The 72,089-nt window shown below is 41.5% G+C and overlaps 2 protein-coding genes across 2 annotated transcripts; one reads left to right on the plus strand and one right to left on the minus strand.

Annotated features, from left to right (window-relative positions):
• Positions 1 to 11,756: 11,756 nt before the first annotated feature.
• On the plus strand, positions 11,757 to 31,658 carry LOC141648568 (putative sesquiterpene synthase). The gene is made up of 7 exons (XM_074457296.1): positions 11,757 to 11,882; positions 12,049 to 12,322; positions 12,671 to 13,034; positions 13,577 to 13,795; positions 14,845 to 14,983; positions 31,028 to 31,276; positions 31,368 to 31,658. Exons 1-7 carry the CDS (start codon positions 11,757 to 11,759, stop codon positions 31,656 to 31,658), a joined length of 1,662 nt encoding a protein of 553 aa, XP_074313397.1.
• A 36,928-nt stretch (positions 31,659 to 68,586) lies between these two features.
• LOC141645853 (cytochrome P450 736A117-like) lies at positions 68,587 to 70,826 on the minus strand. Its single transcript, XM_074454036.1, has 2 exons — positions 69,900 to 70,826; positions 68,587 to 69,334 (listed from the first exon to the last, which is right to left on the minus strand). Exons 1-2 carry the CDS (start codon positions 70,818 to 70,820, stop codon positions 68,735 to 68,737), a joined length of 1,521 nt encoding a protein of 506 aa, XP_074310137.1. The 5' UTR covers positions 70,821 to 70,826; the 3' UTR covers positions 68,587 to 68,734.
• Between the last annotated feature and the right edge of the window lie 1,263 nt (positions 70,827 to 72,089).

Consider the following 72,089-nt stretch of genomic DNA (forward strand, 5'->3'; position numbering starts at 1 on the left):
CGCGGTCACTCTATAAACAAGAAATTGGCTCATGTCAATCAACTCAAACAAAACTGAAAATCAAAAATCAAAAGAAAGCAAACGAGGTTCGTACCTGACGACCCCGACCACCGACGAGTGCCTCGATGGCGGTAGTTCGTAGCCGGTTGGCCACCCTCCAAAGTGCCACGAACCGAGATGGCGCGACCTGCATTTCAAAAGAAAATCTCAGTAAGGTGAACAAGTTTAATCGAATGTGTTCTTACACGAAAGGTATATAAGCTGGAGGCTCACCCTCCGAATCAGATGCTGCCAGTCGTCTAGGCCAGCATCCGTCACGGCCAAGTCAAAGTCACGCAACTCGGAGAGCGTCGTCCTCCCAGTCGCGTCAGTGTACTCAAGGGTCTCGGGGTACACTGGGGGCTCGATGCCCGCCGCCTCAACCTCCTGCAAAGACAAATAGCTCTCATTAATCGATGATCTTTCATCGTAATTCCCGAAATCAAAATCAAGAAAATAAAGGATCCTCACCACTACTGGCCAGTACGCCAACCTCCCGTAAAGGAACGCCGAGTAGTCCTCGCCAGGCAGAAGAAGGTCGTCGCCACTGGCACCAGCCAAGTCCGCCTCCCTCTCAGCCTCGGAAGGCTCCCTGAACATCGTCCTCGGAGGGTCAATAGGAACCGTCAACGCGCCCCGAGAGCACTGACGAGCCAAACGCTCGCCCAGATACCACACAGGACCCATCGACGTCCACAACAGTAGCCGACTCGAGCTCCTAGGTCGAAGGACCTCAGCAACAAAAGGAGGCGCTCCAGCGTACTCCGCCCAAGGTCTGGGCACCTACTGCAATAAGTTAAGGCAAAAATCATTCCTATGATCAAGTGGAAGCAAAGGACAAGAAATATAAATACGAGTGGGATACTCACGCTGCTCAGCTGAAGGGCGTTCACATCCCGCCGGTACACATTGTGAGAAGAGCGCTTGCTCTTCGTCCGACACATCACCCAATCCCTCACCACGGGATAGGCCTTCTCCAGCGGCTCTGTCCTCTTGGGCGCGAGACTCGGGAAGTAAGAGTACACCCATGCCTATAAAACAAAATAATCAATGACAATCTTTCGTGATTTAACACAGAAAAGAATTTACTTTGGGCTAAAGGAAGGTTCGTACCTCCAACAGTAGTCCAGGTCCGACAGCGCCAGGAGAAGTCCCCTTCTCCATCAACTCCGGACGAACCATGGCCCTCATGAAGCGGATGAGGACCGCAAAACCAGCGATAACCCGGTCCCAACGCCCTAGGGAACTCGGGTCGAAAGAAAGGGAAGAAGCTTCGTCGATAGCCTCTCGCCCTTGTCTCCGAGGTAAATCGAAGACAAGAACCACCAAAGCCACGACGAGCTCTCTGCTCGTTTCACTGCATACAAGGAGGAGGAGAGTCTCCCTCCCATCGATCGTCACCGGCCGCCGGGTCTTCCCGCAAAGTAGTCTCGGACGTAGGTGCGGGTACCAAGCCAAGATCGCAACAGACCTTCGGCGGCAAGCTCGCCCGATCAACCTCCTCGCCTCGGCCGAATCCGCTCTCATAGCAGTCTCCGGCCACATCATCTCCTCGGTCCCACACGGCAGACCAGAAATCATGCCGTAATCCTCCAGAGTGACTCCCACCTCACCGAAAGGCAGGTGAAACGTGGAAGTCGTATCCCAGAATCGATCCAAGAAAGCACGGACCAGGCTAAGGTTGGCCCGCAACTTCCTCTTCACGATATCCCTCCAGACCTGAACCAGAGGACCAAACGCTCCACGCTCGATCATGGCCCTCTCCTCCGCCGACAGCCGCTCGTAGTGCTCCATCGCTGTCGTGTAACCCGAGAACGACCTGATGTTCCCGGCCTCCTATTTTGATTTGAAACAAAGCTATCTTTAGTTTTGAATGGAAAGTTGCAAGAAGTTTGGACAAAAAGAACGAAAGAGAATAGGTAATGAGTAGTGAATTCTTATTTACCAAGCTCTTCACCGTCCTGTAGGACAGGTGACCCTCTGCAGCCCACACAAGGTGCCTACTCTCCCAGGTCTCAGCTCACGTGGGAGCTCCCCTCAGCTGACGACCTCCTCGCCTGACGTTGGCCCGTCTCGGGGCCTCCTCCTCCTCCTCGGCGGCCTCCTCCTCGTGAGCCTCGTCTCCAGTAGCCATCACCGCAGCGGTGAGGGCCTGCTCTAAAGCCTCCTCAACCGTAACAACGTCTATCTCCATGGGAGTCCTCCCAGAAGTAGAAGCCTCATCACCTGCACACTAAAGTAAATTTAGTCCGCGTCACATGACGACAAGCCTTTGTTAAGGAGTTTTCGAGCCTCCAGAGCCCTGAAAACTGCCCTTTCTGGCCATCTTTGGCCATATTCCCGCCAATCCAATCACTCATGTGATAAATTGGGTCAAAGTCAAGTCCAAGTCAAAGCCTAGTTCCGGGTTCAAGTCGAAAATTCGGCAGCATTTCGTTATAACGGCAATTATGCCCTAGAAAGGTGTCCTGAAAAGCTGTCACAAACTAAAATTTCGAGATGGCAGAAAGTTTACCCATCATCCAAGGGTCCCAAATATCAAATTTCGTCGCCAATGGGCAATCCTAAGGCTATTTTCGAAGCAATTTACGGTTCAGCTGTAAAACCGTCTCAAAATTCGCTCAAGGGCTCAAAACTCGATGAAAATTCAAAGCAAATACATGGTTATGTTCCTAAAATTGCCTACTATCCATTTCTAGCATCAATTTGGCAAAGCAAATCCATTTGGGGGAAAAGCCCCAAATTTTCGATCAAAAGGGTCGAAAACCCTAAATCTCGCGGCTCAAAATTCGACAAATGTAGATGATTAATGCAAGATTAAGACACATACCTCGATTAGTCATCTTTAAAGCAAGCTTTTGAATCAAACCTCGACGGAAATGGTGAAGATTTGAGAGAGAAATTGAAGGAAATGTGTTTCGAAATAATGAATAAAACCCTTCTGATTTCGCGTTTTTACGCGGAAATAGCCAAATTGGGGAAAGGACGCAGCAGGCGCTGCGCCTCTTGCAAGAGACGCAGCTCTTGCTGCGCCTCTTCTTCGCGTTCCCTCCATACGAATTTTCAAAAATTCGTTATGAGTTCGTTATTTGTGGGCCCATCTTTGGTGCGCCTCTTCTTCAACGCTATTATATTCTTTTGGCCCGTTTCGAGGACTTTCTTTCGTTCCGGTCCGCATTTTATCCGCGCAGCAGTATTTTGCAGTATTGCTCAAATCATTTTATCCGCGCAGCAGTATTTTGCAGTATTGCTCAAATTATTTTATCCGGCGCAGTAGTATTTTGCAGTACTGCTCACTCAGGATTTCTGTCACGACGATCAAGATGTTCCTAGTCGTCAATATATTCCCCAACAAGAGTTCGCTTGAGACCGACGCAAGCAGATTCAACCTCAAGTTTTGCCAGAGTTCGCTTGAGACCGACGCAAGCGGATTCCCCCAGATTTCTACCGACGTCCTGCTGCTTTCACTATATTTTGTGTTTCTCCGCGGAGTTCGACAGGGTGTCGTTCTCCAGAAGTTTCTATACCCAAACCTTAGCCACCTTTAAGTTGATCTTATTGTTAGGCCTCCTTCCCGTCAATGCTTTCCTTTAGGGCCCCATACCCTAGCATAATCCTTATATACCCTTTAGGTCTTACCCTTAGCTCCCACGCTCAACCTTAGCTCCTACGCATTTCCGAAAGCATCTCGAGAAGAAGTCTCAGGTATGATCTCTTCTTATGGCTGGCGAGCTTTCTTACGTAGTCTAATGGACTTTAAACGACCCTCCCCGATAGTCGACAGACTCTAAAATGTTCCCGACGACAGGTCCTTGGCTCAGACCCCTTGAGCCGCCTCGCGTCGCCATAGTCGTCAGGTTGTAATCTTCGATTGACCTGATGGCTATACTTTGACTTTCGCCTTGTCCAAGCCTCAGTCAAAGTGGGGGCTCTGTAGACACCTCGTTTCTGCACCCCTCGCAAACCACTCGGTGATGATTGGGCCGCATGTTTGATTCGCGGAACGATTTGTGACAGTTCGTAAGATTATCGTCAAGTGTTTGCTCAAATATTAATGTCAACCTCTTAGTTGTCATCTACGTCCGGATACGGTCGTTTTGGCAGTAATTAGAGTACATTGAGTCCGGTCAAAAACCGTCTCCATTTTCTCGATAATCGTTAAATCCCGAGTCGAATGTTCGGAATGTTAGGATATTTCTATTCCATATTTCACAAATTTTATCTTTTGGCAAATAATATCCCGTAATATTCACAAGATAATCGAATTATTTCCGTCCTACCATAACTCAAACGCGGAAATCTTTCTTGACAGAGGAAACCTCCGGGAATAGACGCAGCAGTCTTTGCGCCTCTTCCAAGGGACGCATGGATCGCTGCGCCTCTTCCCAGTGCCCTTCTTTGCATGATTTACGTATCTTTTTTATATCTTTCCGAGATTCACTTCCAAAGAGTCTCCGAAACCCTATTCCTTCACGTGATTAGTATAAATAGGAGCCTTCGCTCCTCATATTTCTCACGCGAGTGTCCGCCCCTTCTCTTCTCCCTTTGCATTCTAGACTTCGTTCTTACTAATTGGCGCCTACGTGCTTGGACTTCCGACCACGTAAGCTCGGATCTTTCCGGGTACCAGCCTCTCCGTTGCATGACCGACCAATTTGACCAACTACACTCAATCAACTTTAATTAATCAATCGTTTTCCTCTTACGAGGGCACTCTCTTTGCATTCGCGTCGAGCATTCACTAGTCGATACTTAGTTCATCTCGTTCCGTCAACATGTAAGTCTGAGGGTGTATAATTCCTCTTTTATTTATTGTACTTTTATTTATCGTATCACCATTGTAAGGTTTATGTCGAAAACACCATTAAAATCGATTTCTAAAACCCTTCTTTAAAACCTGTTTTTGCGGATTTCCGTGAGATGACGTCGAGAAAAGACGCAAAGAATCGCCGCGCCTCTTCGAAGGAGCGCAGTTCCTGCTGCGCCTCTTCGTGAGGCTGCCGCAGTTCCTGCTTCTTTTCTTCTTCTTCGTCCTCTGTAATTCCGTCTTGCTTTTATCTCGTTTATTTTCTTCAATTCTTCGTTCACAGTAGTTTAATATTCACATGTATATTTTGATCATCATTCATTAATTCACATGTTTTAATTCATCATTGTTCCGACTTAAATCCCTTATAATTCATATTTGCGGGTTTTCGTTATTTAATATTCAATCCGGGTTTTAGAGATTCAATTCATTCATATTGAGTTTCTGGAATTCATCGTTGATATATTTGCATCCGTATTCGTTGTTAATTCGTTGTATATCCGCCATATTTAACCTAGTTAATTGATTTCGATAGAGGACTCATTCATTAACATCGTCCCTTCATGTAATTAATTCATTTACATCCGTCTCATTCGTGTTTTACTGCTTTTATGACCCCTTCATATGTAATCAATCCATTAAATCACTTTCATCCGAGTAATATCATCAATCGATCCATTAAAATTAACAATTAACATTAACGATTTGCAGTTCCGGCTTCACAGCCAGAACTCACCCTTGGAACAGACGCAAAGAATCGCCGCGCTCTTCCAAAGGGCGCGATCTTGCTTCTGTTCCAGGGTGATCTCTGTCCCTGAACTCCGTTTCTGCTTTGACCTAGTTTGATTAGTCCATGTATTAACTGACTAATATTCGTAATATCACGCTAACTTCTGTTCGTTTATTTCATTAATTTTATTCTTTCATTCTTTTATTTCTTTTCTCAAATCATCTGTTTTAAAGGTATTTTCGACATAAATCGCCTATTCCCATGTTAATTAATGTAATTTTCCTTTATTGTATTTATAATTATTGTATTTCTTTTATCATTTGTATGTTTTCACATGTAAATCAACATTAAATTCCAACCTCGACCCAATTGTATGCCTAACTAATTGTCAACCGACTTAGTATTAATTCTCACATGTTAGGGTTAATCTATGGATGTTGCATTGCATGCATATAGCCGACGATATATCAAGTACGAATAAACTCCCTAATCATTAGTAGAGGCCGCTATCGAGGCGGGCGGGATTAGGTGTTCGATCAAAAGAGCTTCCTAATACGTACCCTCACCCCTTACTCCAGATATCTGTGAGCACCCGTGTTCATTGGCATCCACGAGAGTCATTCTAGACATAGAATGCTAAGGGTAACGATTGCTTAGTGTTCATGTCACTACTTTGTGTCTTGACATGACACGAGGTATTCGAACGGTTCCAATTTCCCATAAAAATTGGTGGCGACTCCATACAAAATGCAAACGCTTGTCCCCGTTTCTCACCAAGCGCCCCCGTGGGCGGCCCGCTGTCCACACATAGGCAATCACCTTACCGTTCTGCATCAACACACATCCCAACCCATTCTTTGAGGCATCTGTATAAACCTCAATGTTCTTGATCCCTTCAGGCAATGCCAAGATAGGAGCTGTTGTCAAACGCTCCTTTAATGTTTGGAACGCCGTCTCACAACTCTCATCCCAACGAAACATGTTCTCTTTCCTCATCAAAGCTGTCATAGGTCTAGCTATCTTGGAGAAATCTTTCACGAACCGTCTGTAATATCCAGCTAAACCCAAGAAACTTCTGATCTCAGCAACATTCTTTGGTGCTTCTCACTTTGTCACTACCTCAATCTTTGCCGGATCCACAGCTACCCCATCCTTAGAGATCACATGCCCCAGAAAAGCAACTTTCTCTAACCATAACTCACACTTGGACAGCTTAGCATATAACTCATGCTCCCTCAAAGTCTGCAACACAATCCTCAGATGCTCCTCCTTAGTCTTGGAGTAGGCTAAGATGTCATCGATAAACACCACCACAAACTTGTCCAAAAACTGTCTGAAGATTCTGTTCATCAAATCCATAAACACAGCCGGTGGATTAGATAACCCAAACGGCATCACCACATACTCATAATGGCCATACCTCGACGTGAAAGCTGTCTTTGGTATGTCCACCTCTCTAATCTTCACCTGATGGTACCCCGACCTCAAATCAATCTTGGAAAAGACTGATGCACCACTCAACTGATCAAACAGGTCATCTATCCTTGGCAAAGAATACTTGTTCTTCACCGTCACTCGGTTAAGCTCTTTGTAGTCTATGCACAACCTCAAACTCCCATCTTTCTTCTTCACAAACAGGACTGGTGCTCCCCACGGTGATACACTAGGTCTAATGTATCCCTTCTCTATCAAATCATCTAACTGTTTCCTGAGCTCCTCCATCTCCTTAGGACCCATCCGGTACGGTGCCTTAGAGATTGGCCCCGTCCCCGGTTTCAACTCAACTGTGAAATCTATCTCCCTCTTCGGTGGCAACCCCGTAATCTCCTCTGGAAAAACATCTGCAAACTCTCTCACCACTGGTATCTGATCAACTGTCAGACTCTCTATCCGGTCATCTCTCACATGGTACAAGATCAAAGAGCATCCCTTCCTTAGATAAGACTTCAAGGTGACCGCTGCAATCAACTTAACTTTGGGTTTGACCACAAACCCACGATAAGACACACTAACACCCTTAGGACCTCTCAAAGACACTTTCTTTTGATGACAGTCTATCTTAGCTTTATACTTTCCCAACCAATCCATCCCGACTATCATCTCGAAACCGTCTAAAGGAAACTCTAGCAAGTTTACAGGTAGATCAACTTGCCCAACTATCATAGACACATCTCTATACAACCTCCCACATGATACAGACTCACCCGAAGGTATAAAAACTTTCTCACTTACAGACTCATATACCCTCAAACCCAACCGTTTAACATGACTCGAAGATACAAACGACTGAGACGCCCCCGAATCAAACAAAACAAAGGTATGAATACCGTTAACAAGAAAAGTACCAGTGATAACATGTGCATCATCCTCAGCTGCTTTCTTGTCCATCATGAACAGACTTTTTCCATGGTCTTTGTCCACCTCCTGGACAAGATTGGTGATGTGGTCGGCTTAGCACCCGACCCCTGATTGTTGTTGTTGTTCGTAGCTGGTTTTTGATAAGAATTACCGCCATTGCGGTTACCTCCACCCTGATAGCTCTGACTTCCCCGGTTAGACCATGACCCAGACGGTTTATTGCTCGCATAACTCTGTGCAGGTCCCTGAGAATAGCTCCCCCGAGCCGATCCCTGAAAAGCTCCAGGCATACTCGTACACTCATGTCTCTTGTGGCCTACACCACCACAGCCATAGCAGGTCATCCCCCAACTACCACTACCACTCACACGGCCACGCCCAAAGGAAGCCCCAGCACTAAACCCTGACCCAGAAGAAAACCCTCTAGCTTGATTGTGGTTGCCTTTCTTATGACTAGATTGGCCACCACCCTCACTCTCAGCCTTTCTTTTCTCAACAACCACTCTCTCCTAAGCCATCTCCACCAACCTCTCAGCTCTCCCAGCCCTCTGATAAGCTTCCTTAACGTCAGTAAGGACTCCCACAGGTAGCTTATCCATGATCTTAGGGGTCAACCCCCTCTCAAACCTCAGCGCCAGGTTCTCCTCACTCAAACCCATATCCTCAAAGATACCTAGACTTCTCATTAAATCGCTTGTAGTACTCAAAGAATCGACATATCGGATGTCATCTTAAACCCATCAAACTCCTTTCTCACCTTACTCCTCACATGTTCCTAAGACAAACTCTTTCCTCATAGCCCTCTCGAAACTCTTCCCAAGGTATAGCAGGTAAGCCCTGGTTTGCATACATCTCCCTAGCACTCACCTTCACCTTATCCCACCACTCGCCTTGTTTGCTTCCCTCAGGTAGAACGCAGCTTGTTCTACTCTCATCTCATCAGGACAGTGAACCAGGTCTAGTATGTTCTCCATCTCACGATGCCAGTTGTCAAGAAGGTTCGGTTCCCCGGTTCCCTTGTACTCTTTTTGGTTAAACCTCGCTATATAAAGGCTGATCTTAGAGTGATCAACCTCCGTGTCCTTTCCCACTTTCTTTAAGGCCTCCGTAAGAGCATCCTGATGCTTCAACATCTTAACGATATCATCTATGTTCATGGTCTCAGCTCTCGCATACAAAGCGTTTCTCTTGGGCGGCATCTTGAAACTATATAAGAAAGGGTAGATATAAACATACGCACTAAAACCTCAAAACACGAAAGCGGACTGCCCAGAACACACTCGATCGAGTGCCTAAACCTACTCGATCGAGTAGAGGCTACTCGATCGAGTGCCCACCATATTCGATCGAGTACCTCGACATCAGACCCCAAACAGACCTTCTGATCTCTAACATACTCGACCGAGTAGCCCAGCTACTCGATCGAGTAACCCCCTACTCGATCGAGTGCCCTATGTACTCGATCGAGTGCCCAAAAACACGATTCTGGTTGTAAAAACGTCAAATACCCACTCGATCGAGTCAGACCCACTCGACCGAGTACCTCATCACCTACTCGATCGAGTCATGCTGACTCGTATATACTACCCGCATGTTATCTCACAGATCCCAACATATTCCATGTAACTTTATAAACTCGACATATAATATAGTTAAGCATGCAATTCTACCAAGCTTTTTATATGATCAACAAAACAACTATATCATATTATCAAACGCCACATAGTAAACATCCAACATGCTTCTTGTTCAAACAACAGTTATATATATTTCACCAACCTTTCATGCGCAAACTCAACCTTCTACTCCAAACATCCAACCATTACAGCATACATCACCACATTCACATACAAACTAACAAACATCACATACGACCTTGACATATACCCCCCATGTGACCGGTTCAAAATTGTAGGGCGAGTTCGCGACTTTAGGACGTCTCCCAAGCCTTTGCATTAGCTCCTACAACCTTTACCCCGAGTTCATTTTAATTGACTCCCTATGTTCATTAAATTCATTGGTTACAGGTTTCAGGATTGTCTCTCTGATACCATTTTGTAACACCCCCATACCCAAGTGCCTTACCAGGACCACTCAGGTATAAGGATGTTACCATCTCGGTTACCCGAGGCAAAGATAATCAAATAGACAATAACGAAACGTACTTTAAAAGTATAACTTTAGTGAAAGGTTACAATCCAAAACCAAATCCAAAATACGAATACAAGTTCTCAAACCAACTGTCTAATCAGCTAAATGAAATGTTTATTAAACTACTAAAGCTACAGCGGAAGACTTTTATCATCAGACGGTGACACATCCCAGCTATCCCAATAACTCGACCCATACCTGCTCAATAACTGCTCACCATCCCCGAATGGATCACCACAATTTTTTTAAAACATTAAACGGGGTCAGTACTAATCACACAATTAATATAAACCAACAACACAGTAAACAAACAGCTCAAACGATCACACACACAATCAACCCACTCCAATCCATCTCCGTCACCGACTGTCCACTGGACCAACCCTGCCAGTGGGGGACCGCAACCGTACCCACCAAATCCCCGCTCATCATACCGAGCGATAACTCTGTCCCATTAATGTGCAAATCCCCTCCCGTGGCGGGTTCCACGGAGGGCGAAACTAGGGCATGAAGCCACTCCCGCAAGTGACTCCACTCAACCGAGAACGCATCTCGAGAACCAGAGACAAACAATCACAACCATCAAACAGCAATCAATCAACAACCGTCACAATACCAATACGATAATAATCAATAATCACGAAACACCAACAATGCATTATGGGACTAATACTGAGTAGGGAAACCCTACCTGGAAAGCACAACAATCAGACGATCTCACAGCTGATATCAAAAAGCTTCCTCTACGAATCCTCCTCCTAACATACAAACATACAATCACTACCAATCACGAAATACAGCAAAACCCCCAAATCCCCAATATTAGGGTTTAACCAACTTTAACGAAATACTATAAAAACGGTACGTAGATCTTACCCTCGACGCAAGGATCACAACGGTATCAAGAAAGGTAAAATACGACCTTCCGAGCTCCGGGATTTGCGAACAATGCGATTGATGCGAAGAACGTAGTTTGATTTCTCTTTTTGAAAGCAATTAGGTTTTAAAAGGGTGTAAAGAAAAGTGACGGAAGTGATTATATACTTAATCGCATTATTAACAAAACCCGACAAATCATCCCCCGTAAACCGGCTACTCGATCGAGTAGCTGAGGTACTCGATCGAGTGCCCCCTTACTCGATCGAGTATCAACGTTACTCGATCGAGTACCCAACAGATCAGAAACTATTTTTAAAACGCAACACACCCTTACTCGACAGAGTAAGGCCTACTCGATAGAGTACCCAGAGACTCATAAAATCGTAGTATTACATATCCGTCTAAAGTAAAAGACGGGTTAAATATGTTTAAAGTGGTGATATTTTTGGATCCCACCATATAACTTGTTGCTTATCTTATACTTAAAGTGGTGAATATTTGACTCGTCTATAACTATAGATGGATATTTCCCCTCTATAATGAGAAGCTTAATTTTTGTCCCTCCTAACAACTTATTTGCGCCGCTTATTAAGCACTTCTTAGTACCCTATACCAACAAGGCATCAACTTATTTGTGCCAATTAAGCAGAGCACTGGCCTGAATTCTATTGCTATAAATTGTTGCCGAACCAAGACGAAATAGCACAAATCTTATACATACTTCCAACATTATCACGTACCAAAACTTTAAGCAACTAATAATAAGCTTTTAAAACTTTAGAAATTATAAAAATGGAAAACCTTTCAGTTATGATGAACCACCACAATGCCGATGAGGGAGAGTGTCCCCGACCTCTAGCCAATTTTCAACCGGATCTATGGGAAGACCGCGTCATGGACTTCACTCCCCTTGACGAGGTTATTATGTCGGCTTTGCATGGCATCTAAAATCACCGTACTTTGATCATAATTTTCTTTATTTATACTACATTACGAAGACTTACCATTCCTCTGTGACTATATATATTGCTACGTAAATTCGCAGACTCACAGTTGTGTAACTTGTGTTCATTTGTATATGTAGGTGGCCGAAAGGCAAACAAAGCAGGAAATCGACGAGTTGAAAGAGCTAGTGCGGAAGAAGCTTATAGCGGAAGACAAGGATCCAAAGGAGAGACTCGTGTATATTGATACTATTGAGCGACTTGGAGTTGCATACCACTTTGAGGATGAAATTGAATCCATCTTGCTTAAATTTCACAACATGCATTTTAATGAAGATTGCTTTAAGAATGACCTTCATTATGTCTCCCTACGATTTCGCATCTTGCGCCAACATGGCTTCTTTGTGTCCTGTGGTACGTTGCAATTGTGATCTGACATTTAGACATGTTTTCAGCGGGAGCGAACAAGTAATGGCAGAACGTAAACTTGAAAAAAAATTCAGAAATTTTAACCAAAACTTTCGAATTTTTCCATCCCCACCGGGGGCGAGCGCCCCTGCTAACCCCCCTAAATCCACCACTGCTCCGTACAGTTTTATAGAATAGTCGATATAATGATATTTATTCAATAATAATATGTTATAATATAAATGTTGTCTCTTGGGTCATACTCACTCATACTTGGGTCCTAATTATTTATTCAAATATCTGCTCTCTACGTCTCAATTATTTATATGCCTTTTATATTAATTGACAAAACAGAAGTGTTTGAAAACTTGAAAAATGATGAAGAAAGCTTCAAGGAGAATGATGTGGAGGCAATGTTGAGCCTCTATGAAGCCTCGCATCTTAGAGTGCACGGAGAGCGCGTGCTGGATGAGGCAGTTGGGTACACTCGTGCGCGACTCGCACTATTTGCTAGTGACCCCAACTGTTCTATGGCACATCAAGTAACCCGTGCGTTGGAATTGCCCTTGTTCAAGCGCACCCCAAGACTTGAATCTAAATACCAAATATCGGTCTATGAATCCAGCTTGTCACCCGATGATAATTTGCTCAAATTAGCCAAATTAGATTTCAACTTTCTTCAGTCGTTGCATAATAAAGAATTGCAGGAGATTCTAAGGTATACCTCGCCTTATGTTCAAATCTGAAATCCATTTCTTTCAAATATTACACTAGAAGAATATCTGTTAAAGGCGTCTAACGCAGGCGACTGTATTCACGGTCGTCAATTTGACGACAGAAAATGTAAATTTGGCGACCGAAAACAGTCGCCAACCTTCTGATATGAAATTGGACATGGTGACTGAAAACGGTCGCCAATTTGTCAGTTAGAAAAGTGATATGGCGACTAACTGGCGACTAAAACCAGTCGCCAATTTGGCGACCATTTTCAGTCGACCGCTTAAAAAAAAACGGTCGCCATTTTTGGCGACTATGACCCGTCGCCAAATGTGACTAGAACTTGCTACCAAGTGCGAGCGACTGTTCTCAATCGCTAAATTTAGAAGGGCGACTGAAATAAGTCGCCTTCTTTAATCGCCCTTGTCGTGTTTTCTTGAGTGTTAGACGATATACAAAATATATTGAAAAGAATATTTACGTATTCTATTCTATTACGAGGTGTAACTTAGCCTGTTTCATTCTAACTTTTACTCGAACCAGGTGGTCGAAAAGCTTGGAGTTCAACCGAAAACTTCCCTATACGAGGGACAGATTAATGGAGTCAAAAGTTTGGATATTAGGTGTATACGCTGAACCAAAGTATTCATATGCTAGAATAATAGCAAACAAGCTAGTCAAGATCATAACCATCGTAGATGATACCTACGATGCATATGGAGTCATTCAGGAGCTACAACTTTTCACCGATGCAATCCAAAGGTTTGTCTAATCCAACTTATTAGTGATTTGTACAAGTTTGCGTGTACAAGACAAACTAATTGCGTAAACAATAGTGTCGCTCATGCGATTCCTAGGATTTCTAGTAGGAATGTTTGGTCAAATGTGTTACCGCCTTCGGCAAACTGAACTGCTTTAATTAACTACAAATTCTCATTGAAAACGGGCATATTCGTCTCATGCTAAAGACGAGTGAAGTAATATCCAAGTGGGTAGATAAGATAAAGGTAAAATGCTACCCACTAGGTTTGTCTCATCCAACTTATTCAGGGGCGAATCCAATGAGTAGCAAAGGGTAGCAACCGCTACCCCAATGAAAAAATAAATATTGTTTGCGTATTTAAGCTGCTACCCCAAATATGAGTGTAATGAATAAATAAAACACGGCGCCTATTGCATGCATGAAAGCTTGTGTGTTCCAGGGAGATGTGTTAAATTATCTAGTAGAGCAGGGTTCGAATCCCGGTATCTACATAATGTACAAATTTTTTTTCCTTTTCATATCATTAAATGAGTTATTTATTTCAAATTTTCAAATTTTTGATGTCCATTATATTTATGCATAGGGACTTTGTGTTTCTATTTTACTTGATAATTTTATCATAATTGTACGGAAAATAAAATGAAAATAATTGGTCAATTCATAACATGAATTTTAAGTAATTACATAGTACACCCTCCGTCTCAGTCAATAGTCAATAGTTTACACTTGCTTTATTTCCCTCTCACAAAATAAAGTAAGTGTAAACTATTCACCGGGATAGAGAGAGTAATGGTTAAGCCTTTTTTTTGTATACTATCATAAGTTGTTAAATTATAAAATGAGAATATTAAGTTAGTCCGGAGCACTCATTCATTAAAGCGTTTGTATTTTGAATTTCTATACAGTATGTAACACATTTTTTTTCACAACTTTCCTTTTTCCATATAATAATCCATTTTATATTTTCGCTACCCCAAACTTGAAATCCTGGCTTCGCCCCTGAACTTATTAGTGACATCTTTTTATCATTTGTTGGCTTTGTATGTAGGTGGGATAAAAGTTGTGCAAGTAAACTTCCAGACTACATGAAATTTATCTACAATGTGATTCTTGACACGTGCGAAGAAATCAGGACAGATTTGGCAAATGAAGGAAGGTCTTATGCCGCCGATTATTTCTGTTTACAAGTAATGCAATCTTCTCGGGAGTCAAACATATTTTGTTATTCATTTCCTTCTTCTTTCACAAGAGAATAATATATACGGAGAAATTATTCAAGTAGTGTTTACAAAATGAACTATACTCCGTAATCCGTATCATATTATTCTCGAGTGACATTATCATTATTGTTAGGCCCAGTTTAGCCTGGTCTGACCATAACCTGGCCTGACTCAACAAGGCTGATTGATTAAGACAAGAACCGGACAAATCTGACTACTATTTAGCTGCTGAAGAATATTATGGCAAGAAGACTACTAAATCCTGGAAAAGAAGCCTGATAGTCAGTATATCATAGCTTGGCGGAGTACTAAAAAAAAAACGACTGGATTAAGCGGATAGACAAGAAATGCGATTGTATAAGCCAGATAACCATGCCCTATTCTCAAGGAAGACCAAGTCCAAACCTAAAACTATTTAATCCATGAATCTGGACGGAAAGAAGAGAAAAAGCTAAGGATTGGTTGAGTTGAGAACGGGTCAAGCGAACTAATAGGAAGCATGCCCTATTATTCCGGCAACAACTCCTACCTTTGGGGAGAACGTTATACATTTATAACGTTATTCATTGTAACGTTGAGGGGACGGTAGAGAACTATAAATAGGAGAATTTAACAATTGTAAAAGATATTGATTATTAGTTAATTTTATCTATACTTTATCTTTTTTCACTCTTGAGCATTCAGATATTCATACAACATTGTGCCCGGTATATCAAAATAATAAAAACGTTATTCTTTATACTTATTTCTTTCTTTGTCATTTATTCATACCATTCTAATCTTATAGAACTAGATACCCTGATCACTATATAACTAAGCTAGGATCCCTCCGGAAAATCGCTAAAACAATTGGCGCCCACCGTGGGGCATCTAGTTCTTCAACCAATAAAATTCTCCTTATTATCTTTCAATTAATATTCACACACAAAAATGGTGGAACTCATTTGAACAACAATTAGCGGCCGCTCTGGCCAAAATCAAGGAATTGGAAACAATCCAAGAGAAAGCGGCTCAGTCAAGGTAAATCAATAGGTCAAGGAATCGAGTCTAGCCTGAAGAAGAAATTGGAAAATCAAAGGCCGGGCTCCAAGACCGATTCGAACCAGGAACCCCATTCTCATCCATCATCAAAAACATAGACTTCTCTAATTTTGGAACCCCGGAGAAGGATACATTATCCAGCACTCCAACCATTCCCAATGATGAGACAAACAAAATCGAAGCCGCAATAATGATGGCTATGCTTCAGAAATCCAAAAACTCCACAACAAAATAGAAAATATACCCGGAGTACGGACCACTCGGGTCAAGTAGAAATTGATGACTTTGCGGATTCACCCTTTGCAGATGAAATTGCAAAGATTGATCTACCCAAGAAATTTATTGTCCCATCCATGAGAACTTATGATGGAACTTCGATTCACAAAATCATGTTGCCATATTTAAACAAAAATGTTGGTCGCCTCAATACCCAGTGAACTCAGGCAAGTCCGCATGTGCAAAGGCTTTGGCACAACCCCCGACCGAGCAAAGATTACGGTGGTTCATCAATCTACCAAATGGAGGTATCAAGAATTTTGCAGAATTGATCAATGCCTTCAACCAACAATTCGCAAGTAGCAGAGATATGGCCAAGAGACCCAGTAACCTGTTCAGGGTAAAACAACTTCCTGAAGAATCTCTCAAAGAATTCCTGGCCAGATTTGTCAAAGAAAAGGTGGCCATTCCCAGATGCGATGAAGAAACAAAGAAGAGAAGCATTCGGACAAGGAGTCCGCTTGACGGTGACATCTATGCAGATCTAACCAAGAAAGCATGTCCAACCTTTGCCCTTTGTCCAATCCATCGCCTTAGAGCATGTCAGATTAAAAGAAGATCTCAACTTCAGGACGAACTCATCCGGAGGAAAGCAAGGCTATGGACACACCAACAGGAAAAGTTCATACCAGAAAGGAGGCAATCCTAGATCAGCACCCTATTCTAGGCCTGAACGATCTGAAGTCAATATGGCACAAGAACATAAAGGTAACCTCTCTAGCCTCCCAACTATTCCTGATTATAACTTCTCTATTAATACTGCAGGATTAATCAAACGCCTAGAAAACTTGGGAGATACAGTCAGATGGCCAAAGAAATCCGACAACCCCAGGAAAGATCCAACAAGATGGTGTGACTTCCATCAGGACATCGGACACACCACGGAAGAATGCATTCACTCAGAAACAAGTGGCATATCTCCTAAAGAAAGGCTACCTGAAAGATATAATCCAGCAGCCAAAGAATAAAGATGAAGGACAAAATAAGAGAGATCCAGGAAGCAGCAGAGATCCTCCTCCTCCTCCTCCCATCTATGAAGTCAAATTCATAAATGGAGGATCAGAAATTTGTGGTCTGACCAGCTCTGCAGCCAAGAGAATATCCAGGGAATCCAGACTTCAACCTCCTTCCAGGCCCGAGTCATTGCCCGCTATTACCTTTGATGACTCGGATCTGCAGGGAATATCAGGTCTACACCATGACAGCCTGGTAATCACAATGCAAATCGGCACAGCCAAAGTATCAAGAATCCTGATAGACGGAGGCAGCTCAATCAACCTGGTGATGCTTGACGCCCTTAAAGCTATGAAGATAGACGAAGGAAAGATCATCAAAAAATCCAGCGTCCTGGTTGGATTCAGTGGAGAAACAAAGAACACCCTGGGAGAAATCAGCTTGCCTACCTATGTGGAAGGCGTGGCTTCATATGAGAGATTTGGAGTAATGGATTGCCTATCCTCGTATAATGTAATCCTGGGCAGACCATGGATCCACAATGTCAAAGCAATCCCATCAACATACCATCAATGCGTGAAAATTCCAACAGAATGGGGGATAACCACCATCAGAGGAGAACAAAGGACGGCTCAGGAATGTTACACTCAGGCTTTGAAACCCTCAAAGTCAGGTAAGTCCCTTGCATAGCAATTAAAGTCACCTGTCAGGGAAGAATACATAGCACAAACACAGATGGAAACAGGAGAAGTCATATTAGACCCAGAATTCCCTGACAGGAAAGTACTTGTAGGGTCAGATGCACCGACTCAATCGGACCAAATCTGGTCGACTTTCTTAAAACTAAAATGTCTTGTTTTGCTTGGTCACATTTTGATATGACTGGTATAGATGCTGATGTTATTACTCATAAGTTGAACATTGACAAATCCTTTAAGCCTGTACAGCAAAAGAGAAGAAAATTTGCTGCAGAAAGGCACGAAATTATCAACCAAGAAGTTGACAAGCTACTGGACATGGGAATGATCAGGGAAGTAATGTACCCGACCGGCTTGCAAACGTGGTAGTCGTCCAAAAGAAAAATGGCAAATGGAGAGTCTCGTAGATTATACCGATTTAAACAAAGCTCGCCCAAAAGATCCATTTCCCCTACCACACATCGATGCAATGGTAGATGCCACTGCGCAGCCACGAAATATTGACATTCATGGATGCCTCTAGCGGATTCAATCAGATAAAAATGCATCCAGCAGACCAGAAAGCATGACCTTCATCACCGAAAGAGGTATATATTGTTATCTTTGCTATGCCCTTTGGATTAAAAATGCGGGTGCAACCTACCAAAGGCTAGTCAACATGATGTTCAAAGATCAGATAGGAGACACCATGGAAGTCTATATAGATGACATGGTAGTCAAATCAAAAAAGGCGTAAGACCATGTCAAAGACCGGAAGTAGCCTTTCAAATATTGGAAAAATTCAATATGAAGCTCAACCCACAAAAATGCCACTTGAGTCTCAAGAGGCAAATTCTTGGGCTACATGGTGACAAAGAGAGGAATAGAAGCCAGCCCTGAGCAGATCAAAGCTATCCTGGAACTAGAACCACCAAAGACAGTCAAAGACATACAAAAGCTGACGGGGAGAATAGCATACTGAATAGATTCATCTCAAGATCATCGAGAAAGATGCAAATCGTTTTATAACTCGCTAAGGAAGAACAAGGACTTTCAATGGACCCCCGATCATCAGTCGCCTTTGAAGACACGAAAATATACCTATCCTCTCCACCCATCAAGCTAAACCGGTCAAAGATGAACCCCCGACAAGTATACATCGATCCACAGAAATCATCGGTGCGTCCTGGTCAAAGAAGCAGACGGACAACAAGACTGTCTATTATGTAAGTAAAAGTCTCATTGGATGCGAGATCGGTATGGCCTACTAGAAAAATATGTTTTAGCTTTAATAATGAGTTGCACAAAATTAAGACCATATTTTGAAAGTCACCCTATAATAGTCAGAACAAATCTTCCTATTAAGTCTGTACTTAGGAGACCGTAATTGTCCGGACGAATGTGCAAATGGTCATCCAGCTAAGCACATACAATATAACGTTTGAACCAAGGAAAGACAATTAAGTCACAAGCACTAGCAGATTTTGTGGCTGATTTTAGTCCGACCCTAGAACCCGACCTAATAAAAGAAGTAAATAAACCGACCAAAGCGACCAAACGGACCTAGAATGGACCCTATTTGTCGATGGAGCAGCCAACACAAGGGGCACAGGCCTAGGTGTAGTACTAAAATCACCACAGGGGGATAAGATAGTACGGGCTATAAGTGTGCGTTTGAGGCCACCAACAATGAGGCGAGAATATGAAGCCCGATAGCCGGATTAAAGGTATGTATTGATCTTGGTGTGCAAAATTTAAAGGTACGCACTGACTCCCTTCTCATCTCCAACCAGGTAAATGGTATATATACTGCAAAAGACCCCAAAATGATGCTTTATCTAGATGTTGTTCAAATGCTAAAATCAAAATTTAAAAACTTTAATATTGACCAAATTTCCAGGGACTTAAATACCCAGGCCGATGCCTTAGCCGGCCTAGGGTCCAACTTTAGTCCCCTTGATTTTGACAAAATACCCATTGTGCATTTATTAGAACCTGCAATAAATAAACAAGATGAAAGTTTCCCAATCTACATTGCTAATTCTTGGACGAAACCTTACTATGACTGGCTACAACAGGGAATCCTTCCCTTAAATAAGCAAGATGCCGAGCACCGAAAATAAAAGTCGCTTCATATACTATTATTGACAACGTGCTTTTTAAGAAATCGCAGTCGGACCCTACCTCGGATGCCTGGAACCACGGGAAGGCGAGCAGATATTATCGTAAATCCATGAAGGATATTGCGGAAATCACAAAGGTGGAAGAAGCCTGGCAAGTAAAATACTCAGAACAGGATATTATTGGCCCACCTTAAGAGCCGATTGCCACGGATTTCAGCTCTAAATGCAAAGCCCGTCGATTCACGGACCATATATCCATCACCATCCGAGGAACTACATTCCATATCCGCACCCTGGCCATTTATGAAGTGGGGCATGGATATAGTAGGAAAACTACCTCAAGCACCCGGACAGAAAGTTTTCATGTTAGCAATGACTGATTACTTTTCCAAGTGGATAGAAGTGAATCATACAGCAAGTCAAGGAGAAGGATGTCATAGCATTCATCAAACATAACATCATATGTAGATATGGCATCCCCTCCGAAATAGTATGCGACAATGGCACACAATTTGTGGGAAAAAACAAGACCTTTCGTGCTCAATGGAACATCAATCGGTAACATCCACACCAGGATATCCAAAAGCCAACGGTCAAAGCGTAAGAATCCGAAGAACAAAGTGGTGATCGTTGCATAAAGAAAAAGCTGGAAAGAAAAAAAGGCAGATGGGTCAAGAACTCCCCCCGGTCCCTGGGCCGTGTAACCACGCCTAAAACATCCACCGGCCAAACCCCTATTCCTTGGTCTATGGATGTGAAGCGAGAATTCTACCGAGGTGGACATTCCATCAGCCCAGATGTAGCCTAAACACAACAACAAACAACATACCTCTAATAGAGGATAGCCTGGACTTAACAGAAGAGCTAAGAGATGCAGCAAGCATCAGGTTAGCAGCATACCAACAAAGAGTTGCGAAAAGCTACAACAAGACTGTCAAAGCCGGGGTATTCGGGGTAGGAGATCTCGTTCTCGAAAAGTATTCCAAAACACAAAAGAAAATAATGCTTTGGCAAATTGGCCCCAACCTGGGAAGGCCCCTATCCGATTGATTCAATAGTCGGCCGGGAGCTTATAGATTACAAACCCTGGACGGCGAAATGATCCCAAGAGCCTGGAATATTACACATTTAAAACTATTTCACATATAGAATATATCGCACAATCCAGGTATAACTTTTTACTTCAAATACTTCTTGCCTGGAACCTACATGTATGATACTTGCAATTACATGAATAAATGCCGTATATGATTTCTTCAATTTATATGTCCAAATACTTATTTATATTCTCATATTCACTTAGCGAAATCTTCAACACTTGTTTTACATATTGCATCTTAGTTAAAACAAATCTTAAAGATTGGGGGCCACCCCCACCAAATATCCAATTGATATCCAAAATTCGGTTGCAAAAAAACAGCCTTTAAATACCGAGCTCAACATACAAACCTGGAAAATCTATTCCTAAATCAGTATGACATAAATGGGTCATAAGCCCTCCAGACAGTGCAAAGGACGTAAGCCCTCCGACATGTGCAACAACTCCACCCATAACACATAAAAGCGCTGATCGGTCAAATAATCGCCTGATCGGTCAAATAATCGCTTTGATCGATCCGAACAACAATCGTCCAACATCAGTACCTTATCAAAACACAAAAAGAAACAAAACAAAGACCAAATATTTATTCACCCAAAATACTGGTCCCACCTAATAACCATCCATTCCGGGGACATTCCCCCTGGATGGGCCAAAAAATTCCTTAAAAATCTAAATATTCATTCCAGGGACATTCCCCCTGGATAGACCAAAACCCAAAAGAAGAAACTAAATTATTTTTGAGCCAGTAACCGACTCACAACCATCCACCATCTCCTGATCACCAGACTTTGCCTTGGAAGGAGGAGAATCCACTTCTTCTTCTTGACCCATGTTGGCCAAGTCGGTACTCGAGCGCCCGTAGCGCCTCATCTCGGTCCGGATTCCAATCAGCCCGGTCAGATTCTGGATCCCTCATAGCATCAACCCGGCCTTTCCCGAAGAAGTACTGAGCAGCATCAGCCAACCGCGCTTCCACCAACTCCTTTTCAGCTGCAAGCTCCTCGTTCTTTCTTAACTGATCTTGCATTGCCTGCCTCTCAGCCTCCAACTCTTGCCTGACAACCTTCTCAGCATTTTTTGCAGCCACCTCACAAACTATAGCAGCCCTGACCGACTCCTTGGCTGTCCCCAACTGAGATTGGAGTACCACTTCATTACCCCTGGATGTGTGCAGGTCACGGTTCAGCCTGTCCAGCTTTTCCTCCAAATTAGCAACCTTGGCCTGTGCATCCCTAAGCTGGCAAGCAGTAGCCAGCCCGGCATCCAACCCCTGCATACATACGAAATCAATCAGCCAAACACAAGATAAAACAAAAAGCACATAAACAATCAAAAATATCCCTTTACAACTTACCTCCCTGGCCCCGGGAAGCAAGAAAAGTCGAATAGAAACCACCCCGGTAGACGACTCAAGGGTACTAGCAGACAATAGCTGGTCGCTCATCTTTGCAGAAAAACTCATCTATCCGAGCCCGGGCATCATCCATGTCATCAACCCTAGCAGGCACCGCCTTATACTCCTGAGAGGCTGAGCTTGAATAGGCTCTTTGTCTCCCTCTTCCTCTTCCAAGATCACATCTTCCCTCTTCCTTTTTGAGCTCGGACGACCTCGGGCGACACTATCTGGGCGGATCTTGAGGAGGTGGACATCGAAATTAGGATATCCAAAGTCTTGTCACTCCCACTAGTTTCGGCTCTTGACCGCTCAAAGCAATCCTAGCCACCCCAGCCTTCAAATCCTTTGCAGAAAAGCTAGCCACCTAGCGAGAAGACCTAAACACTGGATACATAAAAAATATACGTAAATATCAAACCAAAAAGCGACAAGAAGACAACAGCCCACATAAAAGCATGCAGAAGACGTACAGAAAGAGCAAGAGAACTAGGCTTGCCTTTGGGTACTCGACCCCGATCGCCCTGGTCTTCATATACCGGGCAACAACTCCCTACCCAAACCGGCTGGCCGGGTTCTTTCCTCCTCGGGAATAGCAAGGAAAGCATCTATCCCGGAAATAGCCTCCTCATCCGGAGGATCACAACTCCAATCGGAGCTACAAAAACCACCAAAATTACACGGTAGGAATCAAAACCCATTAATTTCTTATGATATATTGCAAAATAAAAAGGTACAAGGAACCTACCACTCTCCAAGGAGGATATCTCGGGTAATCAAAGCCCGATCCCAAAGTCTCGGTCGGACAAACAGGAAAGTCTTTGCCCAATTCTTATCATCTCCGGAATCCAGGTTAGTAATTAATGGAGACATTTTCGATTTTATTCTCAAATTAAAACGACCATCAACAGGATTTTTCATATGATAAACTCCCTTAATATCGTTAATAGTAATTACAAGATTATGTTTAGCACATAAATTTTCAATAGAGTGGATAAGTTTCCAAACCACCGGCATAATCGAAAAGGTGATACCTCCATAGCACGAATGGTATCAATCATCAAAGGAGTAAAAGGCAACTTACACCGCTTTGAATGCCCATTCGAAAATACGTAACCAACCAGGTGAGACCAGTTAGCCCTGACCGGGCAGGATTCAGGGATCCACACTTCGGTAGATTCAGGAATTATTTTCTTCTCCCTTAGAATCTTGTCATAGTTTGTTTTTAGCAAATTCTCCTCAGGGAAAGAAGAATCAAGAGATTGAAGAGCAAAGTGAATACGAGAATCCTCGATACTTGAAAGCCACGGCCGAGCGGGAGGATCAATTTCCCTTACCTCCTCCTCTTGAATATCGTGGGTTCGGGCTCAACAAGATAGCAGCAGCACTCTCGGGAAGCAGGGCGTTTTTTGGCTCCCATATTTTTAGATTGTTTGATTTATTATTGAAATTGTTGAGAAAATACAGAACAGGATTACTGAGAAATATGGAAGAATTCCAGAAGAATTTTAGAAGAATATTTAGCAAAGAAAGTGGAGGAAATTTGGTGAAAGATAATCTTGCCCTAAATACCGTATTTATAGAAAATCTATAACGGTGTGAAAACCCTAGGGATTGCAAAACTCTCAGCATGACATCACCTAGCCGTTATAATGTCCAACGGTAACTAGGAGTCTAAGAGTCATTGATTAAGTGTAAGTCTCTTTATTGGTTAACCCGGTAAATTTGACATCTCACCCCTGGCCGGATCCAGCACGGGTAAAATGTCAAGGGGCAATTGTTAGGCCCAGCTTTAGCCTGGGTCGACCATAACCCGGCCTCGACTCAACAAGGCCGATTGATCAAGACAAGAACCGGACAAATCTGACTACTATTTAGTCAAGAATATTATGGCAAGAAGACTACTAAATCCTGGAAAAGAAGCCGATAGTCAAGTATATCATAGTCATGAGTACTAAAAACGACCTGGATTAAGCAGATAGACAAGAAATGCGATTGTATAAGCCAGATAACCATGCCCTATTCTCAAGGAAGACCAAGTCCAAACCTAAAACTATTTAATCCATGAATCTGGACGGAAAGAAGAGAAAAAGCTAAGGATTGGTTGAGTTGAGAACGGGTCAAGCGAACTAATAGGAAGCATGCCCTATTATTCCGGCAACAACTCCTACCTTTGGGGAGAACGTTATACATTTATAACGTTATTCATTGTAACGTTGAGGGGACGGTAGAGAACTATAAATAGGAGAATTTAACAATTGTAAAAGATATTGATTATTAGTTAATTTTATCTATACTTTATCTTTTTTCACTCTTGAGCATTCAGATATTCATACAACATTGTGCCCGGTATATCAAAATAATAAAAACGTTATTCTTTATACTTATTTCTTTCTTTGTCATTTATTCATACCATTCTAATCTTATAGAACTAGATACCCTGATCACTATATAACTAAGCCGGATCCCTCCAGGAAAATCCTGCTAAAACAATTATCCTTTCTTCATATACTGCATAATTATCATCAAGTGACAGATTTTTCTTTAAATTTTACAGTATTAGATAAAGGATTATCGAAAATGAACATGATCTTAATGTGAGTTCAATGTTAGATGTGAGTACAATGATCGGGTGTTATTGTCTGGACCCGTCTGATCTTTTTCCAAAGCTTAGTAGTTGCATGTGAGAAAACGAGTTTGAAATCATATATTATATTAAAGCTAAAACCGTTTGCCACGTGTCATTCACTGAGAGATTTCGCCACATGTCATAACAACATGAGAAGGACCAAACGTTTAGTTGCTAATGTAATTTAAAGGAATCTATTATCTATAATTTAAATATTTAAAAATTAAAATATAATAACTAAACGCAAGATTTAAGCCTCCATTCATGGAAACTTTAGGATTATCCTACTTAAAATTGAAAGGAGCACCCAATTTACCGAGATTTCAACCAAATATTTAAAATTTTACGTGTAAAAAAATTTTCATACCAAGGTAATTACCATGTTTGGCAATATTTAACATAATTAGCCACCTCAATATCTCAGTATTCTCCGTATATCCACCAGATTTCAAATCGTCACCTTATGATTTCGTTTTGATTTTATCACTCTTTCAAATTTATTTATATAATTTATATTTATAATAATTTATAATGCTGCTAGAATTTGAACTTTTGAAAGTTTCCATTGTGTATTTGGTGTAGATTGAAATATATTTGATCAAATATGATGAAGAATTGAAGATTTGTGTTTCGAGTTTGAAGATCGAGTTAGGACAGTTGATATTGGACAATTACTGACAGCCCCTATCTTCTTCCTTTTGGTAATTTTAAAACATTTCATCTTATTTATGCTTTTATAATTCGATTTTCTAGGCCTTTTACAATTCGATTTAAATTTATCGACTGTTATAATATCGATACTATTAGTAGTTCATCACGTATTATCATTTTAAATTTTTAATACATTCTCGAATCGTTACCGCTAGCGTTTACCTCGAGATGATATGATGAAACCCAATGCGCTCTTATCCAAGATGATACGGAGGTAAGTGGTAACATGATACTCGGGTAAGACAAGACTCTTACTAAATTGTTGAGAGACTATTATTGTTATATATCTTTAATTTTGCATCTCTTATAATTTGCTATTTTATACCATTCGTACCCGTTACATAATATTACTTTGATGAAATGCCATTTTTACTTTAGTTGTAAAATGACAGGCCTGACGGTAAGCTTTCTATCTATGCGACCGAGACTTCCTTGCCCAGTAAGATGAGAAATTGTTGCATATTATTATTATTATTATTATTATTATTATTATTATTATTATTATTTGGAATGTCTTACAAACCTTATAAGTTTCATTTGTTGTACCTATACAATTTTAATGATGAACTTCATTAAGCGTATTGCGTACAAGATATGGTCTCATGCATATATGTGCGATGGAATTGAATAGCCAGTTCGGGAAATGGTGTATTCGTGAATACCTTTGTTTTATAAACGCTGAATTTTTGACGCTACCAATGATCGGGATCTCATAAACACAATCTGATCACTATACATGGGTCATCTTTTTTAACTTGCAGGAACTCTAAAAGAGTTGGTGATGTCCCGAGACTCCCGACTCACTTCCAACTATATACTGAAAACTTTTCAAATTATAGTAGACAGAGCCTCTACATATGACAGTTGTAACAGGTTAGACAAATAATAACATTGATTCATTCTTATCCTCATAAAAAATTGTTTACGAGGATATGTACGTGGGGTGATTTCGCATATTATTTTGCATATTAAACTAGGGTATTAAAAATGAAGTTGTTATCTTCATAATGTGCATCTGTAAATACAATCGCTGGTATGAAACATCATTGCTGCTACAGATGACGGCTTTCAAAATCGAATGATTAAGCGTTAATTTTATATTTTATATTACAAGAATGTATTTTTGATAGAATGCTTAACACCTTTATACGTAGAGTGGTAGCCGTGTATAGCCAATAGTCAATCCTCTCCATAATTGTATAGAACATGGTATGTGCTTCTCAATAAAATGTTGGAATTATCTTTATTGACCATTTAATAATTTTAACTCCAAGTATCAATAATCAACCAAACTTATTTGTCATTTTAAAGATCCCAAAATAACGATATTGAATATGTTTTTCTCTCTTCTCAAGCAGGGTTTGGGTACATTGGTGGAATGTTCTACGAGTGTGCACATTTTAAAGCATAAATGTGGCATGAAAAACGAGCAAGAAATGATCGAAGGTCAACTCAAGGGGAAACAATTCACTCTATTAGAGGATATAGAGAATATCATATTAGAGATATTATTATTAGGAAAATATATTATAGGTAGGATATTATACTGAGGAATATATTCCTCAGTATAATATCCTACCTATAATATATTTTCCTAATTATCCTCTAATACACTCTAACCCTTTATTTTGCAATGCCTATTTCAAAAGTCAGCTCTTTATTTCATGTTGGGTTATAACTTCCTAAACCCATACTTGGCCATGAACAACTATACTTGGCTATGTCAAGGGTAACAAGCAAAAAAAAAAAAAAGGGACCAAAATCCTAATTTGTGACAAAGAAGTGACTTCAATGCTACGACTAATGTAGTTTATTATAACGAATTCTTTAGGAATTTGTAAGTGCAAATAATTTACTTCTTCGTTCTTAAAATTTTTACTAAGTTCATCGTTCTATTTGTAATTCTCTTACTTAATTTCATAAATTAACAATTGGAACACAACAACCCTTCATATGTTTTCATTTTCAGGTACCTGTTGAGGGGTGAATGCATAAAATACATGCTTAAGGAACCCACTTTCAACTATTAATATATACGTAGTATCGCTTACTCATTCGTCTTCTAACTTTAACTTAATGTTTATCGAATAGAAGTATCCAAGACTATAGATAACTTTATCCATTTACTTAGCTAACTAGACAATTTAATCGAACAACCAACATGATCCGCCGAAACAAATCAATCAATCAATCAGAAAATACTAAATATTCAATAGGAAAAAGGAGCTACAAACATCCACGTACACCAATGGGTAAAATTAAATGTATATTGCGTAATGAAAAGGTTATTAAATCTACAATGATTTTATATCCACTTTTTCGAGTTCACCTCTGATATAGTAAAAAATTGAGAGAGAAAAAAGCAAAGTATTTCGAATAAAATTAAGCAACAAAAACTTATCAAAAATGTACGGGTAGACAAAATAAAATTTTCTAAAATAAAAAAAATTATACATTTTTATATTTAATAATACTTTTCATTACCACCCGTGCAGTGCACGGGTTCCAAAACTAGTTTAAAACTAGAGTTGGTCATCAGCACGGGCTGACCCAACCCGTTATTTTATCCAATTTGGCTCGACTTGACCCGGTCTGACCTTGGCCCGCCTTTGGCCGGGCCTGGCCTGGCCTAAGTCCTAAAATTTCAGCCTGACCCGCCATTTTAGCAAAAAAAAAAAAAGATAATAAATCGGTAAGGCCCGCCAGCCTGGCCTGGGTCAAGCATATCCCAGCCTGGCCAGACCCGCCCCTCTCCCTGACCTGGCCCGGGTCTGACCAGTAGAACCCGACCCGAGTACAAGTCTATTTAAAACCAGCTGATTATATATTATATACAGTATATCAATCAATACTATATATTAAATCCAGAAACCAAGGGACTTCAATGTAATTAAAGAAAATTATACAAATTAATTATACTATATAGTTTTAAATCACTAGCACCGTGTGATGGACCCGATTAAGGGATCTCAATGCAAATATTATATAGTTTAGGTTAAAATTAAATTATATAGAAGCTTGGTAATTTTCCTAAATATTTGTAAGAGATTAAAACATGGACAATTTCCTTAAAATAAAATAATTAATTAAGATGATCAATTTTCTTAAAATAAAATAATTAATTAAGATGGTCAATTTCAAGGAGACTAAAAGAAAGAAGATGCTTAATTGGTAATTTTCCTAAATATTTATAGAAGATTAGAAGATTGTCAATTTCCTTAAAATAAAATAATTAATTAGTATAAATATGCACACTTATGGTATTAATTATTAGCATCATAAAATTATATATTAAATTTAAAATTTATGCAATTTTATTAAATTTTATAATTTATTAGATGTATAGAGATGTTAATTATTGAACATACAAAAATATAATATAAGTAGGTTATAAATAATTCAAGTTAGATTCCATAATATATAATATTGCATAATTCTATCGACTTGATTTAATGCATATATGTAATATATTTGTATAAATATATAATCCTCTTAAAATTGCATGCCTAAGTAGTAAAAGTGATTTCGTAAGTAAAGAAAAGAATTGTAGTAACATTGGATATAGTTATATGATAGTAATCACTCAATTGAATAGTAAAAGTAACAATATTATCAGCGAGATAGTGAAAGTGGTAGAAACAACAACGGGAGTAGTGAAATAATCAATATTAATGCGGCAATAGTGAAAGTAACAATAATTACGGCGGGAGTAGTGAAAGTAACAATGATTACGGGCAAGTAGTGAAATGTTATTACTATTGTTTCATTAATAAGAGTAAAATATCCATAGCGGGGGCAGTGAATTTGTCTCAAAATTTATTTTATCGTAATTTTAGGATATGTCATAAAAAATATATTAATGATAAATTTATGGGTTATGCAACTTTAAGTAATTTTATTTAATGAAAAAAAACTTAATGGTAAGTAGAGGTAGCCCGGGCAAAGCCGGGCACCAATACTAGTACTATATATTAAATCCAGAAACCAAGGGACTTCAATGTAATTAAAGAAAGTTATACAAATTAATTATACTATATAGTTTTAAATCAATAGCACCGTGTGATGGACCCGATTAAGGGATCTCAATGCAAATATTATATAGTTTGAGTTAAAATTAAATTATATAGAAGCTTGGTAATTTTCCTAAACATGTCAGTTTCCTTAAAATAAAATAATTAATTAAGATGGTCAATTTCAAGGAGACTAAAAGAAAGAAGATGTTGGTAATTTTCCTAAATATTTATAGAAGACTAGAAGATGGTCAATTTCCTTAAAATAAAATAATTAATTAGTATAAACATGCACACTTATGGTATTAATTATTAACATCATAAAATTATATATTAAATTTAAAATCTATGCAATTTTATTAAAATTTATAGTTTATTAGATGTATAGAAATGTTAATTATTTAACGTACAAAAATATAATAAGTAGGTTATAAATAATTCAAGTTAGATTCCATAATATATAATATTGCATAATTCTTTCGATTTGATTTAATGCATATATGTAATATCTTTATATAAATATATAATTCTCTTAAAATTGCATGCCTAAGTAGTAAAAATAATTTCGTCAGTAAAGGAAAGAATTGTAGTAACATTGGATATAGTTATATGATAGTAATCACTCATTTGAATAGTAAAAGTAACAATATTATCAACGAGATTAGTGAGAATTGTAGAAACAACAACGGGAGTAGTGAAATAATCAATATTAATGCAGCAATAGTGAAAGTAACAATAATTAGGGCGGGAGTAGTGAAATTATCAATACTAATGCGGCAGTAGTGACAGTAACAATAATTACGGGGGGAGTAGTGAAAGTAACAATGATTACGGGCAAGTAGTGAAATGTTATTACTATTTTTCATTAATAAGAGTAAAATATTAATAGTGGGAGTAGTGAATTTGTCTCAAAATTTATTTCTTCGTAATTTTATGATATATCATAGAAAAATATATTAATGATAAATTTATGGGTTATGCAACTTTAAGTAATTTTATTTAATGAAAATAAATAGAGGTAGCCCGGGCGAAGCCGGGCACCAATACTAGTATTATATATTATTGGTGAGAACTTATATTGGGTCAATTGTTCAGATGAAAGCTATGTGTAGGAGTTACATTCAAGAAGCAAAATGGTGTCACGAAAACCATGTACCTACATATGATGAATATATGAGAAATGCGATGATTGGAAGCTGCGGCTACAAATATATGCCTACGATCGCTTCTGTTGGAATGACGGATATAAGTAAGGATGGCTTCGAATGGATTAACCAACCATCCAAGGCAATACTAGCTTCCTGTGTGCTAGCTAGGATCTTGAATGATATTGGTAGCCACAAAGTATGTCGCGATGATTAAAGTTTAAGTTAGTCGCGATTATTATGGTTTATGAGGTTACGAATTAACAATTCTCTTGGGTATAATATTACAGTTTGAACAGGATAGAGGCCATGTCGCATCCGCGGTGGAATGCTACATGAAACAATTTGGTGTCACACAAAAAGAAGCTTATGAAAAACTATTCTTGATTGTTGAAAATGCATGGATGGATTTGAAAGAGGAAATATTTCGACCAACTGCTGTTCCAATGGAATTACTAACTCGAGTACTAAACCTATGTAGGACATTATATGATCTTTATGGGACGGGTGAGGATGGATTCACCATGAACCAAGTAATGCAGGATCAAGTTGAAGCGGTTCTCAAATCTCCGATAACATAGTTTCGGTTTGTTTAAGACCGTTTTAACTTAAATAAACTCATACAATATCTTTTTTATTTTCGTCATTATTTTAAACTAGTGTGAGGATCGTTTTTTTTTTTTTTTTTTTTTTTTTTTCAAAAAAACCGTACTTACTATATTCAAAGTAATTCACTACGTATACTATTCCGTACTTACTATATTCAAAGTAATTCACTACGTATACTCCGTAATAAGTTACAGTACTTTAATATATAGGGTGTACACGTTATATTTACACCAATACACATAACGTTTTACTCGTATCCATTGTGGTTTCTAGAATGTAATTGTAACGAGATATTGTCCTTTAAGCTATAATACATATATTGTCCTTGAGATTTGAGTTATCAGGTTAATTATCCATTCCTATTTATGTTTCTCTTTCTATAGATGTAAACAAAGTGTTTTAAATACTAGTATTAGTGTAAATATGTAATATATTTCACCCTCATATTTGCCTTGTATTCCCTCCACTCCACTCCAAAGGTAAGGTAACAAGGACTCACAAAAAGTGGGTTCATGTTACCTTTGGAGTGGATGAGAGGGAGTATTTATCCTTGTATAGGGAACTTATGTAACCGATATCTTGTAACACAAAATCTCATTATAGACGGCAAGTATTCGTCTATAACTACTAAAGACGGGCAAAGTAACATACCACATTACGCATAAGATAAACAACAACTTGCGTGATGGGTCCCAAAAATGTCACCATTTTAAGGGTATTCGGATATATCCGTCTATAGCAAGACTTGCTGATCTTGTAAACATTATATATAATCCTTTCTTAGTAGGCGGACTGATTTGTTAAATTATTATAAGCACGAAAAAAAGAGCAATAGAGTTATCAATATAATTTTGGAGAACAGGGTAGATGTTCGGTATCGTTTAGGTGTACAATACACGGAATTAGAAACCCGGATGAGGAGCTCATTAATATATATACAACTGTGATTCCAAAGAAAAATAATGTATAAATGAAGTAGTAGCATGGGTTACTATAAGGTGTTAACTTAAACGGCGCCTTTGACAGACCTCCAGAATCCGCAAATAGTAGCATAGGTTACATGATAATGAATTGTTTTTTTTTGCCTTTAGTGTTCATGGAAGCTTTCACAGATGACTGTTGTCCAGTATTTGAGAATTGTTTTTCACTTGGTAGAATTAAGTCGATAAATCTAACTACATTGGTCTGAGTTTAACATTACTATGGTGAATTTTTCTGTATACGTTAGCTGGTTTAGTCTTCGATATTGTGAATGTTGTTGTGCTTGCAGCATTGATACAATGATGAGAAGTACTTCGTACAACATAAGGGTGAAGGAAGGATAAAGATGGCCATCCCAGTTCATGTTGGTTGACTAAGGCACACTACAGGTTGTTAAACATTCTGTTTCTTGTGAGTCGGTGAGTTTTTGCTCTTTTTATTACAGGCTCGAAGGATCTGAGTCAATTAATTTAGAAATGAGAAAAAGAAAGTTGTTGTGTAAGAGAATTTTATTGTTGAATCGACATTCATTGTTATGTTCTATATCTGGTGCATCAATTTATTCAATTGTATGCATATAATGTGTAAAATTGTTCGATTTTATAGTTTAATTTCCTACCGTGCGTGAAACTTATTTACGCTAACCTATCACACATTCAAAGTAAAGGTTGGCCTAGCACGTATGGGTACGTGCGAGAGTTCAAAGGACAAAAGACAATAACAAAAAATAGAGGGATTTGAAGAGACAAAGAAAGCCAATCATGAAAAATAGAAGGTACTACAATACCCTTCCCTTCAGTTCTGCCCAAATTTGTGAACAGTAAATGTATACAATACAGAGCAAACACTCAATCCAATACACATTCTAGGAAGATGCTTTCAACCGCGACACAAAAAAAAGGAAAAAGAAACTGGCAGAAAATTTAGTACTCCGTATATTGTATTCATTAACATGCGATTAAATTATAAGCATTTTTAGTAAGATGTGTTGGAATTTGGAAATGATGCCTTAGAAAAGGCAATATAAAGCAAAGGGATTTTTGTGTTTGTCCCCCATCGGTGGGAAACACATTTAATCACTACTTTATATTAGTCCCTCCACTTGGTTGGTTAACTGAGTGGACCAAAGGGGCTTTTGTTGAGAGACTTGGACTTGTGGGTTTGGGTCCAAACACACGCGCGCGCGTTGGCTCGGCCCGTTTAGGGCTCGGGTTTGGGTAGAGCACTTGCGGTGCGGGCCAAAGGCCCCCTTTTACCTTTTTGCTCTTGTGTGTATAATGGATTGTCCAAGTGCAATGTATGTGTGTGTAACAGTCAGTCAATGACTGTAAGTGGGAGAGAGTCTTGCTCCCATTTACTCGGGTTAGTGGCTGCGTTTTAGGGCCACGCTTTTTGGCTCCTCTAACAGCTCTTATTTGCTATAAATAGAGCATCAGTTCTACACTCGAAAACACACATTCACACATTCTCTCTATATTTCCTCTACGCTAAAACGTTTCTGGGTACTGCTTTTATATTCGTTCCAAAGCTTCCAGTCTTGAGTGGGCAAATCTGGGTGCTGCAATGTCAACCTTTGGGGAACTACCGGTGCTACCGTAACAGTCAGTCAATGACTGTTAGTGGGAGAGAGTCTTGCTCCCATTTACTCGGGTTAGTGGCTGCGTTTTAGGGCCACGTTTTTTGGTTCCTCTAACAGCTCTTATTTGCTATAAATAGAGCATCAGTTCTGCACTCGAAAACACACATTCACACATTCTCTCTATGTTTCCTCTACACTAAAACGTTTCTGGGTACTGCTCTTATATTCGTTCCAAAGCTTCCAGTCTTGAGTGGGCAAATCTGGGTGCTGCAGTGTCAAACCTTGGGGAACTACCGGTGCTTGCTGATCGCCACCACGGTCGTGCCGAAATAGTTTTCAAGGCAGAGGCCTTCATACCTCGTCACTGCGAATCGGTTCTTTCTTTATCTTTCTTTGTTACTGCAAATTCAGTACAACAATTTGAAAACTATTTTTTGTTGTTGTCTATTGCTGTAACATGTCGTCTGTTTTAGCAAAGACTCTTCCCGATTTGACTGAACTTGAAAAACCAGACGGTCATAACTATAAGCGTTGGTCACAGAAACTGCTGATGTTCATTGAACAACTAGAAATTGACTATGTGTTATTTAGTGATCCTCCTGTTACTGTTAAGGAGGCTTCTGATGCTGTGTCTGTAGAGAACACTCCCCCTGTTAAATATGCTGTTAAGTCAAACGAAGAGGATATTAATAAATTTGATAAGGACAATAAACTTGTTAGCCGCCAGCTTCTAAATAACATGACCGTGACACCCCCATACTCCAAATGTCTTACCAGGACCACTCAGGTATAGGAACGTCACCATCTCGGTTAATCGAGGCAATGATAATCATAAGATAATAAAGAAATGTACTTTAAAAGTAAATATAGTTTAAGTGATTACAAGTCTCAAACCAAAACTGTTAAATGAAATACAACCAAACCAAAACTGTCTGCTAACAAAACTGAATAACTAAAGGACATCGTCTGACACAGCGGAAGAATCTTCTAACTGCAAGTGATGACTCATCCCAACTAGCCCATATGCATCATATCAAACCTGCTCAATAACTGCTCACCATCCCCGAATGGATCACCACAGTTTTTAAAACAATTAAACGGGGTCAGTACTAATTACACAATACAAATCACAGTAAAACAAATGCCAAACAGCTCAATAGACACATCCAACCCCAGTCTCCATAATCAATCTCCACACAACTGACTACACACTAAAGTGTGTAGTCCTGCCAGAGTATCCATCACAACAGATACTCCACACCGTCAGTAGGGGACCGCAGCCGTTCCCACCTAAGCCCCGCTCATCTCCATCGAGCGATAAACCCATGTTCATTAATGTGCACATCCCTTCTGTGGCGGGTTCCACAGAAGGTGAATCAAGGGCGTGAAGCCACTCCCGCAAGTGACTCCACTCACCAGGGACGCACCCGAAGACCAGATGATACAACAACAATCAACAATATTAATCAACAATACAACCAACAATATAACCAACAACCGTCACAACCACCAACAATATACTTTAACAATAATCGCAATGAAACCACCAAACACATCATGTAATTAATACTGAGTAGGGAAACCCTACCTCGAAAGCAATCACAGAATCAGACGATCTAGCAGCTGTCTCAAAACCTCTCTTCTACGAACCCTCCTCTTATACATACATTCATACAATTACTACTACAACAATATAAACCATAAAAACCTCCCAATTAGGATTTAACCAACATTAACCAATTGCTATAAAAATGATACGTAAAACTTACCCTTGCCGCAAGGATCTCAACGGTTTAAAGAACAAAAGAAACCGACACCTCTAGCTCCGGGATTTGCTAATAATGCAGAAGAACAATGCAACGTAACTTGAAATCTCTCTTAACAGTGAATTAGGTTTTGTAAAAGTGTTTAAAGAAGATGACGAAACTTGTTATATATTAATCCGCGTTATTAAAAAAACCCGTCAAATAACACCCGTAACCTGACTTACTCGATCGAGTAAGTTACGTACTCGATCGAGTGACACTTACTCGATCGAGTGCCAAGGCTACTCGATCGAGTACCCTACAGGCAGACTACTGCTTCGTATACCAAACATACTTACTCGACAGAGTAAGCCCACTCGATAGAGTACCCAAAGACTCATGAAACCGTAATATTACAGTCTTCCCTCCTTAAAAAGAACTTCGTCCCCAAAGTTCAAACCACAACAAAACAAAAACACACTAACACTCTCCCGACACAACAACAAAAACAAAACTCAACATAAAACTCCAAAACATACTTACCAACCAAACTCAACCCGACTCAAACAACTACTAACTATAACAAAAGCAACATAAAAACATGTAAAAACTCTTCGCGGCCATCTCCTACCCCCCCCCCCCCCTAAAAGAAACAAGGTTACGTCCCCGTAACCATACATACCTGATAAAAAAGAGACGGGTACCGCTCCCTCATAGTCTCTTCCGCCTCCCATGTAGCCTCCTCAACCTCATGATTAGACCACAGAACCTTAAGCAACACTGTCTCACCATGTCTGGTTTTCCTAACCTTCCGGTCAAGAATCTGTTTAGGCACCTCAAGATAAGACAAGGACTCATCCAGCTATATGTTCTCTACCTCTAACACATGTGACGGATCACTAACATACTTCCGCAGCTGAGACACATGAAACACATTGTGTACCCTATCCAAAGCAGACGGTAAAGCCAACCGATAAGCAACCTCACCCACACGGTCTAAGATATCATACGGTCCTATGAACTTCTGGCTCAACTTCCCTTTCTTACCAAATCTCATGACCCCACGCATAAGAGACACTTTCAAAAGAACCTTGTCCCCAACCTGAAACTCTATATTCCGTCGATGTAGATCAGCATAACTCTTTTGTCGATCCTAGGCCGCTCTCATCCTCTGTCTGATTAGCTTAATCTGCTCTACCATCTCATGTACCATCTCTGGTCCCAAAACCACTGCCTCAGCACTATCGTCCCAACAAATCGGACTCCTACATCTCCTCCCATATAAAGCCTCAAATGGCGCCATGCCAATACTGGTGTGATAGCTGTTGTTGTAAGAAAACTCAATCAGATCTAACCGCTGTTCCCAGCTACCACCAAAATCCATAACACAAGCTCACAACATATCCTCTACAGTCTTGATGGTCCTCTTCGTCTGGCCATCTGTCGCATGATGAAATGTTGTACTCATCTTCAAGGTAGTTCCCAAAGACTCCTGCAACTCTTTTCAAAACCGTGAGACAAACCTCGAATCTCTGTCAGACACTATATCTTTAGGCACCCCATGTAATCTCACCACATTCTTCCGATAAGCCATAGCTAACTGTGCCTTAGTCCATGTATCTTTCATTGGCACAAAGTGAGCTGACTTGGTCAGTCGATCCACTATAACCCATATCATGTTGTTACCCTGTTGACTCTTCGGTAAACCCATGATAAAATCCATAGAAATGTACTCCCCCTTCCACTCAGGTACCTCAAGAGACTGAATCTTACCTTGTGGTTGACGCTGCTCCCCCTTCACTCTCTGACATGTCAAGCAACGAGCCACGAACTCAGCTGTTTCTTTCTCCATCCCAGGCCACCAGAAAGTCTTCTTCAAATCCTTGTATAGCTTGTCACCGCCTGGATGTACCGAGTATGGTGTGCAATGAGCCTATGCCATGACCATCTTTTTCAGCTCCTCATCATTAGGAACACACCACCTCCCATCGAACCTCAGACCACCATCTGTATGAATAGAGAATCTAGACACTGTCCCTTTCTCTACTCCAGCTCTCCACTCCACAATCTTGGGATCTAACTCTTTTTTACTGCGAATATCATCATAAAGATCAGGCTGCACTGTCAAATCTCCCATAGCATCCCCTTTCTGGATAATATGTATCCCGAACTTCCCCACCTCATCTCTCAATCTCATTAAAGATATAGTTGTGCACAAAGAATGCACACTCTTCCTGCTCAAAGCATCTGCAACCACATTGGCTTTCCCTTTATGGTAGATAATGTCCATGTCATAATCGCCAATCAACTCCATCCACCTCCTCTGTCTCATGTTCTACTCCTTTTGAGTGAAGATGTACTTGGGACTCTTGTGATCTGAAAATACCTTAAAGGTCGCCCCATATAGGTAATGCCTCCAAATCTTAAGAGCAAACACAACTGAACCCAACTCTAGATCATGAGTAGGGTAGTTCTCCTCATAAGGATTCAATTGCCTAGAAGCATAGGCAATCACTTTCCCATTTTGCATCAACACACAACCCAACCCATTCTTTGAAGCATCCGTATACACCTCAAAGTTCTAACTCCCTTCAAGCAAAGCTAAGATTGGAGATGTGGTCAAACGCTTCTTTAATGTTTGGAACGCCGTCTCACAACTTTCATCCCAGCGAAACATATTCTCTTTCCTCATCAAATCTGTCATAGGTCTAGCTGATGGGGCATATTCTGCACCGCTGACCAAGTCAACACATTGAGCAAGGTCAAAGATATCCACAGCAAGTCAACGACTTATACAGCCTGGCCGATGCAGCCCATCGGCCTGTTAGCCTGGGTCTCGGCGTGACAACCTGCCAGCCGGGACACATACCCGCGTACTCATATCCAAGGCCCCTCGGCGGTGAGTCAACATGGCCCGTCGGCCTGCCATAGGTCCCTCGGCCGAGGGGTAGATCAGTCTTTCCACCTGCTAGCCACTTGGCCACTACGTGACAAAAGGTGAAAGCCTATAAATACTCCTCAACCTTCATTGAGGAAAGGATCCCACAACTAAAACCTAAATACACTATTCATCTGGTAATATCTCCCTTATCTCTCTACAATACGTATCTAGCCAAGTAATACAGCTTAACCCTTTAAGTTTACTGACTTGAGCGTCGGAGTGAGTACGCTTGGCACACAGCCAAGCCCTCAGTTCGTTCATTGTTGCAGGAGAGGCCGAGAGAGACGATAGAAGCAAGAAGGGTTCAACTCAAGACATTATTCTACAAGCCACGGGTGGTAACTAATAACTGCTCTGGAAATCACACCCGGAACAATTGGCGCCGTCTGTGGGGATAGACACTAGAAGCTAGTCACATTCATTCCCAAACAAAAAAACAACAAGTCAACAAAAACCCACCCAAAAAGCTAAGAAAATGTCGAAACAACAAGAGGTATTCGTGACGGACGAAACCGAATTTTACCACGATGATGTCGTCCACAAATCTGGAGTCGAGCAACCCTCCACCGGCGGAGTAATTCAGCCAGAATTCGGGATGCCAATGATACCCGACATACCGGTACCAGCCAACCAGGTCACCATCATGGGACAGGTGGTTGACGTAGCGAAGCTGAAGATGCTCCTGGACCTAATCAGTAATACGCCCGCTCACACTGTCACGCCGACAAGAGCGGCGGAAATTGTCCAAGAGGCTAGGGCCCAAAATGTGACTCCGAGAAATTTGAACGGGGCACTAGGAGAAGCCGACCCAGCCAAGACGCCGGGGGAGCCCAAAGTGGGCGCGGTAGACCTAAGTCCTTCCCACACTCGTGGGAGGACAGCGTCCCCGCTACACGAACGAGGCTCACCCCGAAGGAGCTGAGGAGTCCGACTCGGCAGAGTTGGAGAAGAAGTCCAAGTCGAAGAAGGAGCCCTCCCGCTACGGGGAGGAGCCGGGTTAGGGATGCGAGGAGCCGGTCGCGCGCACGTTCGACACGTGGTTAGGCAGCCCCTCAACGCCTACGTCCTAGAAGTCCCGGTGCCACCTAAGCTCAAGTTGCCACCGATTTCGTACAAAGGAGATAGTGATCCATCCGACCACGCTGAGGCTTTCGAGTCTTACATGTCGGTATGGGAGCAGCCCGATGAGGTCTGGTGCCGAATCTTCCCAACAACTTTGCACGGGATGGCTCAGAGCTGGTACAAAGGGCTTCCCGACGGCTCGGTGTACTATTTCGCCGACCTAAGGGACGCCTTTCTAGCCCAGTACTCTTGCAATAAGAGAAGGGCCGTGGAGACGTCGAACCTCCTAACTATCAAACAGGAGGGAGACGAGTCTCTGCGGAACTATGTGAAGAGGTTCGACGGAAAGGTCCAGCAGATTCGAGAAATCAATCCCGAACTGGCGGCCTTCGCACTGATGAAGGGCCTCCCAAGGGGAGATTTAAAGAATGAGCTCATCAAGTGCGGAGGCCTAGGTTTGGACGCCGCCAGGAAGTTGGCTGACCAAGCCATCAAGGTAGAAGACTACCACAAGACCTGGGTAGGCCCCAACGAGGCTGAGCAATCAGAAAGGAAGAGCCGCCGGGAGGTTAACCCGAATGAAAAACGCCGTGACAACAACGGGTCACGGTCTGACGAAAGACGCCGTGAGAGTAATAGGCCACGGTCAGAAAAGTCTGCCAGAAAACAAAGTTCGGCGGATGCCGGGAGGAGCTGGGGGACGTACTACAAAAAACGGTACGATGATCACACCCCCCTAGTCGTGTCGGCCGCCGAGGTCTTCGCTTTGAGCAAGGACGAGGGCCAGAAATGGGAAAGACCCCCTAGGCCGAGGAGTGACGGTGACACGAGCCAGTACTGTAAGTACCACGGCCACACCGGACACTTAACCAACGATTGCCGACACCTGAAGGATGCCATTGAAGAGCTAATCCGGATGGGGAGCCTCGGCAAGTATGTTGCCAGAGGCCAAAAATCAGATGCCGGCGGATCGAATAGCAAGTCCGCCTCTGAGCGGGTAGGAGTAGTTAATGTCGTCATCAGGGACAACGAGAGCAGTGGGTCCGCTAATGAGCACAAACGGCCCCAGGATGAACCTTATCCGGCCATCAACTTTGTGCCCAACACAGCAACCCCCGCTCCCAGCATCCCAGACATGACCATCGGACATAGGGACAACGATGGAGTCGCCGCTCTTCATAGCGACCCCCTTACAGTCCGCCTAGACATAGCGAACCACCTGGTGAAGGGGTGCCTGATTGACACAGGCGCCTACACGAATGTTATGAACAGAGAATGCTTTCTCGGCCTCGGCCCGAGGATTGAAAATTTGAGCCCCGCACCAACCCGTTATACTGACTTTTTTCGGGGCCGGCCTGGTACCCCTGGGGTCAATCAGTTTGCCGGTGAGGTTCGGCGAGGGAGGTGCAGCCAAGAACGTTATGTCTAAATTCGTAGTCATCGACGGTACACCTGCCTACGATGTACTCATAGGCCGGATCACTTTGAGCGAGATCGACGCTGTAATATCCATCCGGGCCCTGACATTGATGTATGTCTCGGACCGGGGGGAGGCACATAAGCTCATCTCGAAAAAAGAGGAAGATCCCGGTTCGTGGGAGGTTCACGCTAACGGCCTCTCCGCGACAAATGGCTCGAAGGCCGACATCGTTATCATCAGCCCAAACGGGGACGTATCCGAGCACGCCTTGAAGCTTACCTCAGTGACCCCCAAGGAATCCAAGTACGAGGCGGTGATAACCGGAATCGAGCTAGCTAAAGCCGCCGGGGCGGAACGTATCATGGTAAAGACAGATTCGCTCCTCGTGACCAACCAGGTTAGAGGAGAGTGCGAAGCCCAGGACTACAAGACAATAAGGTATCTAGTAAGGGTGAGAGCTGTCGCTTCAGAACTAGAATCGTTCCGGATACAGTACACCCCCAGATCCGGGAACGACCGGACCATCGGCAGAGACCGAGGAGGTAGAGATCGATCCAGGCCGCACCGTAACCGTCGGTGTCAACCTGGAACCAGAATTCAGAGCCGACCTCCTGGACCTGCTGAGAAAGAACAAAGACGTTTTCGCATACTCAGCGGCCGAGATGCCAGGCGTGAATCGGGAGGTGATTGTTCACAAGCTGAACGTGCTCCCCACCGCTCGCCCAGTCAAGCAGAGAATGAGGAACTCCTCGGTTGAGAAGGAGAGGCCATCAAAGCCGAAGTAGATAAATTACTAGCGGCAGGTTTCATCATGCCTTGTACTTATCCTGAGTGGCTAGCCAATGTTGTGATGGTGAAGAAATCATCGGGGGCATGGAGAATGTGTGTAGACTTTACCAACCTTAATAAAGCATGCCCCAAAGATTGTTATCCCTTGCCTCGAATAGATAGTCTAATTGACGCCACGGCAGGCTACACCATGCTAAGCCTGCTGGACGCCTTCTCGGGGTATCACCAAGTGTTTATGGCCGAGGAAGACATGCCTAAATGCGCATTTATCACCGCCAACGGCACATACATGTACAAAATGATGCCGTTTGGTTTGAAGAACGCCGGAGCAACGTACACGAGGCTGGTAGACAAAGTGTTTCAAAATCAAAAAGGGCGAAACATTGAGGCATACGTCGACGATGCTATTGTAAAAAGCAAGTCCGACAGCGAGCATCTGGCCGATTTACACGAGACATTTTGTTCACTAAGGAAATACAAGATGAAGCTCAACCCAATGAAATGCAACTTCGGTGTCCGGGCAGGAAAATTTCTAGGAGTACTTGTCAGCGCCAGAGGCATAGATGCCAATCCAGACAAAGTCCAAGCAATCCTAGACCTGCCGGAACCAAGGAATCGGAAAGAGGTTATGATCTTGACAGGAAGAATGGCGGCTCTCGCCCGTTTCATCTCTCGGTCGGCCGACAAGAGCACCCATTCTTCAAAGTCTTTGAAAGGAAATAAAGACTTGGGGGGGGAGGAACAGAGCACGGCTTTCAAACAATCGAAAGCTCATGTTCGACTCTCCCAACTCGTCAGGCCGATATTGGGGGAGACGCTATACCTATACATAGCAGTAACCTCGGCCACGGTCAGTGCCGTGATCATCAGGGAAGAAGACAAACAGCAACACCCAATCTACTTTGTCAGCCATACACTGTTGCCCGCCGAAAGAAATTACCCACTAATCGAAAAAGCAGCCTTCGCCGTCGTCGTCGCCACAAGGAAGTTAAAACCCTACTTCGACGCACACCCCGTGACGGTCCTAACCGATCAGCCATTGGAGAAATCCTTGGAAAAATTCGAACAATCCGGCAGGCTCATCAAATGGGCAGTGGAGCTCTCTGGTTTCGGCATCCAGTACAAACCAAGGCCTTCGATAAAGGGGCAAGCGCTTGCAGATTTCCTGGCCGAATGCACATATCAGGAAGAGCCAAACCCGGGCATATGGGAGGTCTACACCGACGGCTCCTCCATGACGAATAGCTCAGGAGCCGGCATCCTTATCATCAGCCCAAACGGGGACGAGTTGGAGTACGCCTTGAAATTCACCTTCTCGGCCTCGAACAATGAGTCCGAATACGAGGCGGTGATAACTGGAGTCGAGCTAGCTAGGGCTGCCGGAGCAGAACACATTGTGTTGAAGACAGACTCACTGTTGGTTACTAACCAAATCAGAGGGGAGTACGAGGCTCGGGACGACGGAATGGTAAGGTACCTAGAGAGGGTGAAAGCCGACGTAGCAAAATTGAAATCCTTCCAAATCCAGTGCGTTCCCAGATCCGAGAACAACCGGGCCGACGCTCTCTCCAAACTGGCCAGCTCAACCATCAAGAATGTCAGCCGAACCGTACTGGTAGACATCAGGAACGCAAAAAGCATCACTGAGACCGTCGGCATGGTGGGTAACATAAAGACCGAGACAACGTGGATGACTCCGATAATGAGATACAAGCTTACAGGTGAGTTGCCGGAGGGCCGCAATCCCTCGGCCAAAATAAAAAGGATCGCCGCCAGGTACCTATTGTTCGAAGGGGAACTGTACAGAAGATCCGTAATAAGACCACTCTTGAAGTGTGTCGGCCCGGCCGACGCAGAATCGAGCATCTTGTAAATCCACGAAGGCATCTGTGGACATCACATGGGGGCAAGAACACTAGCCCACAAAGCTCTCCGAGCTGGCTACTACGGCCCACCATGCTTCAAGATTCCGAACGAAGACCAAGAAGTGCACGAATCGTCGGATGCATGCCCCGGTGATACACGCTCCCTCCGAGAGACCTACAACCGGTGCTTAGTCCCCTTCCCTTCGCGCAATGGGGGATGGACATGCTAGGGCCATTCCCAACGGCCTCCGGGGGAAGGAAGTTCTTAATCGTCGCCGTTGACTACTTCACCAAATGGGTTGAGGCCGTAGCAGTACCAGCAAAGACCACGGTTTGCCCGTCGAAAGGTAACTGGGAAAACGTTATAACCCGCCGGATTACCCCAAGTTATGGTATTCGACCACGGCCGAGAGTTCGGAGCGACGATAATGAATCGGTTAGAAGAGCTCGGCATCAAGTTTGCGTATTCCTCCGTCTCGCCACCCACGAGTAATGGGCGGCGGAGGCGCCAACAAAACCATCCTCAACGGTTTGAAGAAGACGGTTGAAGACCTTAAGGGAAGGTGGGCCGATGAGCTACCGGCGTCTGTGGTCCCTTCGAACCACGGAGAAAGAAGCAACGAGATACACCCCCTTCCATCTAGTCTACGGCTCCGAAGCGGTCTTGCCGATCGAAGCGACAGTGCCGACATTGAACGGCCACCTTTGACCCAGTTGAAAACGAGGAGGGCCTAAGAGCTTCCCTAGACCTTGTCGAAGAGAGCCGAGACACGGCACGCCTTAACTTGGCCGTATATCAGAACCGGATGAAGAGAGCCTACAACCGAAGGGTCCACAAAAGGGACTTGACAATAGGAGACCTAGTCCTAAGGAAGTCGGCTGCCACCAACAAAGGAAATATTCATGGCAAACTGACGGCCAACTGGGAGGGTCCCTACAAAGTGGTAGAAGAGATGAGGCCGGGTACATACCGGCTGACAGACATGGGAGGTGTGCCTCTGATGAGCCATTGGAACACCGATAACTTGAGAAAATACTTTGTATAGCGGCGGAGGTGTCCAAACACATTGTGGACACCCCAACGCACGATCATGACAAGCAAATGAATCCCCCAAGTTCTCCATCAAAGTGTCTGTCCCCTCCACGATTTGCCATTAGACGGAGACTCGAAGGGAAGAATCGCTATCGAAGCCGCAACCCCGATTACCTCGGCCAAAACCGAGAGCGACGGGGAACACGTCGGCCGATACGCTAAAAAGAAACGTATACTCAGTGCAATTGAGACGCCAATCTAGCGGTCAATATGCCTACACGATTCTATTTAACGCTATCGGCCGCAACCCCGATTACCTCGGCCAAAACCGAGAGCGACGGGGGACACGTCGGCCGATACGCTAAAAAGAGACGTATACTCGGGCGCTATTGAGACGCCAATCTAGCGGTCAATATGCCTACACGATTCTTTAACGCTATCGGCCGCAACCCCGATTACCTCGGCCAAAACCGAGAGCGACGGGGAACACGTCGGCCGATACGCTAAAAAGAGACGTATACTCAGCGCAATTGAGACGCCAATCTAGCGGTCAATATGCCTACACAGTTACGAACGCTATCGAAGCCGCAACCCCGATTACCTCGGCTAAAACCGAGAGCGACGGGGAACACGTCGGCCGATACGCTAAAAAGAGACGTATACTCAGCGCAATTGAGACGCCAATCTAGCGGTCAATATGCCTACACAGTTACGAACGCTATCGAAGCCGCAACCCCGATTACCTCGGCCAAAACCGAGAGCGACGGGGAACACGTCGGCCGATACGCTAAAAAGAGACGTATGCTCAGTGCAATTGAGACGCCAATCTAGCGGTCAATATGCCTACACAGTTACGAATGTAAAAACGAAGACACTTAGTTGATGATACAAGAAGACAAGTAAAGGATCGTGATCAGAGTCCCGGCCAAGCCGAGGACCAAATAGATAAAACTTTATTAAAAACGATTGCAAGGAGAGTACAAACGACGGCCGTCCCCATAAGGATTGCCTAAACTCTACCTACCAGAGCTTTACAAAAAGCAAGGAAACAGAATTACAAAAGGGTACAGACTTGGAATTGGAAGCGCCAAAAGGATGGCAGGGAGAGAAGGCTCAATAATTGGCCCCCGAACAGCTAAAGCTATCCGAGACGCCGGGTGAGTCCGGTGACGACCGCCCGTCTCCCTATGCCTGATGCTCCCCTCCTTCTGTAGCGACAGCGTCATCGGTGGCCGGCTTTGTGGAAGGCCGACCATCTTCAAGCAACTTCAGCCTCTCACCCTCCTTCACTTTCGCATCAGCCACCTGAGCCGCCTCCGCTGCCTCAGCTTTCTCAGTAGCCGCTGCCTCCTCAGCATCAGCCATTTCGTCCAAAAGTGTATCAAATTTATCCCACGGGAAAGAGCCCTCGGGGACGAGCCTTCTTATCGCCTCCCTGGTCGCCTTCTCGGCCTGGTCCCGAAACTGGACGCACATTTTAGGGAGGAGATCATCCTGAAGCATCTCAATATCCTTCTCTTTTTGAGCAAGGATAGCCTGCGTGTCCCTGAGCACCTCCGCCTGCTTCTGGAACCGATCCTCCCACTCGTCCCTCTTGGCAACCACGGCGTCGTAGGCACCTTTATACCTATCTCGCTCCTCCATCATCTTGGCCGTGGCGCCATCAGCCTCCTCAACTTTGGCCCTCTCGGCCCTCAGCAGCTTCTCAGCTTCCTCTGCACGCCCCTTGGCAGCAAGAAGATCCAGCTTAGCCTTCCCGGCTTCCCCCCTCGCGGCAGAGAGATCAAGCTTGAGCCTTGCAATCAGCGGCCCAGATTGGGCCGTGGCCTTTTCCTGCTCCATGATGAGGGAGGCGGCTAGACGACTCCATCTCCCCAGCCTCTTATATATTCTCTCGCCCTCCGCCACGAGCTCGGCGGGAGTAACCTTCTGGGGTGAGGAGTCCACGACGACGTCTCGGTCACCCGCCTTCTCAATCGCCTTCAGTCGCTTCCCTACTTGCCGTTCGGTGAGAACGGGCGGCCGGCGATGGGCGCAAAAAAATTACAGAGAGCATCCATGTCACCTTGCATCGACACGTCGAAAGCTGTCATCGGGAATGCCCAACGAGCCGGCTAAATCCGAACCACAAGTTAAATCCGTACCAGTTCGAACCCTCTTAGTTGGAGGGTGGTGGAAGGTGCTCCTCCGCGGCAACGGTGGAAAGCAGACGGTGGGTCTTTCCTCTTCTTCGGAGAAGCGACCTTAGCAACGGTCACCTCCCCTCGAAATGTTGATCACCTCCACACGATCCTTTTCGACCACCGGGTCGGAGAGGAGTTGCCATTGATGCAGCCGCCAACTTGGACGCCGCCTTCTTTGATCTTCTCGGCACGTTGCCGAGAACCCGTGCCTGAGCCGTCTCCTGATCCAGCGCCTTCGTCTGTCTTTCCATGACTTCGTTAGGGGACAGTCGGCGATCACGTGCTTGGCCGTAGGGACGACGGGTGAGAACCTTCCGTCCTTATCAAGCCCCGACCTCTCCAAGTCCTTCTCGACGAGATCCCGACCAAACCGATCTGCAAGAAGCCAAACAAGAGTTACATGAAAGAAGTAAGAAAGCTCCAAACAGGAACATAACAAGTAAAGGTGGGCCTCACACCGACCCTACTCACCACGGCTGAGGGCCGGTATGAGGCCGACGCGGCAGAGCATCTCGTCCTGAAGAATAATCTGAGTCGGGGGCAGCCATCCCTCCTCAAAGCATCAAATAGCTGCACTGCCCGCTTCTCATCCGCCGTAAGGGGGACAAAAGAAGCGTCCATCTTAACCTTGCTACCCCGGGAGACGTATTTCTCATACTCTTCCCGGGTCTCACACCGTAAGTGAACGGGGCTCTGAAAAGACCGAGGCAATGGGTAGTCCTCCGGCACTTGGACGTACACCCACCGCCCCTGCCAGTCTTTGCAGGAGGTAAGCTTGTTTACGGAGACATACCCCGGCTCCGTCTGCACGCTGTACCACCCCACCTTTCGGGCGAATGACGGCCGAAGACTATGGAGTCGGAGGAATAAGTTAACAGTAGGGACCTCCCCTTTAAAGAGACAGAGCCACACAAAGCCGATTATCGTCCTCATGGCCAACGGATGCAGTTGGGCCACGGCAAGATTCATGGCTTTGATGATGGCCACGACGTGCTCGTTCAAAGGAAACCGGAGCCCATACTCCAACTGCCTGAGGTACACGCCGATATGGCCCGGGGGAGGGCAACAGACCACCTGACCCTCCTCGGGGATAACAATTCTATACCCCTCACCGAAGGAGAAATGATCTCCGAAAAGGGTCCCTCCGGAACTGCTTGCGAATTTATTTGTCCAGGCACGGTCGAGGCCAGTCCTGCAGGCCTCACCATGATCCGGGATGGCCGCCCTCTCACCATCAACAGGAGCCCTCTCACCATCGTCATTAGCATCCTCATCCTCCCCTTCCTCCGGGATGGACAGGCCAACTACGGGAGAAGGAGACCTAGGGCCCCCAAACCTTAGCGGGATGGCCTCTAATATCTCCTCCTCGTCAAGACGCGACGGGGAACCCCCCGGCGCAGAAGTGCTAGTCCCAGCATCAGCAGCAGACATGTTCACAGCAAATTACTAGCAAGATAAAAGAAAAATTCGTTTGTTTACCTTAAAGAGAAAAAGTGCTCGCCGGATCAAAGACTCTGAAGATTGGAAGAAAAGGAAGCCCTTGAAAGTTTAAGAAAGATGAAGATTTTAGGAAAATTTGAGAAAATGAAATTAGTGACCAAAATCACGGAAAAACTGCCCTATTTATAGGAAAAAAGCCCATAAAGAAGGACCAATCAGAGCACAGCCCATGGAGCGACAAACCAATCGCGGAGAGACACGTGTCGAGCATGCAACCACGGAATGTCAATCGTCGCAACAGTTAAACGTCAATCAATGCAACAGTGACCAAGCGTCTTCAACACGCCCATTCACATCTCTTCGACTATTCATCTTCCTCAAACAAATTCCTAGGTATCTGGTCACCGCCGGCCACCTGATCAACCAAGCCAGGAAGCACCGGCCGGGGGCAATCAAAATCAACCGGCACTCTCAGCATTGGTCTCGGCCAGCGTCATGTTCTTTTCCACATCGGATGCCCTTTACGCACCCATGTGGAGGGGGGATATGGTATACGGTACGGCCTAACAAGAGCCGCGCCGATGCATAAGAAGAGGCCGATACAGAAAAATTTCTGAAAATACTTATGCAGAATATATGCTCAACGTACATCGGAGCCCATACCACGGCATAGACTACGCTGGGGGCAAATTGATGGGGCATATTCTGCACCGCTGACCAAGTCAACACTTTGAGCAAGGTCAAAGATATCCACAGCAAGTCAACGACTTATACAGCCTGGCCGATGCAGCCCATCGGCCTGTTAGCCTGGGTCTCGGCGTGACAACCTGCCAGCCGGGACACATACCCGCGTACTCATATCCAAGGCCCCTCGGCGGTGAGTCAACATGGCCCGCCGGCCTGCCATAGGTCCCTCGGCCGAGGGGTAGATCAGTCTTTCCACCTGCTAGCCACTTGGCCACTTGGCCACTACGTGACAAAAGGTGAAAGCCTATAAATACTCCTCAACCTTCATTGAGGAAAGGATCCCACAACTAAAACCTAAATACACTATTCATCTGGTAATATCTCCCTTATCTCTCTACAATACGTATCTAGCCAAGTAATACAGCTTAACCCTTTAAGTTTACTGACTTGAGCGTCGGAGTGAGTACGCTTGGCACACAGCCAAGCCCTCAGTTCGTTCATTGTTGCAGGAGAGGCCGAGAGAGACGATAGAAGCAAGAAGGGTTCAACTCAAGACATTATTCTACAAGCCACGGGTGGTAACTAATAACTGCTCTGGAAATCACACCCGGAACACTAGCAATCTTGGATAAATCTTTAACGAACCGTCGATAATATCCTGCTAAACCTAAGAAACTCATGATCTCAGCTACATTCTTTGGTGCTTCACACTTGGTAACTGCTTCAATCTTTGCGGGATTCACAGCTACCCTTTTCTTTGAAATCACATGCCCCAGAAAAGCAACTTCCTCCAACCAGAACTCACACTTAGACAACTTTGCATACAACTCATGCTCCCTCAGGGTCTGTAACACAATCCTCAGATGCTCCTCGTGCTCCTCCTTAGTCTTAGAAAAGACTAAGATGTCATCTATGAAAACCACCACAAACTTGTCCAAGAACTGACTGAAGACTCGGTTCATCACATCCATAAACACAGCTGGTGCATTAGATAACCCAAACGGCATCACCACATACTCATAATGACCATACCTCGACGTGAAAGCTGTCTTTGGTATGTCCTCCTCTCTAATCTTCACCTGATGGTAACCCGACCTCAAATCAATCTTAGAAAAGACTACTGTACCACTCAACTGATCAAACAAATCATCTATCTTTGGCAAAGGATACTTGTTCTTCACTGTCACTCTGTTCAACTCCCTGTAATCTATGCACAACCTCAAGCTCCCATCTTTCTTTTTCACAAACAAAACTGGTGCTCCCCACGATGATACACTAGGTCTAATGTATTCCCTTTCAATCAGATCATCCAACTGCTTCCTTAGCTCCTCCAACTCCTTAGGACCCATCCGGTACGGTGCTTTAGAGATTGGCCCCGTCCTCGGTTTCAGCTCAACACTGAAATCTATCTCCCTCTTTGGTGGCAACTCTGGAATCTCCTCTGGAAAGACATCTGGAAACTCCCCCCACAACTGGTATCTGTTCAACTGTCGGACTCTCCACTCTGTGATCCCTCACATGGCACAAGATCAACGGGCACCCCTTCCTCAGATAAGACTTCAAGGTCACTGCTGCAATCAACTTAACTTTGGGTTTGACAACAAACTCACAATAAGACACACTAATCCCCTTAGGACCTCCAGATAAACTTTCTTTTGATGACAATCTATCTTAGCTTTATACTTTCCCAACCAATCCATCCCGACTATCATCTCAAAACCATCTAAAGGAAACTTTAGCCAGTCTACAGGTAGATTAACTTGCCCAACTATCATGGATACACCTCTATACAACCTCCCACAAGATACTGACTTACTCGAAGGTATAAAAACTTCCTCTCTTATAGACTCATACTCACTCAAACCCAACTGTTTAACATGACTCGAAGATACAAACGACTGTGACGCTCCCGAATCAAACAAAACAAAGGTATAAACACCATTAACAAGAAATGTACCAGTGATAACATGAGCGTCATCCTCAGCTGCTTTCTTTTCTATCATAAACAGCTTGCAACTGTTCTTCTGCCCACCTCCCTGGACAGTACTAGCTGAGGTAGCCAGTTTAGCACCTGACCCCTAGTTGTTGTTGGTGTTCGTAGCTAGTTTCTGATAAGAATTACCGCCATTGCGGTTGCCCCCACCGTTGTTCTGACCTCCCTTGTTGTTCCATAACCCAGCCGGTCTGTTACTCGCATAACTCTATGCAGGACCCTGTGAAAAGCTCCCGTGTGACAGTCTCTGGAAACCCCCACACACCGCACTGGTGCACTCATGTCTCTTGTAGCCTACATCGCCACAGTTAAAACAGGTCATTCCCCAGCTACTGCTACCACTCCCACGGCCACGCCCATATGAAGCCCCAGCACTAAACCTTGAACTAGATGAATATGCTCTCGCCTTAGTGTGGTTACCCTTCTTATAGTTGGATTGACCACCACCCTCGCTCTCAGCCTTCCTCTTCTCAGCACCCCTCTCCCTGGTCATCTCCACCAACCTCTCAGCCCTCACAGCTCTCTCATAGACTTCCTTAACATCTGTAAGGATTCCCACCGGTAGCTTTTCCATAATCTTGGGGGTCAACCCCTTCTCAAACCTCAAAGCTAGATTCTTCTCACTCAGCCCCATATCCTCAACGTATCTGGACTTCTCATTAAACTTACGGTAGTACTCAGCCACCGTCATATCAGATGTCATCTTAAACTCATCAAACTCCTCCCTCAGCTTACTCCTCACATGTTCTAGCACAAACTCACGTCTCATGGCTCTCCTGAACTCATCCCAAGGTATTACATGTAGTCCCTGCTTCATATACATCTCCCTAGCACTCACCTTGACCTTATCCCACCACTCACCCGCCGCTTCCCTCAAGTAGAACGCAGCTTGTTCCACTTTCAACTCATCCGGGCTGTGCACCAACTCCAGGATATTCTCCATCTCTCTGTGCCAATTATCCAGAAGAATTGGCGCCCCGGTTCCCTTATACTCTTTCGGACTGAACCTAGATATGTGGATACTGATCTTGGAGTGATCAACCTCCTTATCATTTCCCACTCTCTTCAAAGCTTCCGTAAGAGCATCTTGGTGCTCCAACATCTTTACTATGTCGTCAACCGTCATACTCTAAGCTCTAGCATACAAGGCGGTTTTCTTTGACGGCATCTTGTAACTATATAGAAAAAAGTAGACATAAACACTCATACTATAACCCAAAACATGCGTACGATCTGTATAAAACCCACTCGATCGAGCCCCTCAACCCACTCGATCGAGTTGAGGCCACTCGATCGAGTCACCCCTCTTACTCGATCGAGTGCCTCGACTCCAGAATCTGACCAGAAACTTTTCTAACACATACTCGATCAAGCCTCTAACCCACTCAATCGAGCTGACCCCACTCGATCAAGTGCCCCTACTTACTCGATCGAGTGCCCAAAATCTCGCTTCTGCCCAAAAAACGTAAACTACCCACTCGATCGAGTCAGACCCACTCGATCGAGCCATGCTGATTCGTAAACACTACCCGCATGTTCATCTTACTTTCCCAACATTAAATATAACTTCTATACTTTCAACATAACAGCAACAACTATACATGCATATATACTCAACAAAACAACTTCACCTCCGTATTTCTAACATGCCACATTGTAAGACAATCAACATGCTTCATTCATCCAACATACAAATTACATATCTATCAACTTTCATTCCATACCTCTTATTCTACCCATTCACACATCCACCGATTCACATCACATGTTACTATATAGACACTCAAGCAAGGAGACAACACATACGATCCCGACACGTACCCCATGTGGCCGGTTCAAAATTGAAGGGCGAGTTTGCGACTTTAGGACGTCTCCCAAGGCTTTGCATTAGCTCCTACAACTTTTACCCCGGGTTCATTTTAATCGACTCCCTATGTTCATTAGATTCATTGGTTACAGGTTTCAGAATCGTCGCTCTGATACCACTTTGTGACACCCCCATACTCTAAGTGCCTTACCAGGACCACTCAGGTATAGGAACGTCACCATATCGGTTACCCGAGGCAATGATAATCATAAGATAATAAAGAAACGTACTTTAAAAGTAAATATAGTTTAAGTGATTACATGTCTCAAACCAAAACTGTTAAATGAAATACAACCAAACCAAAACTGTCTGCTAACAAAACTGAAAAACTAAAGGACATCGTCTGACACAGCGGAAGACTCTTCTAACTGCAAGTGATGACTCATCCATACTAGCCCATATGCATCATTTCAAACCTACTCAATAACTGCTCACCATCCCCGAATGGATCACCACAGTTTTTAAAACAATTAAACGGGGTCAGTACTAATTACACAATACAAATCACAGTAAAACAAATGCCAAACAGCTCAATCGACACATCCAACCCCAGTCTCTATAATCAATCTCCACACAACTGACTACACACTAAAATGTGTAGTCCTGCCAGAGTATCCATCGCAACAGATACTCCACACCGCCAGTGGGGGACCGCAGCCGTTCCCACCTAAGCCTCGCTCATCTCCATCGAGCGATAAACCCATGTTCATTAATGTGCACATCCCTTCTGTGGCGGGTTCCACAGAAGGCAAATCAAGGGCGTGAAGCCACTCCCGCAAGTGACTCCACTCAACCAGGGACGCACCCCAAAGACCATAGACAGATACAACAACAATCAACGATATTAATCAATAATACAACCAAGAATATAACCAACAACCGTCACAACCACCAACAATATACTTTAACAATAATCGCAATGAAACCACCAAACACATCATGTAATTAATACTGAGTAGGGAACCCTACCTGGAAAGCAATCACAGAATCAGACGATCTAGCAGCTGTCTCAAAACCTCTCTTCTACGAACCCTCCTCATATACATAGATTCATACAATTACTACTACAACAATACAACCCATAAAACCCCCAATTCCCCAAATTAGAGTTTAACCAACATTAACCAATTGCTATAAAAATGATACGTAGAACTTACCCTTGACGCAAGGATCTCAACGGTATAAAGAACAAAGGAAACCGACACCTCTAGCTCCGGGATTTGCTAATAATGCGGAAGAACAATGCAACGTAACTTGAAATCTCTCTTAACAGTGAATTAGATTTTGTAAAAGTGTTTAAAGATGATGACGAAACTTATTATATATTAATCCGCGTTATTAACAAAACCCGTCAAATAACACCCGTAACCCGACTTACTCGATCGAGTAAGTTACGTACTCGATCGAGTGCCAAGGCTACTCGATCGAGTACCCTACAGGCCGACTACTGCTTCGTATACCAAACATACTTACTCGACAGAGTAAGCCCCACTCGATAGAGTCCCCAAAGACTCATAAAACCGTAGTATTAAAATGACTGACACCCTTTTTGACCTATTTATGGTTCATAAGTCTTCCAAACTGATATGGGAGTCCTTAGAGGTCAAGTATAGGGCTGATGATGCGGGGAAAAAGAAATATGTTGTGGGTAAGTGGCTGGAATTTCAGATGGCTGACAGGAAACCCATCATGGAACAAGTTCATGTCTATGAGAACTTATGTGCTGATGTTGTTAATCAGGGTATGAAATTAGATGACATTTTCGTGGCTAATGTTCTGTTAGAAAAGTTCCCTCCCTCCTAGTCTGACTATAGGAACCACCTTAAGCATAAGAAAAAGGACTTGTCTCTCCAAGAACTAGTAGGACACATGAGGACCGAAAAGGCAAATCGCCTTAAAGATAAACCTGTTAGTCAATCTGTGAATGCTTCTGTTGCTGCTGTTAATGCTAATCTGGTTGCGTCTGGTGGTCCGTCTTATACTGAGAAGTCCAAGGGTAAGGGTAAGGCCAAGGTTGGTCAGGATAAGAACCAGGGTCCTGCTAAGAAGAATGGTCCAGGGAAGCATACCAAACCTGTTGCTAAGATTCAGAAACCAAAGGGTCCCATTATTTGCTATGTCTGTGGGAAAACTGGTCACAAAGCATACCAAAGTGCATCGAAAAGAAAACTGCTGAAGCCAATGTTGCTGTGACTGATGATGTCATTGCTTCTGTGGTTGTGAAAGCTAATCTGGTGGGTAATGTTGCTGAATGGGTCTTGGATACTGGCGCTTCCAGACATCTCTGTGCTGAGAAGGGGTTATTTGCTTAGTTCGATGAAGTAGCTGATGGGGAATGTGTCGACATGGGTAATTCTTCATCTGCAATGATCACAGGCAAAGGCAAGATCTTTCTCAAACTCACCTCGGGGAAAACACTTGCTCTCACTAATGTTTTATTTGTACCCTCATTACGTCGAAACCTCGTGTCTGGTGCCTTATTGAACAAAGCCAGTTTGAAACTTGTTTTTGAGGCTGACAAGGGTGTAATGTCGCGTAATGGAGAATTTGTGGGTAGGGGTTATCTTTCTGGGAGTCTTTTTGTATTAAACACTGATTCAGATTTTAATAATATTGCATCTACTTCTACTTATATCGCTAAGTCTATTGATGTTTGGCATGGTAGATTAGGTCATGTGAATGTTGACTATATTAAAAAACTTAGAACTATGAGTTTAATTCCAATTTTATCGAGTCAAGAATTCTCTAAATGTGCTAGTTGTGTGTTAAGGCGAAATTCACAAAGAAACCTAGTAAACCTATCACAACTAGGAATACGAGTCTTCTTGAGTTAATTCACACCGACCTAGCTGACTTCAAAAATGTGGCAAGCAGAGGTGGAAAGAATTATTATGTCACCTTTATAGACGACTGTTCAAGGTACACTCGTATTTATCTGCTTAAGACTAAAGATGAAGTAGAACAATCGTTTATAAACTTTAAAAATGAAGTCGAAAATCAACTCGACAGAAAAATTAAAAGGGGAAGGTCTGACAGAGGTGGTGAGTATAAGTCTAGTTATCTAGCCGACTTTTGTGCAGCTAACGGTTTAATACATGAGACTAGTCCACCCTACTTACCTCAGTCTAACGGTGTAACTAAACGTAAAAATAAAACCTTAAAAGAGATGATGAATGCTATGCTTTTGAGTTATGGCCTGTCTGACGACATGTGGGGGGAAGCTATACTTTCTGCTTGTCACATTCTTAATCGTGTACCACATAAAAAAATTGACAAGACACCCTACGATATTTGGAAGGGCTATCCTCCTAACCTGAGTTACCTTAGGGTATGGGGGTATTTGGCTAAAGTGGGTTTACCTGACTTTAGAAGACCTACCGTTGGACCAAAGACCTATGATTGTGTTTTTATAGGTTATGCTCAAAATAGTTCTGCTTATAGATTCATGTCTTTGAGTGATCGTTCTATATCTGAGGCTAGAGACGCTGTGTTTTTTGAGCATGTTTTTCCATTACAGAAAAATGTTGATTCACGTCCTAGTTTACCTGTTACATCTATTGATATCTCTTTACATGCTAGTAGTAGCACTTCTATTGATCATGTTGTTGAACCTAGAAGGACTAAGAGACCTAGATGTCTAAAGAACTTTGGAGCTGATTTTGTTTCAACTTTGCTGTCTGAACATGGATACACTGTTTGTGCTAGAGATGAATTTGTTTCAGCTTTTTTAATAGAAGATGACCCAAAAACGTATAGTGAGGCAATGAAATCCATTGATGCTAACTTTTGGAAAGATGCTATTAAAAGTGAACTTGATTCTATTGTATCTAATCAGACTTGGGAGTTGACTGATTTACCTAAAGGTAGTAAACCCATTACGAGTAAATGGATCTTTAAAAAGAAAATGAGACTTGACGGTACAATAGAAAGGTTCAAAGCTAGACTTGTGGTTAGAGGTTTCACACAAAAGAAAGATATTGATTATTTTGATACTTATTCACCTGTGACCAAAATTTCGACTATTAGAACTCTTGTCGCCTTAGCTGCTATTCATAACCGTTTTATACATCAGATGGATGTCAAAACTGCCTTTTTGAATGGTGAGCTAAGGGAAGAGATTTATATGTCGCAACCTGAAGGGTTTGTGGTAAAGGGTCAAGAGAATAAGGTGTGTAAACTGAATAAATCACTATATGGTCTAAAACAAGCATCTAAACAGTGGTATGAGAAATTTAACAACACTTTGGTAAGTAATGGCTATATGGTAAACAATTCCGATTCATGTGTTTATTCAAAAGTAATAGAATCTGATTGTGTGCTTATATGCCTTTATGTTGATGACATGTTAATACTTAGTAATAATTTGGAGGTAATAATTAAAACCAAAGAATTTTTGTCATCACAATTTGAGATGAAGGACTTAGGAGAAGCTGATGTAATCCTAGGAGTCAAGATTATTCGAACTCTAAAGGAATTTCTTAAAGTCAATCTCATTATGTGGAAAAAGTGTTGAAAAAGTTTAACTGCTTTGATGATGTGCCTGCTAAGACACCCTACGATACCAGCATACATTTATGTAAAAACTTCACTACTACAGATACAGGCTATAACAACGGTTAAAAACCGTTGTTATATAAAAAAGCGGACCTTGTTAAAGCGTCCGTTGTAGTAGGTTTTAACAACGGTTGGTTTTTCTAAGAAACCCGTTGTGAAAACTATTAACAACGGTTTAAAGTTGAAAAAACCATTTTGGAAAGGATGACTAAATTTTGGTGGGAAAGTTATAACAACGGTTACAGTATAAAAAAACCATTGTTATAACTAAAGACAACGGGTTTTTTTTAAATAACCGTTGTTGTTTATTTTAAAAAAAAAAATTAAATTAAATATTACTAAATGCATGCATTATTACGGCGGCCGTTATAATTCTGATGCATGCATTATTACTGCCAATCCCTGCATATGAATGGACAATATATGGAATGAGAAGGGTTATAAGATTTGAAGCAGAGATATGATGACACAACTTCCTAAACATATATTAATTAAAAAACAACTCAAAAGACACATTACTTAGTATAAATACATGCATTATCTAAACCACCATTCCATTATCTCACTATATATCTCCAAACCCTAACTGCTAAAACAAACTCCAAACCCTAAATCTTTCAAACAAACTCCAAATTTCATCAACAATGAATGATACCATCCGTAAGACTGTTACTATGACCGAGCACAACAGGAGTTTCATCCGCCGGTTGCTGGACATCGAGGACAGGTACAGGAGCTACCTTGAAGACGCTCAGACCGCACTCAAGGACGCCAAAAAAAATGGCTTGACAGAGCAGCAGTTGTTGCAGCAATATGACGATATAGCAACTGCTGAACGAAACCTCCAAATAGCTAAGGAGGAGAGGATGGATATCATAGAAGAGAATGAGACTCTCTATGCATATCTAAGAATTGCATTTTTATCAATGTAATTCGTTTTTTAATTTATGTATTTATGTATATATATATATATATATATATATATATATATATATATATATATATATATATATATATTAATTAAGTTTATCATGCATTCCTCTCTATCATCTTGCTTCTTCTTTGTTTTATTTTATTTAATTTGTTTTACAAGCTAATAAACGCAGAAAAACAACAGTGACAAAACTAATTAAGCGAATAATACTTAGAGAAAGAACATAATGATCGATAAAAACGCATGCAAATGAAATAATTAGAGAAAGAAAATCATAACTGAGATGACAAAACCTAAATTAAATAATGCATATTTACCTGATAATTAGAAAAAGTAAGAGACGATGAAACCAACAGTGACGGCGAGATGATAAAGCGACGATGAGGAAGAGAGAAAGAGACGATGAGAAAGTGTGTTTGTGTTTGTGTTTGTGTTTGTGTTTGTGTTTGTGTTTGTGTTTGTGTTTGTGTTTGTGTTTGTGTTTGTGTATGTTTGTGTTTTGTGGCTGTAGCTGATCTGTGTTTGTGTGGTTTATAGTATGGAAAGTATTGACAATGGTTGTTAAACAAAAACCCGTTGTCATTATAGAATATATTAACAACGGGTCCACAGTAAACCGTTGTTAAAAAGTATTAACAACGGGTTTATAAATAACCGTTGTAATTACTTTTCACTAACTTTGCGCCAATTTTGCGCCAAATTATTAACAACGGTTGTGCATGTTTGACCCGTTGTTAAAACCTATAACAACGGTTATGGAACCATAACCGTTGCAATTAATTTTAATAAAATTCGCGCCATCCATTCTACAACGTCTTATGGTGATTTTCGTGGATAAGCGTTGTTAAAGGGGCGTTGTAGTTGCCTGGATTTGTAGTAGTGCTTGGGTAAGAGTGTATCCCAAGAAGAGTATGCTAAAATCCTAGGTAGTGTGATGTTTCTTATGAACTGTACTCGACCCGATATTGCATATGCAGTTAGTAGACTGAGTCGTTATACACATAACCCTAGTAGTGAACATTGGAATGCTCTTCGTCATTTACTAAAATACCTAAAAGGAACAGTTGACCTTTGTTTCCATTATAGTAGATTTCCTGCTGTGTTAGAAGGATATTGTGATGCAAATTGGGTTTCAGGTAACGATGAGATCTGTTCTACTAGTGGTTATGTCTTCACCATGGGTGGAGGTGATATATCGTGGAAGTCTACTAAACAGACTTGTATTGCACGCTCTACCATGGAGTCGGAGTTCATAGCTCTTGAGTTGGCAGGACAAGAGGCTGATTGGTTGAAAAATCTATTAGCAGATGTACCAGTGTGGGGAGGTCGGCAAACACCGGTCTCCTTACATTGTGACTCACAAGCAGCTATTGGTGCTGCTAAGAATAGTGTCTATAATGCGAAGAAACGACACATTCGAATCAGGCACGCTGCAGTTAGACAACTCCTTGATAATGGAGTAATCGTTTTGGACTATGTGAAGCCCGAAAGCAATTTGGCTGACCCCTTTACTAAATGGTTGACTAGGAGACTAGTCGTTGAAACGTCGAGGGGAATGGGGCTTAAGTCCTTAAGTCAAGAGTGACTAGGTCATAAGCTTCCATTCCTATGGCGTTGTATGATTCATAGCCTTAAACGGTGGTGCTTTTGAGACGCACTTGATGAATTATATATACACCAGGTTGGACTTATGTCCTTAATGGCTTGTGTAAGAAGTGCTATTGAGAAGCACTTGAGCCACCTACGTAGGTGTAATAATCATAAGATTATGAGAAGTCTTGTGAATACACCTATTAATACCAAGGTAAACGCAAGGCTCTAGAGAGCGTGTTGCACTTTGAAATCGCGGAACGAGCAAGATCTGAAGGAATGATATGTGTTGTGGGGGGGTATCGACCGAAGCTCAGCTAGGAATTCAAATCGCAAGATATTCTCTCGCTGTAAGTAAGTTGTTTCCTCATTTCACTAAAGTGTCAATTCAAATCGAAAGATATTGATACCTAAGTATCCCATCCTTCCTTTACCCAGAAATTCTTTAGTTCTTTTCTTCACCATAAGTGGGGGATTGTTGGAAATAATGCCTTAGAAAAGGCAATATAAAGCAAAGGGATTTTTGTATTTGTCCCACATCGGTGGGAAACACATTTAATCACTACTTTATATTAGTCCCTCCACTTGGTTGGTTAACTGAGTGGACCAAAGGGGCTTTTGTTGAGAGACTTGGACTTGTGGGTTTGGGTCCAAACACACACGCGCGTGCGCACCGGCCCGGCCCGGCTCGAGCGTGGGCTCAGGCTCGGGTTTGGGTTTGGGTAGAGCACCTGCGTGCGGGCCAAAGGCCCCCTTTTACCTTTTTGCTCTTGTGTGTACATGGACTGTCCAAATGCAATGTATGTGTGTGTAACAGTCAGTCAATGACTGTTAGTGGGAGAGAGTCTTGCTCCCATTTACTCGGGTTAGTGGCTGCGTTTTAGGGCCACGTTTTTTGGCTCCTCTAACAGCCCTTATTTGCTATAAATAGAGCATCAGTTCTACACTCGAAAACACACATTCACACATTCTCTCTATGTTTCCTCTACACTAAAACGTTTCTGGGTACTGCTCTTATATTCGTTCCAAAGCTTCCAGTCTTGAGTGGGTAAATCTGGGTGTTGCAGTGTCAAACCTTGGGGAACTACCGGTGCTTGCTGATCGCCACCACGGTCGTGCTGAAATAGTTTTCAAGGCAGAGGCCTTCATACCTCGTCACTGCGAATCGGTTCTTTCTTTATCTTTCTTTGTTACTGCAAATTCAGTACAACAAGATGTACAATACAATTTGCAGAAGTAAAATACCAAGATAAAACAACGATATTGCATGGTTCAACACAAATGGAAAGTGGCCAAAAGCATCGGAGACAACAACTTAACACGTAACGATGACAACCATTGAAGATCAAATGGAAATATAATTAATAGAATAAATGCGCATTATAGAAATATTTCCCATGTTCATGTATTGCTCCAATATCAATTTTTCACAAATTTATGCGAGTTAATCTTAATTAATAATTTCCGTCCATTTCAAATTGTATCTTTCCTTTTCGGTACTCACTGTACAATATAGCAAAAATTGAACGCACGCAGTTAAAAAAATGTCGCAATCTAACCCTAGCTTAAAAATATAAACAAAACCATCCAACAACAACGCTCCGTGAATTTCACGGACAATAGAGCTAGTTTTATAGTTATAAACGTATTATTATTTTTTTTTGTAAATGTATTTGATATCAAATTTAAATAAGTGAAGGTAAAACTTGACTATAAATCATTCTCATTTCCAACCAAACTCATCTTCTAACAACCAATCTCTTTCGACATCTTATTCCTCGTCGGCTCGTCTTAAGGACATCATTCACCCCAATTCAACTCATTTCCCCAACATAAAACAACGCACCCTATTCACCTTAAATTCAACTTGATTCTGTTTGAAAGTGTGTCTAAAATGTGTCTAAATACCATGAACACATGTCCGAGACGTGCCCATTTACCATGGACACGTGCCCAAATAAACGAAGAAAGTTAGACACGGGACGACTGGTTAATAAGAGTCTATGTGCTACCTAACAAAGTCATGTGTATTCTGATCAGTTAGCTTGCACTGATTTTGATGTTGACAAGGTTTGAACGCAGGTCATGAACATTAATCACCTTCTATGACGTTACCAATTATACTACTTGACATCTGTATAAATGAGGGAATTGTGAAATCAAGGGCGGATCTAGGGGCCGGGTGGGCAGGTGCCCACCATGAAATTTAGAATACTTATGTTTAGGTGTATAATATAGTCATAAAGATTCTATGGCATAGTTGGTATAACACATAGAGTTGATGTCTGGAGTTCTGGGTTCGACTACTGCCAAGAGCGTTTTTGATGTATAATTTTGTTCAATATGGAATTAAAATTTAATATATCTTAAAAGAGGTTTTCTTCTAAGCTATGAATTACGTTTTGTAAGAAAATAAAAATTTGATGTACTAACTCATGAATTCTTTATTTTTTTTATTACTTTATAAAAAAATTATAATATAAAAAAAAGTGCCTTATAAAATGAAAGACGATTCATTTGAGAAAAATTTGTGCCCCCTTGTCCCAAATTCCTGGGTCCGCCCCTGTGTGAAATGGACTAATCACATTAATGGTAGAGACTAAAATGTTAGACTATTCGATTTTAAAACCTTAATAACTGACTTTGTATCCACAAATAATAGAAAAACAAGGACTATTAATTAGAGTAATTAAGCCTTCGAATTAAATTTCATTTAAGGCCTTTGAAATCCTTAACACAACCCTAATTACAACAATATTTGCAACAATAGTGACAACTAACTCGTTTAGTGCGCTTAGAGCATCTACAATGGTAAGCTAGTTGTCACTAGCTTACCTTTGCCACATCATTTTCTTAAGCTACAACCATTTTAAGCTAGAATTTACTTCAATGGTTTAGCCAACTTATTATTAGCTTAATTGGACCCACTTAATATACTCCTCTATTTATTTATTCAAATTTCAAATTTCCAAAAAAAAATTAAAATTTTATTAATAGGATCACTATTTTCCTATTAGTTACATTACACTTATGGGTCCATTTAAACAAGTAGCTCCATGAAGCTACTAGCTTAAAATTCTTTGAGCAAAGCTAGTCTACATGGCCAACTCCAATGGTTGAGCTACTAGCTTGCAATTTTATGAAATTACAAGTAAGTCCCTAAGTTAAACCATTGGAGATGCTCTTAGTAATTTAGACAAAGGAGTCTTTACCTAATACTTTTTGGATGCATCACAAGTTGAATTATTGAACTCGCTCGTTTGCCATAATTTTTAACTGAATACTCTGTGTTCGGAGAGATCCCACATTTTGTTGGTGATTTAAGAGTAATTACCGGTTCATTTAGCGTAATTAAGATTGGTTCGTAGATGGGTAATTTCTAAATAATATAATGTGAGTTCGGGAAGTACGGAGTGTACACTCGCATAATTATTTACGGAATTACGGTATAGTTATTCAGTTCGAATAACTATGACGGAGGTTGATAGTAATTAAATTACTCGGGTTTTAATTAATTGAAACCGGAATTTCTGAAGAGTTGTGACTCTTCAGAAATACATCTCCCTATACCCTCCTTTGTTATTATAAATAGACAAAGGGATGAGAAGGAAAAGGGACAGTGAAACGAAATCTTCTACTGCATCAAGGAACATATAACATTCTACAACAAAATACTTCTTAATTATATCTCTGTATTTCGTGCCGAATACAGAGGGCAACCGTCTTATCTCAATAGAAAGTTCGATACAACCCAGGCACTAAAGTAAGGGTCGAATTGTTCTATTAGGAAAGCATAGCGATTCGGTGCGGTTTTCATTATTGTCAATCCTTATTCCTGCATACTCAAAATCTAACAATCTAATAGAACAATTTTGAAATTTGTCAAGATGACGAATGTCAAGGAATAACAATGAAGGATTCTTAAGAGTATTTTCGTTTTGTGATGATGAATACTACTGGACAATGTCAAAGTCTATTGGTGCAATGGTTAATATTGCAGGAGACATCTACATCTCCGTGGAGTATTAAAGGTTGTGAATTCGTTTCGAGAATTTTGACATGCTAAAGGGGACGTACACCTTATTCTGGATTATATTTGGGACGTTGATCATGTTATTGATCAGTTTTATAACTACTGGCAATATAATTCTGGAAACTTCACAGGATAAGTAAACTATACTCTTGTTTTGATTCATATGATACTTTATCAAGAGTCCGTAATTATCATTTACTCCGTGCGTGATATTGCTTGCAAGTCTTGATACTTGTAATTGATTCTTAATGTGCTGTTATAATGAGCATTAAGTGCATAGACTATTAATTTGAATTTGATACATGATTAGAGTGTGTTTACATCATGGTTATTGGGGTTATGAATTTCATGCAATGGTGTCCGTTGATTTGATGTTCTTTTATGAATTATGATGGTTGATTCATTTGAATAAAAATTACTTTTGAATGCCTCTTTGGATGAATAATGATCAGTTTATCTTTGTTCCATCTTTGATCCACATGTAGCATGCTTGTGTGATCATGATATTTTAAGAGGATACAACAAGGATATATGTCGTCTTTAACCATGTAATTAAGATATAATGTATTGGATATCTTGGGACTTTTAACATTTTTGATAAGTATATAAATCATAATAGTGGTACTTTATTAAGTGATTGTATGTATTGACTATATGTCATATGGAAGAAGTTGTGGAACAATGCCTTTTACAATGAAATATGATGAATGACGATGATTCATGTTGGTAGGATAGTCGTCAAAGTGTAATTCATGTGTCGTATAATGTTTATTATGGTAAATTAGAATGAATAATGATTTGTTTAGATGCTTATTTTCAAGTTCAGACATGTTTTTATTATGGCATTATTATGTATGTTATGATATCATGAATTAGTCGCCATGGTATATGGTAGTTGTCAAATGCTAATTTTATGTACTGCAGAAAAAAATTGCACAGCATGTTTCAATCATTGTTTTTGATTATGTGGTAATCAATCATACCGTTATAATTGATGCCTTTTACAAGAAGGGCGTTTAAGGCTGTTGCATGTCTTATTTATACATGTACGAGTAAGATATATTTATAGTATGGTTAAGAGGGATTCTCTTTGGTAGTAACAATTCATATTAATTAAGTTACAACAATGGATATATTATTATTTATTGTATGAATTGTACGTATACTATAACAATAGCGGTGTACTATTGAATGTAAAAGGTGGGTGTGAATATCTCTAGTGAAATCCTCCTTGATATTATACATGGTAATGCGGGTTGAGCGGTACCACACGGTTGCTTGCTTGTATGGCTCAATAGCAAAGTGTATATGTTGTTGGGTGGTGGATAGTTCCGGTTAATGGTTACTTCAGCCACCCTTGGTTTATTTAAGGAAGTTGTTGGAGACTTACCCATGAAAAGGGACATATTTTATGTTAATTTTCGTCTCATTGTTGTTAGTCCTTGGTATTTATTTGGAACAAGTTTAATGAGATGGGTATTATGATGTTTTAATCAATGGATATTTGATCGGTTATTTAATATTGTTGTTAGTGTGCTAATTGTTTTGTAATGATTGTTTAACATGTAATGTTTTATGTAAGTATTCAAAGTTTGTTTATGTAATTGTTTTTACCATATAATCTCGGGAATGATGGTTTGCGATAACCATGGTGAGATTATAGAATCATGATGGTTTAACCATGTTAGAAGTACATCAATAGCATTGAATGTATAGTTATTTGACGAGTCCGGTAAAGGAGTAGTCATTTGTTGTAAGATTATTGACAAGTTGATATTTGGCAATAAACCAAAGATGATTTACCTTGTAAAAGGTGGTTCTATTATCGTGTTCTTCTATGAAGGACATGGGGGAGGTGGTATGATCCTTGGTATTAGGATCAAGGGTGAGAGTATGATTATTATTCTCCGATTAATACTCCCAAGAGTCGAGAATGACGGTTTTATCCAATAGTGAAAATGGAGTCATGACTCGGATCTTCACAAGGGCTTAGTTATTGCGGTTTGACAAGTTGTGTAAGTATACTAGTATAGCTAGTACTCATCTTTGGCAAGGGATTAAGCAAGTGTGACAATGTATAAGTAAACCATGAATTATGGTTTGTCCTATGTCATTTCTCCTTCGGTTTTAGAGGGAAGTATTTTACAAATTGAAGTACCAAATGTAGAAGGTGATTTTCTACTAGTGGTAGTGTATTTTACATTGGAGTTGGTATGCGTAGTGTTAGCATAACCGGTTAAGGCTAAGTAGCTAAGGAAATTAATTAATCTACGGTATTACTTAAAAGTATTAGACCAATTTCATCTATGTTTTTGATAGTAAATAACGGTGCACCAGGGTGTTTGCTATAACACAGTTTATGGACTATCATAAATGGGGATAATCTTGGTTGTCTTTTGTGAGATCTCAGTTTTAGTTGATCACTTTGCATGAAGGGTCAATTATGGACTTGGTTATTAAGTCGGTTGACGGGATGGGTCTAAAACTCGTATAAGATCCTTGGCGATAGGATACCCAATTCCCCTCTAATACAACGTTAGAGGCTGAATTCAATGTGGAAGGCCTATTGTTAAGAGATTGAAGCACACAATAATTTATATCCCGAGGTGTGTGCTTAGACTTGCATGTTGTAAGGTTGATCTTTTGAAAAAGTGTGTTTGCAAGGACACGATGAAAAGAATCAACCTATATGAACATGAAGTACAACCGCTTCAAAGGAGTATGGGTTTGACTCCTGAAATGTTCATGAATAGATATGGGACACTAGGCTTGTAATTAAGTGTCGGTTTATGTAATTTTTAGAAGTAAATTAATTTATGTGTGAGTTATCTTCAAGTATTCAAAATGGGTAGAAAGGGTTCAATGCTTAGTCACACCCCGATACTCGAATATTTGGAATGTGTAATTTCACTATGTGAAAATTCAATCTTCGTGACATTTTCATTTATGCATAAATTGGTATGTTTGTTAGGTTATTTAAATTCTTGAATTACGCTTAAATGGGGGAGGAATGTTGGTGATTTAAGAGTAATTACCGGTTCATTTAGCGTAATTAAGATTGGTTCGTAGATGGGTAATTTCTAAATAATATAATGTGAGTTCGGGAAGTACGGAGTGTACACTCGCATAATTATTTACGGAATTACGGTATAGTTATTCGGTTCGAATAACTATGACGGAGGTTGATAGTAATTAAATTACTCGGGTTTTAATTAATTGAAACCGGAATTTCTGAAGAGTTGTGACTCTTCAGAAATACATCTCCTTATACCCTCCTTTGTTATTATAAATAGACAAAGGGATGAGAAGGAAAAGGGACAGTGAAACGAAATCTTCTACTGCATCAAGGAACATATAACATTCTACAACAAAATACTTCTTAATTATATCTCTCGTATTCGTGCCGAATACGAGAGGGCAACCGTCTTATCTCAATAGAAAGTTCGATACAACCCAGGCACTAAAGTAAGGGTCGAATTGTTCTATTAGGAAAGCATAGCGATTCGGTTCGGTTTTCATTATTGTCAATCCTTATTCCTGCATACTCAAAATCTAACACATTTTGAGCAGATAAGTAAGTTGGACCTTAATCTCTTTTCTTTCTTTTTTTCACAAATTCTCATTTATGACGGATAAAATCCGTCACAGGCTTGTGAGGTGAGACAAAAGATCAAGTGAAAGGAGTAAATGGGAGGGCAAGTGGGAGAGAGTTATGAGAGGTCACAAGCTTGTGACCGTCACAGCTCAAAAGCAAGACAAACTGCTTCTTTCTATATATTTGTAGTTAGCCTTATTATTTGCTTTAAAATTTTGGAATTGGTCAACTATAATTATTAATAAATAATAATGCATGTGAAATTTCAGTAGTGAGATGAAATAAATTAGGATCATCTTCATTTCTTAAAAAAATGAAGACTCCATTTTCTATTAACGCTCACGACTTTCAACGGCGATCTAACGATTCAAGTTTTATATTGAAAAATGAAGGAAAAAGGCAACGAAAAAAGAAATGTAATGTCATATTAGCTTGTGTGAGGAAAATGGACCCTCTATTTCATTTAGGAAATAGAAAAGGTGCAAACTCAGAATAAATTAGGACATTTCCATTTCCTAATAAAAAAATGAAGAATCTATTTCGTGTCAGCGATCCAAACTCAAATCGAATATTGGAACAAATAAACACACGGATAGGTTATTATTATCAGCTAGTGAATGATCAATGTCCATGTTAATCCTATCATAGAATTTAAAAACATAAGGACAAACTTTATTACAGATAGGGGTATTTGGTAAACAGTATATTGGTGAATTTTCAGAATAATCAAAGCTTAGAATGTTTTTGCTTGGATCAGCTAATAATTCGAGTATGGAGTTGGAATGGCCATGAGAGGATCTCGCCTACGCAATGAGGTGCCAAAACATTCAGCCATGAAAGAATCAACATTCACCTCATCAGGCAACTTCCAATTGAAGTGACCTACAAGATTCGCTAACGCGAGTTCAGCTTCAACATTAGCGAAAGCAATCCCAGGGCAGCCTCGTCTTCCAGCACCAAACGGAATGAATTCAAAGTCATACCCCGAATAGTTGAGAAATCTCTCTGGTCTGAACTCCTCTGGTTCTTCCCAATAAGCCGGGTGTCGTTGTATTGCCCACGCGTTGATGATAACTTGTGTTCCAGAAGCAATATCATAGTTCTTGACTATTGCATTTTGTGAAGCTTCTCTAAATAATAGAAAGGGAACAGGAGGATGTAGCCTTAGTACCTCTTTGATCACGGCTTTTAAGTACGTCATGTCATTTAAGTCATCCTCGTTGATGAGGGTTTTTTCCCTGAGAAACCCCCTAACTTCTTCTTGCAGCTTTTTCATGACTAGAGGGTGTATAAGCAGTTCCGAGATTGTCCATTCTAGTAGTGTCTCAGTTGACTCTATTCCTGCGGCAATCATATCCTGCACAGGCCATATCAACTCGAAACTCAAAACTTAAAAAAGAACTCGTAAAATATTGTAAACCCGACGTAAATTCAATAAGTAGACAATACAACCAGCTGTATTGGTTGTATAATAAAGAATATGAGCTTTATAATGAATTATTTGAGCTTAGAACTATTCATTACGAGCTTTATTTCAAAGAATCGGATCTCCATTATAAAAATATTGGTTTTAAAAATTATAATGAAATTCAAGAATAATATATTTAACCTGATTTTAATTTTGACATCAAAAAAGTTAAATATAAATCAAAAGTTATAAGAGCTCGAAAAATATACAATAAGCTCGGTTAGATTTGTGATGGTTGTACAATGCTCTTGTACAACAGGTTGTACAGTAGTATTTGTGACCTAAATTGGCTAACTAAAGTGAAAACTTCATTAAAAAAATGTGGATCGAGGTGAAAGATATACTATCTCCGTCCCAATCATTTGTTTGTATTTGATTAAAATACCCCGCACAAATAATAAAAAATAAATGATTGAGACGAAGAGAATAAGTATCAGTACGAGTAGGTATTTACCATAAGAAGTGCTTTGACAGTGTCCATATCTATGGATGAATCGTTCCTCTGACTTTCAAGCAGAACGTCTACAAGGTACTGAATTTTATCTTCTTGGTTACGACCATCATCATCAAACCCGTTTATATGCTCCTCGACTCTCTTCTGGATCAACGAATCTAACGATCTAGCAACTTTCCTTCCCTTAGATAACACACCACTAAATTCATCAATCCAACCCAACAAAGGTATGTAATCTCCAAAAATAAATGACCCGAGTGCCTCGCTAAATTCTTTTAAAAGCGGTCCAATATATTCTTCACCACAATTTTTTCCAAACGATGCCCTGAAAACCATATCACTTATTAGTTTCATGAAAGTATTGGACAAATTTAGTGGCGAATTGGGTGTCGATATCTTTAGGCTTTCAACCACGAGCCTAACTTCTTCTTCCCTGATTTTTCGAAAGGAACGAACTTTCTTGTTACTTAGCATATTCAATACACAAATACTCTTAAGCTTCCTCCAATGTTCTCCATACTTGCCAAAAGCTATGTCCTTACCATCATACAAGATTAAGGACGCGATCTTAGAGTATGGTCGGTTCGCAAAGACGATGTCATGGGTTTTCGTGATTTCCTCTGCTCCATTAGCAGACGACACGACTAGAGTTGGCTTCGTCCCAAGGTGGAGCAACATAAGGTCTCCGTATTTATCAGATAAGGATTGTAAGGAGCGATGTGGAAGTCTGCCGAGTTGGTGAAGGTTGCCTATGATAGGTAACCTTGGCGGCGAGGGCAATTTTGGGTTTTTGATTTTGGTCGTGGTGTTGTATAGGCATTTGTAGAATATGATTATGAAGGTTAGGAGTGAAATGATGAGAGGTAGATGAAGAAAAGGGAGTTTCCCTAAACTTTGTATTACTTTGGTCACGTTATCCATTTTTCTAATTTGCTTTTAAAGTAATAATCACTTCCACAATTGCACTACTACTACTTATAGAAGCATACTTAGTCGGGTTGGTTTTGGTCGGTTTATTACTTGAATTGGTTATATGATGGGTTTGCGTCGGGTTAACACTAAACCTTAGACCTGTCAAAATATGACCCAACTTGCAAACCCGACACACCCGGGCCATTTTTAGGGTCAAAGACCCGTAAATCTTGACCATGACCCAAAATGATCCGTTATTTTAGGATTGAAACCCTTCCGACACGTTGGATCAAAGAGAAATTAAGAATATTTTTAAAATATATTACTCCCTCCACACACTCATTTTCAAAATGGGGTGAAAATGAGTGTGTGGAGGGAGTAAAATTTTTATATTATATTTCAAATAATAAATATTATTTTAATATTTTTAATAAAAAATTAATTTAAAATTCAATTTTACATAACTTTTATATCATTAAATAATAAAATAATTATTAAAATAATGAATATAATAATATTATTAATATTAAAAATAATTTAATTTGAAAAAGTACATTTTTTCTATTGAAAAATGATAAAAGTAAAAGACGTCATAAACTTTTCTCGGACACAACCCCATCTCCGTTCAATTTCGATTTCGATTTCTTAAATTTGTAAACCTAATTACTCAATAACACGCAACTTTCTCAACTCAATTAAATTGTTGGATTTCTTAAACTCAATGTTTTATTTCAATTTCTTCATATTTAATCTGATTATCGATCAGATTACTCGTTTAAATTTCTTTAGATTTTAATTAGGGGTTGGGTTCTTGGAGGCTGTTTCGTGGTGGCAAAACTGCCGATTTGGCAGAGTTCTTGGCGGCTGACCGGAGGGAGACGTGATCATCGTGTCCAGGCTAGGGTCTTCGGCGTCATAGGTAGCCGGCGCCGGAGATGTTGATCACGGCAGGTGTCACGGCAAGCACGGAGATCTTCACGGCAGTGGTTGTACGAAACAAACCTTTTGATGAAACATGACAATGGTGGCCAGAGGGTTCGCCGGCGTGATAATCACCGACGTTGGTAAGTATTTGACGGCAAAGTGGACGGAATTCAGGCTTGACATGAACGATATTATGAAGTACAATTTTTGTTCTACTGTTATTAATGAACATGAGATAAAGAAAATAAAAAAAAAAGAAGGAAATAATAAGAAAGTAAAAATTATAATATTTACCAAATTTGTTAAAAAATCTCATAATAAATTTTGAAAGTTCAAATTTCAAATTTAAATTGA

The sequence above is a fragment of the Silene latifolia genome, chromosome 3 (genome assembly GCF_048544455.1).
Source record: "Silene latifolia isolate original U9 population chromosome 3, ASM4854445v1, whole genome shotgun sequence".
Taxonomy (NCBI): Eukaryota; Viridiplantae; Streptophyta; class Magnoliopsida; order Caryophyllales; family Caryophyllaceae; genus Silene; species Silene latifolia.

Bases quoted from the DNA above. Each gene is read 5' to 3' on its own strand.
- LOC141645853 (XM_074454036.1), bottom strand. From the start codon at position 70,820: ATGGATAACGTGACCAAAGTAATACAAAGTTTAGGGAAACTCCCTTTT. The intron at 69,335-69,899 runs GTAAATACCTAC...TGGCCTGTGCAG, and splicing joins CTGTCAAAGCACTTCTTATG to GATATGATTGCCGCAGGAAT.
- LOC141648568 (XM_074457296.1), top strand. From the start codon at position 11,757: ATGGAAAACCTTTCAGTTATGATGAACCACCACAATGCCGATGAGGGA. The intron at 13,796-14,844 runs GTTTGTCTAATC...CTTTGTATGTAG, and splicing joins TTCACCGATGCAATCCAAAG to GTGGGATAAAAGTTGTGCAA. The intron at 31,277-31,367 runs GTATGTCGCGAT...ATAATATTACAG, and splicing joins ATGATATTGGTAGCCACAAA to TTTGAACAGGATAGAGGCCA.